The 72,089-nt window shown below is 42.9% G+C and overlaps 1 long non-coding RNA gene across 1 annotated transcript; it reads right to left on the bottom strand.

Annotated features, from left to right (window-relative positions):
- Window positions 1-42,319: 42,319 nt before the first annotated feature.
- LOC144819664 (uncharacterized) lies at window positions 42,320-61,251 on the bottom strand. Its single transcript, XR_013607501.1, has 4 exons — window positions 61,179-61,251; window positions 60,076-60,114; window positions 54,838-55,054; window positions 42,320-42,396 (listed from the first exon to the last, which is right to left on the bottom strand). It is a non-coding gene; the product is annotated as an uncharacterized LOC144819664 (long non-coding RNA).
- Between the last annotated feature and the right edge of the window lie 10,838 nt (window positions 61,252-72,089).

Here is a 72,089-nt window from a genome sequence, read left to right as displayed (position 1 = left end):
GTGTGGTACCTGCTTGCTGCATTGTGACTGCGTGTACAATTGATTGTCCCCTTGGCGCAGATGGCTAGTACATCGGAAATGCTCACCGGAGATCCCAGGGACACCCTTAGGGTGCTCACTTGGAATGTGAGGGGGTTAAATGATCATCGGAAACTCAGAAAAGTGCTGAATTACTTGCAGAGACACTGCATTGACTTAGCTCTTATCCAAGAAACGCATCTTCCACTCGGCAGCAAATTACTTCTCTCAAGGGGCTTGACATGTAACATAACAGTGGCAGGGTTCACAACACATTCCAGAGGGGTCCTGACGTGGGTTAATCCTAGATCTAAGTTAGAAATGGGTTTGATACGAGCGGACTCAGATGGCAGGTATCTCATTTCGAGATGTAAGGGGAAGGGGCATGACTTCATTGTGGTAAACGTGTATGGGCCAAACTACGACTCTCCAGACTTTTATGAGGCATTAGCGAGATGTTGCCGAGCTTCTCCACAGCGCAGATGATCTGGGGTGGTGACTTTAACCTGGTGCTGGACCCGGACTTGGATAGATCTTCAGACCCCCAGCGTAGACCCTCTGCCGCCGCTATGGCACTACAAACTGAGTTATTAACGCTGGACCTGGTCGATGTGTGGAGGGGTAGGAACACCGGCAAAGGGGGGTTCACGCATTACTCAGCTGACCATGACATCCACACCAGGATAGACTACTGGCTAGCCTCTTTTTTACTCTCCAGACATATTTTATCTTGTACGGTGCTGACTCGTACCCTTTCCGATCACTCTCCACTCCTCTTGGAATTGGAGACCCCGGTATGTCGCATTCCACCTTTCACGTGGCGCTTTCCTCCGTACTCGCTACTCGATGAGACCTTTAGAGGGGAGCTAGCCGATGAGATCGATTCCTTTTTTGAGACAAACATAGGATCGGTGGATAGCTTCCAAACAGTTTGGGAGACGTTCAAAGTATTTATACGTGGTGTAGCCATGTCGAAGCACTCCAGTGTGCTGTTATCGATACGACAGCGCTTGAAGTACTTAGAGTCACAGCTGGCCGAACTAGAGAAGCAACAGATTAGCGGCCCTAGTCCCTCGATAGCGGAAAACATTAAGATCCTTATTGCAGAATTTAATGAGGAAGCAGACAGGGAGGTGTGCCATATGGGAAAGTACGCGACAGCGAGAACATATGGAGAGAGCGAACGTCCTAGCTCCCTTTTAGCTAGGATGCTGCGTAACAGCAGGTGTTCCCCGAGAGTATCTGAGCTGGTAGCGTCTAGTGGGGACACTGTCACAACGGAGGATGAGATCTTGTCAGAGTTCCAGGACTTCTATTCAGGGCTGTATAAGTCAAGGACTGAGAACCTGGAGGCCGATATGGAAGATTATCTAGAACATGTACAGCTACCCTTTTTAACAAATGCACAGCGTGAGTTCTTAATGTCCCCAATACAAAAAGATGAGATATCGGACGCCCTGGCCAGTATGCGCGCGCACAGTGCTCCTGGAGCGGATGGCCTGACGGTGGGCTTCTACAAGGCGTTCAAAGATAAACTGATTCCCCACCTCTCTGCACTCTTTGATGATGTTTGTGTGGAAGGTAGCATGCCTCAGTCGATGCGAGAAGCCCTAATTGTTACCATATTAAAACCCGGCAAACCCCCAATGCTTGTGGGTCGTACAGACCATAAACTCTCTTGAACGTTGACGCTAAAATTTATGCCAAGGTTCTCGCTACACGTCTGGCGTTATTGGCCCCTGATCTGGTAGCCCCGGAGCAGGCAGGCTTTGTGCCAGGGAGGAATTTTATTTATTTATTTATTTATAGTCTTATAGCGCGCCTGAATCAGCCCCGAAGGGGTATCTCCGCGCGGAATCTTATGTAAGGGCCGTGGCCATCTTCCTGGACATGGAGAAGGCTTTCGATTCAGTGGAGAGGCCATTCATGTTGCGTGTCCTTAGACGATTAGGCCTGGGTGAACCGTTCCTACAAATAATTGGGGCGTTGTATTGGAAGCCAACGGCTAGACTGCGTCTGGGTGACCAGGTCTCTGACTCCTTCGAGATTAGCAGGGGCACAAGACAGGGATGCCCCCTCTCTCCCCTACTGTACGCGTTGGTGGCTGAACCTCTGGCCTGCGCGCTAAGAGAGTATCACTGGCACCGGGGGATAAGCTTTCCAACGTACAAAATAGTAATCTCAACCTACGCGGACGACACCTTACTCTATGTGCGCAACCCGGAGGTGAACCTAACTCCAGTGCTGAGGGAGGTAGTCCGATTTGGCGCGCTGTCCGGGCTTAAAATAAACTGAACTAAATCGGTGGCGTTCCAGCGACAAAACGTTTCGAAATGGAATATCCACTGCTTTGGTCGACGGACCCAGTGCGCTATCTAGACATTATGGTGCACACTGACGCTGAAGTTCTGTTCAGTGAGAATTACGGAGTAGCGTACAGTAGACTTGAAGATGACATAAACAAATGGTGCAAACTCCCGCTGTCATTGATGGGCCGCATCGCCATTATGAAAATGGTGGTACTACCTAGGTTCCTATTTCTCTTTAACAACTTGCCCATAGTACTGTCCAAGGCTTTCTTCGTGAACCTGACTAAACTTATGATTCGCCTGGCATGGGGTGGAAAGCAGCCCAGGGTACAGTGGTCTACCCTCACGCTCCCATATGAGTTGGGAGGTCTGGGTGCCCCGGAACGGGAGCGCTATTACAGAGTGGCACAGGCAGCCCACCTCCATACTTGAGTTCACGGAGCAGAGAGCATACCTCACATGAGCATGGAACGGCTGTTTGCTGACCCACTCCCGCTGCCGGCCACGATATGCACTACTGTAGACCGTAGAACCGGAACCTTAGACTCAATCACTGCTACGCAACATGCGTGGAATGCGCTGCTAAAGACCAGGGATTGTACCTATATATACTCCCCCTTGATGGCCGTAGAATGGGCGCAGTGGATACCGCCTATTGTTGAGAAGGGTGTGGTGCAGGCACTGCATGTGCTGGGCATCAGGACCGCTGGCGAGCTATTTGTGGATGGGAAAGCGAAAACCTGGGAGCAACTGTCCCATGTGCCAGAGGTGGCATCGCCACTACAGCGCTTTCAATTCCATAGGGTTCGCAGTGCGCTGAAAGAGGTTTTAGGTCCAGATTTGGCAGAACCCCCGGAGCTGCCGGAACTCACTCTCGTCGTCAAAACAACACAATCGCAGAAACTGGTGACCCACCTATATAAAGCGATCGCTTCGCACAGAGGCCAGGCACCCTCGAAAGCTAGGTCTGCATGGCAGAGAGATTTGGCGATCACAATAGATGACGTTATGTGGCAATACTGCTGCACGAGCACCAAGAGGCTATCATTGAATGGTAGACACCGTCTGATCCACTTTAACTTTCTGCAAAGAGTGTACTACACTCCGGAACGACTACATCGATATGGTCTTAGGCAAACTTCGGAGTGTGAGAGATGCCATTCGCCTAACGCAGACTTCATACACTTGGCGTGGGGTTGCCCTAGAATACGTACATTCTGGGAGGAGGTTTTTGCGGAGATGGACGAAATTCTTGAAACAGAATTGCCAATGGACCCGGCCCTTGAGCTGATTAGACACTCCAGGAATCTACCGGGAGCAGTGAGACGATTGACAGACATGGGCATGTTGATAGCTCGCCGAACGGTGGCGCAATGTTGGATGAGGGGCCCACTGCCCACGAAGAGATGATGGGCACGAGACATGTTGTATTGCTGCACGCAAACGGAGCACTATAGTGAGTTGCTCCCCCCTACGAGTCACCCGAAGAATTTCTGGAGTTTATATCGGGTTTTCAGGAATGCTGGGGAGGGTGCTACTAGCACACAGGCTTCTGGACAGGACAGTACAGAGTAGATACGGCACAAATTACTGACTATACTCCTCTCTCAACAGAATGATCCCGAAGCTAGACAACACAGGCGGGTTTGCAGTACCCCGGGTCTGGGTGGGCTGGGTTGAGGTGACACATTCTTGCTCCAGCCGGGCGGGCACACAATAGAGGCTGGGACCACGGGGTTGACAGGTCAGGCAGCTGGACTAGTGGTAGGCAGGCAACTTAGGAACTAGATAATCAAGCAGGGGTAGATTACGGGAGGGGGGGTTGTTTTCTTTCTTCCGTTCAGGGTGGGGTGGGACAGTTCCAGTTGGGTATACACAGATAGGGTTGACACGGTTTAACACAAAAGAGGAAATACAGGCACCGTAGCTATCATTCTCCCAGTCCACACTACACGAGGTTCAGGTCCTTTGGTTTATCTGTCACACAGTTGTTCATCATTACAGAACTGTATCTGTTGTGACACGCTTACTTATGGAACAGGTTGTGGAACGCCGCCGGACCTCAGGGTTGTCGGCATATTGGCTGTGTAATAGTGGACTGCTCCGCAGCCCGGCCTCTTAGGTATTGCGCTGCCGGCCCTTGGGGTTGTGGGCTGCAAGCTGTGTATGACCTCAAGTTTGCAAATAAAGGTGTCTTTAAAAAAAAAAAATGTGTTTCCTCCTCAAGTTTGCACCAAGAGCCACATTTGCATTGGAGAGAGTTTCCGGGAGCAAGGAGGGTATTGTGGGCGAAAGTCAGCGTGGTGCAAAAAGCAGGACAGACATCGCAGACGGGCAGGCTGCAACTTCACGCTGGTGGTCCCCTACAAGCTGACGATGCTGCTGTGCGACGAGACAGGCTGGAGGCAGCTTGCACTGATTTTAGGTGCAAGCGGAACAATACTGGTGTGAACACTCCCGTTCACTATTGCAAAGAGCCCAAAAGATTGAATTTAGGATCTCAAGAGCCACACCAAGGGTTCAGGATATAAGGGCCATCTCTTGGGGGTCAGATAATCACTGAAGATGGGTCCAGGAGCTGTTGGGGAGCTGTTATGTCCCTAAGGCTAAGATCAGGAGCCAGCAGATTAGCCCCTTGAGTTCACGATGGAGATACAGGTTCAGTTATTCTTCCCCTGGCAAGAAGGGGGGAATCATCACAGCAGGGCAGCAGTTTTCTTGTAGAGCAGCAGTCCATCAGAGTATCAGACCTCGTAGCAGCACAGCAGTCCTTCTTTCCTGGCATAGTTTCCACTGGTCCATAAGTGTACTGAAGTGGTGGTGTCAAACGTCATTCTTTTATACACAGTTGTGCCTCTGTAGTCAGGTGAAGCTTTATGCTTAAAAGTTTATATAGGCCTTGCCTTCCCTGTCCTGGTTCCAGACAAACTATAGGTAGTATTCTGCCCTTAGTGTGGAGACAGGACACTGCCTATTTAGGTATAAGTGAAGGTGGGCCCAGCTCCTCTCTCCTATCCTGCTATTGATTGCCCAGCCAGTCACACCTAAACTCCCAATGTGTGTGGCTGTCTAGGAGAAATACACAAAGCCCAACTACACCCAGTCATGGGCAAATTGCTCAGGCAGGAAAATTCCAACTTTCAGTGGCATTTTCAGAATTGTAATTCCCATTTGAAAACTCCACTTATAAAATGTAATAAGGCAACTCCAACGTTATCTTATGGGAGAGATAGGCTTTGCAGTAGTGAAAAATGAATTTAAGAGTTTTTCACTACTAGGACAGGTAAAACTTGAACGTACATGTCCAGATTTTTAAATACACTGCATCCTGCCCTTGGTGCTGTCCAGGGCTACCTTTAAGGGTGAATCATATATATAAAAAAGGAATGTTTCGGCCTGGCAAAAAGTATATTTTGCCAGTCATAAAGGCAGTTTAAAACGCAACACTGGCTCTGCAATGGCATGTCTGAGCCATGCTTCAAGGGCTACTTAAGTGGGTGGCACGTAAGTGCTGCAGGCACACTGGTAAATTAAATATACCAACTGGGTGTAAGCCAATTCCTTCAAGTTTAAAGTAGAAAGCACAAGAACCTTTGCACTATTTAGCAGTGTTAGAGTGCACAGGGTCCTAAGACCTACAAAAATTAACTCAGCGTAAATGGAGGACAGAAGGCAAAAGGTTTAGGGTTGACCCTGCAGAAAAAGCTATTCTGTCAAAATATCGAGTTGGAGATGTTGACTTACACAAATATGGAGTTTTAAATATCGTGACATGAAAATATTGGCAGCAACAATATCATGGTCAAGAATATCGAATTTAAGGTAAGAATGATCAATTTTAAAAATATAGAAGTCATTAATATCGTTTGCAAAACTATAGTTGTTTAAAATATTGATTTTTGAATTAATGTTATGTATTATACTATATATTTTGAATGTATGATATCTATTTGTTTTGCATAAGTATTGTTTATGTTATTTATTATATGTGTTAAAGGTTAATAGTTATTCATTTTATTTTAATTAGATTTTGCCTTTTTTAGTTCTGTAGCGGGTTGTGGGTTTGAAGGAAATATGGTAGGAAGTAATTTAATTATAATAAATTAATGAATATTTTTTATTTATCAATATTTATTTAATTTACGTTTTATAATGATAATTGTGTTTTTAATTTTGTTTGGTAAATTGTATGTGTGGGTTGTTCGGTTTATAGGGGTTTAAGGTGGGAAGTAATTTATTTTTTATTAACTATCAAATAGTAGGTAATTATAATTAATTAATTAATTAATTGATAATTCATTTATGGCACTTCTGTAATTGATTTTTGGTGCAGGTTGTGGGGTTTATAAGGGTAAAGGGCCGGAAGTAATTTATTTTTAATAAAGTAATAATTAGTTGATTAATAATAATGAATTCATTTACAATTAAATGTGGAAATTGTGTACTTATTTTTAGGTGTGGGTTGTGGGGTTTTTAGGGGTAAAGGTTGGGAAGTAATTTATTTTTAATTAATTAATAATTAGTTGATAATTATTATGAATTAATTAATTGAAAATTAATTAGGGTTGTTGTTTAAATATGTGTAGGTTGTGGTGAGTATAGGGGTAAAGGGTGGGAAGTTCATTGATTTGTATGTGTTTTAATTTTTGTTTTGTTAATAGTATTTGTTTAATTGATAATTAACTATGTTATTTATGGAAATACATTTGTTGATGTGGGTTGTGAGTTGTGTGGTATTATAAAGTAGGAAGAAAATAAACTACATTCATGTAATAGTTAATGTTTTTGTAAATAAATGATTTCGAAATTAATAGGTTTATTTGTTTGAAAATAATTTTTGAATTTTATTTAATACTAGCTTACCAGTCGCGCGTTGCTGCGATCTCCGACGAAAGGAAATTCAAGGAAACTAGTTATGATAACATTCAATTTACATTGTGTCATTTTTTTTGAAACTTATTCATTTTAATATGGAAAACATTTCAAAGTGTCGTTTTGATTCTATTTATTTATTCGAGTGCTTGTGGATACACAATTTTTTGTTTTTCCGTCTTGTGCGTACATCATTATTCGAAAGATTATAAGGGCCTTGGGGGTTCAATATTTAAAAAATATTTATGCCAGAAACCTTCGCGGGAGTGTACTCAACAACTTCCCAAAGTTTCATGGCGATCGGATGAATGCTGTTTTAATTCTATTTATTTATTCAAGTGCTTGTGGATACACGATTTTTTGTTTTTCCGTCTTGTGCGTACATCATTATTCGAAAGATTATGAGGGCCCTGGGGGGGCGATATTTAAAAGAAATGTATGCCAGAAACCTTTGCGGGAGTGTACTAAACAACTTCCCAAAGTTTCATGGCGATCAGATGAATGGTGTTTTAATTCTATTTATTTATTCGAGTGCTTGTGGATACACGATTTGTTGTTTTTCCGACTGGTGCGTACATCAGTATTCGAAAGATTATGAGGGCCCTGGGGGGGCGATATTTAAAAAAAAAATTATGCTAGAAACCTTCACTGGAGTGTACTCAACAACTTCCTAAAGTTTCATGGCGATCAGATGAATGGTGTAGTAGTGCATAAATGACAAACAGACAGACAGACACACATTTGTTTTTATATATATAGATGTTTGTACTTATTTGTGACATGTATTTAACATTATAATTTGTGTTTATTTTTTAATTTTTAATAAAAATCATATTTTGAATTTTAACATAATTAGATATTTTTTTGCTTATAAAAAAGTATATCTTTTTTTTGTTGAAGATATTTTGTTTGTTTTAATCTTTAACTGGAGTGGGAATGGTACATTTTACCTCTCTGCAATCTAACACTTTCCCTACTGTTGCGCTCATTGGAGTGGAAATAGTAATTTTAACCACTCCACAATCCAACACTTTCCCTCCGGTTGCACTGACTGGAGTGGGAATATTAAATGTTACCCCTCTGCTCTTCAACAGTTTGCTTGGTGTTGTATTGGCTGGCATAGGTATAGTAAACATTTTCTATGTGTAATTTACCTCTTTTACTTATGTTGCATTTATTGGAGGGAGAGTTGAAAATTGTATTTGTATCCAGTAATAATATTTATGTGTTGTGCTAAATGGAAGTGATAACTTGTTTACGTATTGACTTTAATAGTTTGCGTAGTTTTGTTTAAAATGTAGTGGGAATAGTATGTGTATTAAATGTTATTATTTTATATTTTTATCATTTATATTATCATGTTTTATTTATTTTAAATTATAATATTTTAAAATATTAATATTTGTTAATTGGAAAATAATTTTTACTAAGTTTAAAGGATTTTAAATAGTTTAATATTTTAATTTAATTAGAATGTTTTGTCCATAGATTTTATGTTATTAGTATATGTATATGTATATTTATTTGTTATATTTTTATATATAATTTAAAAATTATAAAATCCATTTAAATTATTCCTTTAATAATTGTTTTAAAGTAAATTAATACATTATAAATATATTAATTAATATATATGTGTGTTTAACTTTTTTAAATTACTTTTATTTGTTATATTTACATCTAAATTATTTATTTTTAATAATTTTAATATTAAAGATAATTAGTATTTATTACTTTATTTTAAAATATATATATAAAAATGATATATTGTACAACTATATTTATGACATCAATATTGTTTTTCTGATATTTTTGTACTTACCATCATAAATATACCAATGTCGATATTTTTGATATTGATATTTATAACTCAATTTTGCGATATGGGGATATTTTAGGATTCAATATTCTGTCAGTGAACCGCAGAAAAAGCCAGGTTTAAGAGACACCAATCACTTTTTCTACTAGTTTAGCCTTCGTGCTACAGTTGAAGTGACCTGGAATCCCTTTTAGATGGGCCATGGTTTCATTAAGACTAAGGGATTGATTTAGAGCGTGGCATACGTTCAGGGTAGCGGAGGAAAATATGTCTGCCACTATGATGGGGTACTTCCCACCATATCTTGAGATTAGAACCCGATATGCAGTGATCTCTATGCCTCCTGTGAAAAAAGTGGAAATTGGGTGAGAAACTACCATGTTTCAAGTTGCCACTCCCCACACTTTTTTGTTTTTCAAAAACAAACTCCCAAATTGGGAGTTTATTTTTAGAAAATAAAATACAATTGACCCTGACACTCTGGGCCCTTAGTCAATAAGCTCTTCTCTCATTATGAACCCAAATAGTTTTGAGCATTTTAATCCCTGATAATGTGACTAGAATCACCATAAGTGAGGATGAATATAAGAAACGCTTTTCTCGTTGTCTTGATGGGATGCAAATGAACTATTCCTATGTTGTAACAATTTAATGTGCGACATAATTTCAATTTAGGACTTCCTAGCCCTGTGTTGGATTTATACTTCTAAGTGGTCCAACTTGTGTGCTCTGTAGGAGGTTCTCAGTGAACTAAAATTCCAACTAAGTTACTCTCACTGTGGAACAACTAATTTGCTTGTTAGGGCAAATATGCTCTATAGTGTGAACCAGCAGTATATCTATAATCATTCTCTTATATACACTTCACCCTTGCTGACTGAATGCATACAATCAATGTTCTTTCCAATAGTTCTATTCCTTACCCAATTTGTCACTATTACTGTCTCTACAAACATATCTTTCAGTTTTAACATTCTCAAGAGATTTAGCTACTATTTTAAAACAACGTTCACCCAGAGCTCACTAATAATGCTGACAACACTTTCAAACACTGACTGCTCAGATACCACCATGAGCAGCTCATTACTCATTGAAACAGTAGTTAGAAAACATAAGCTTATTTTGTCCTCCAGCAAATTTGATTATATGTTTTCCCAAAGGCCAACCAGTTTCATGCACCTCTATAATCCCTTATGTCCTTACGCTAATTTTTTCCTCCTGCCCAATTTTCAATTATCACTATCTTGATTTTTTAAAACTTGGATCGAGGCACCTGATGAATACCAGAAATTATTGGAATCCCAATTCCAATTTCTGCTTGATGCCAAATGAGGGTTAGTGTCTTCTCGATGTTTGCCCACTTTGTCGACATCTCCTTCCCCATTGCTTTATCACTCATTATTGCCCAGGCACAACCATTCCCATTTTCTCCACTCCCCCACCACCCTTATCAAACATGCACTACTTCCTACCTCTTCAGCTACCCTTAATAATCACAAATCCTTCAGTAAGGTGGACAGTGTGCCTACCTCAATATCTACTACTAATATATATTTTCACTAACCACTACATCATACACTCCCTGGATGATTCCTGTCTGGCACAATGCCAGTAATCACTTGCGCAACCCCCTTCCTACTATACTACCACCAGTCACATCTAATACTTCCCCACAGTCAAAGTTTCAACCCCCCCTCTTCCTCGTCATCATATTTTGTCCTCCAAGAAAAACATCCGAACAGACTCTTCATTACATACTCCAAAGACACTGGAGAACCTATGCCTACTTCTTCTGCAGATCTCCTCCCTATTGCTATGATTAAGTGTGGTCATTTAGTCCCTGGTTATGGCAAGAATCTGAACAGTGGCTGCTTTCACTCCCCCTCATCGGAGGCAAGGTATAACTGTTGAGTAGGCTATGTGTTGTGTTACACAGCACAATAAACACTTGTGACATGTACACATCCCAATTTTCTTTATTTGCGATCCATAGAACAGTTGGGCCCAACACTAGCCCTCCAGGATTCTACGACACACGTTCAAAACCCCAACATTGACTCTTCAATATGCAAAGTTTAATACAGACAATAACATTTGCATCTCATTTTCCTTGTCTTATTAGCTAAAATATACTTGTCTAATATTTATTGTACAGTCAGTATTATCTAAAAGTTGGTGAGTCATGTTATTATAGTCCTTTGTCAGGACATGCTGTTATCTATTTCTATGCACCTAGGCATTCCCAAATTATTGTCATGTTTCTGTGCTTGATTTATTGATTTAGAAAATTTGGTCAGCTTATCATGGTATGTTTCACAGTGTTACATGAGTGCATGAGGCAATGTTGAATGTAATAACCATTTCAATGTCATTTGTTTGCCTAACCCTGTGCCATGTGATGTCACAAATGCGCATCATAGAATTATCAGTTCCATAACACTTGTCCAGACAATACATTTCCATTGGATATGATGACACGTTTTTTCTGTCTCCATGATAATGCAGTTTCCTTCTGCTATCGGATCCCTACTTACCTGTGTCATATGATAACACGTAAAATTTGTCAGTGAGCACAGTTTCAGTTCCTCATTCTCTATATGCACAGTATAGATATTGATTTACACTCAGTAAGTAAGTGCTAAGCTCACTAATGTGGAGGGGCCCATGAAGGGTGTTGACTGTGGGGGCATCTTGGCAAGGGCCTTGAATTGGTAGAAGGTGGCAGAATGTCATTGCCCATGAGTGAGCAGAAGTCTCAGGTGGCAAGAAGTCCAAGAAGGGTGCCTTTCTTGGGATGATGGACCAGTTTGTGAAACAAGCTATACAGAGATACCAGTCAATGAAGCCCTCAGATTGTTGGGTGGTGTACGATGTAAAGGACTGAAGGTTTTGTCCTTGGATATCTCAGATACACTGACTGTAGTGTCAGACAACCTTACCAGTCATGTCACTGCAAACACTAAATTGTTGGTGTTTCTCTATGACTTTTCCCGAAGTGATTAACTTACAATGTGATGAACTATCATGATACTGCTTTTATAAATTATTATAGTTTTTTTTCTGTCAGTGCTGATGCTGTATTTGAAATAATGAAGGTTTAAATGTTATATGTGATTGATGACTTAAAGTACATATATTATTAACAATACAACCATGCTAAATTATGAAAACGTCGAATTGTTGGCAATAAGTGAATCACTATAATGGCGATGCCAGTGTTTTAACAGTTTATAAGCATCTGCTTGCATTTCCTAGAATTGCAAACTCTTCTCCACGTTTAAACATTTAATTGCCGTACTAGATTGCAAAGGCTGAAACGACCATAAAGATAACTTTGGCAAATCTATGCTTATTTGCAAAACAGCCAATAAAGAAAACAAGTCACAGAATGCAATGTGTTATTGGCTAAACAAAGTCACCAGGATTAGTTGAATGGATCACACATGGTGCCTGCTTTCTCATGGCACAACAGCACAATGCTTTAGTTACACAGACAATCCTTCAGTGCCTGCAGGCACTGTTTTATGCACACCGAGTGCCAACTTGCACAGTAACTATCTGGTGTGTGCATTATGGCTGAATTGTGACTGTATTATGGGTGTTATTTCCCAGAGAGTGTCATACTAACTGCTCTTATTCTCTCTGTCAAAAGTCCAGTCGGAAGGAGAGTTGTGGCTCTGTCCTCAGGCTGTAAAATACAGATCTGGCTTTGTCTTTTCCATTTTCATTCAGCCATCCAGTGCTTTTCTTGTTTAGTTTATGCCCCCCATATCTCCCACGATCTCTTGCTTGAATTCCGTTTACTGACATCCCATGTTGAAATGATAATGTGTTGATGGAAGTGAATTCTTCTCGATATTAGAAGACTGATGGGGCATCAGGTAAAGTGTGTTTAAAGCATAATACTTTCTGTAAAAGTAATTACAGATTTGTGTTTTCTTTAGACATTTGCCTCAAGACACAGTGCATGTGACCTCCTCCAACTTTTCAGGCCTACACCAAAGTGGACCAGTCACTGTAGACTGCATTGCCGAACAGAATCAAGGACTTCCTAGACATGATGTAAATCCTCATCTTTAAAGTATCATTTTTGTGCCATTTCTACAGGTAAATGTGTGTAAGTGAGTAGGTTCTATCTATCTTGTTGCCAGCAGAGAGTAAAAGCACAATGGCTGTGTGAATGCCAAAGAAATCTGACTTCCTTGAAGCGACAGGCATTGTTAGGCCAAATACCATTGTAAATATTGAGGATATAGCATCATTTTTGGATTAAAAGAAGTGAAAAGAGCTCTTAGACAAATGAGACTGACAACAAGAATTTCTAGGCCATAACAGTTAGGAGGCTGCAGTTTCAAGGCTATATGGCTTCAACGGGACCAGAAAAGTTTGGCTAAAGCATGCATTATCCATGTTGGGCATGCATGTAGAATGTTGGACATATTTTAGTTTCTTTCTCTTCACTGTTTTCACAGAATAATATCTGATACCGATAACAGTGATCCCTCCACTTTAGCTATGAATGCCATAAAGTGAAAGGTTGTCACTAGCCAATTGAAATCTAGTGATAAGTAATCTGGAGTAGAGTATTGTAGAAGTAAATTTGACCTGGCCTGGATGCAAACAGAACAGTCCAACAGCGGTTAAATTAGATGATATGATTTACAATATGTTGACAAATAAGCATAATATGTTTTCATTGGTTGTTCCTTGTTCTTTAACTGTTCGTCAACCCAGGTATGCTGTCAGTTGTGAGTTTTGAGGTATTTTGTTTATGTGAGTGCACAGCGAAAACAGTTTTCCAATGTTTCCTGTGGTATTTAGGCATAAATGTGATGAAATTTCCACAATCCACTATGTTGACTCCAGAGACAAATATTTTGATACTGGCTCCAACACCGTACAGCATTGTGTGTTCCTGGGCATTTCTCTTATCCTGTGCGTCCAGTTAATAATTATTCAAATTTCGGAGTACAGAAAAACACTGGATAAAGAACAGGATTCTATATTTTACATTTAAAGGTTAGAGGCCGTGTTATGCTCCGTCCATTGCTTGTTGTCTGCTGCAATGTCTAGTATGACCCTAAAGAAATATAAGGAAAAATGTAGAGCATCATAAAAACATGTTTTTCGATGTGTGCTATTGCTGCCTAAATTAAGAGTCGATGCTGAAGAGCACTCAATTGTGTGCACTAGTGCTTTTATTTACAAGCATCTTAAAAGCTGTATGGAACACTGGTAATTTTGTTTTGAGCAGAATAGAGCAAAGTATAAATGTCCCCCAGATCATGATGACATGTTCATTCATGCAAGGGATTCATCTACTCTGAGAAACAATGACATGGACTTAAAAGTGCGGAGTAGTTTAACACCAAATTTGAGGTCAGAAATTGTGCTGCAATCAACATAAAATGTGCTAATGCTGAGGTTGTGACATATAGAATGGATGTAGTTTGGCATTCCCTTGAGACAGAATTCATTGATATTGGCATTCAAAGGTGGGGTTGTCAGAAATATACCTCGTAAAAAGTAAAGAGTAGAGGTCAGAGTAATAACGCTATGGAATAGCAGTTTTTCAACTCACCAGTTAGAGTTAGGAACTTTATAGGGAATCTAAGGATAGACTATGTTTTCGCATGTGCATGTTATTTTTTTCTTATTGTATTCACTGTGAAGATTTTGGGCAAGCTTAATTTGTTTAAAATTATTGATATGTTGTTATATTTCTGTTTAATCAGGCAGTATGAGATAGGACTTGATAGATAGAGTCTAAAATGATTTTTTTTTTTTCTCTTACTCCTTTGTAGGTGAGCACTTCAAATGACAAGCAAGAACTAGGAAAGTCAGGGGGGAGGGGGTGAGACATCCCGGTGGCAAGCGTCGGTCAAATATAGGTCTCACGGACCTATTTGCCCGTAGGGGGGGAGGGTTCCTGAGGGAGGGGTCTCTGGGGGGGGGGGAGAAGGAGCACAAGGGCAGGGCACAATGGTATTGAAACTTATGGGTATCATGAAGGATGCATTCCGAAACAGGCGCATGAGCAGTATGGCTGTAAGGAAGAAGTGAGGAAGGAAGAGAGTATAAAAACTAAGAATTATGTGTTTTATGTATTAGATGTAGCAGAGATCAAACCCATTAAAATAAGAAATACAAGTGAACAGGTAGTTAATGGTTTCGGAAAACTTAATTATGACACTTAGATTTCTAACATGGAATGTTTGTGGCCTAAATGATGTCCAAAAAAGGCAAAAGATTGGTATCCGATTACGTCAGTTGAATGTAGATTTTATTTTCCTGCAAGAGACACATATAATGAACACGCAAGAGTATTGTCTCAATCAGTTGGGCTTCCACTTAATAGCAAGTTCTAAACAAGGTGCAAAAAATAGAGGGGTCGCTATCTTGTCAAGGAGTAAAAATTTGACAATTGGGAGAAAATTAGAGGATAAATGGGGAAGGTGGGCGATAGCGGAGATTATGATAGAAGGTGTTTGGACAACGTTGATCGCAATTTATGGTTCTACGCAGGATGACCCGGAGGTATTACAGTTTCTAGACTCTGAATTGGCCATTTGGCCCCCCCAGGTCATCATAGGGGGAGACCTGAACATTAATGGGGCAGAAGGATTGGGAATAGGACAGACTAGATGTTATAAAGGACGAAAGAAAAGAGTCCATAAGGCCCTTGTGGATCTTTTGATTAATAATAACCTGATTGATGTCTGGGGTACAATCAGATCAGCACAAAAAGGATACACATATTATTCTGCACCACATCAAGTTTGTGTCAGATTGGATTACTTTATGATTTCTAATAATATAATGTCACGGGTTAAGATAGATAGGCTCCCAAGAATCCTCAGTGATCATAACCCAGTACTGTTGACGATGAAGTTAGAAGGGGGAATAAGAACTAATCGGGTATGGACATTCGAAAGAAGGCTCCTTTTAGAGGATGATTACATATTGCATATGTCAAAATGGATCACGGAGTTTTTCGATAACAATAGAGGAAGTGCCTCGGTTGGAGTTATCTGGGATGCTTTCAAGGCGGGTGTCCGTGGCGAAACATGTAGCTATAGCAGTTATAAACGTAAATTAGTAGGGCTTCGGCAAAGCGAATTAGAGAAAGCTGTGTTAGAGGCAGAAGAACAACTCAACAACTGTGTTATTAGAGGGGAACCAGTAGAGCAATCTATCTTAGATCTTATAAAAGTAAAAAGTGAAGCTGAAGATGAATTGGCGAAAAAAGCGGCAGTATATTATACAATTAGAAGGGAGAGGTGTTATGAATATAATGAAAAAGTCGGGCATGTACTCGCCATGCGCACAAGGCAGATAGCGGCAGAAGGAACAGTTAGAGAAATTAGGGATGAAAATGGTAATCTGCAAAAAGATCCGGAAGAAATCAGGGAAGTTTTCAGGAAATTCTATCAGAATTTATATGATCACCAATATCCGTGTGGGAGTGATGAGATTAGGGATTATCTTGAGAATATCCCAGTGGTGAGGGTTCTGGACGAAGATGCAGATAGACTGGAAAGTCAGTTAGATGCTGAAGAGATTAAAGATGCTATGTGTAACCTCCCTTCAGGAAAAGCTGCTGGCCCGGACCAGATACCCTTAGAATTTTATAAAACCTTCTGGGGAATGCTCGCCCAAGAGCTAACCAAAATGATTCAAGCTGCTCAGTCGGGCAAGTCTATCCCAAAGTCTTGGGGGGGTGCAGATATTGTGTTAATTTTAAAAAAAGGAAAGCCGCCGACTGAACCTGGGTCATATCGCCCCATTACATTAATGAATAATGACACCAAAATATATTCAAAAGCTCTGGCAAGGAGATTTGCTGGGGTTATAAGCGCTTTAGTAAGTTATAGCCAGCACGGATTTATTCCTGGTAGAGGAACAACTCATCACACCAGGAAAGTTATAACGCTGTTCGACGCCGCTGAGGTCACAGGAGATCCGATGGCAGTAATGTTGCTAGATGCTGAGAAAGCATTCGATCGGGTCTCCTGGGAATATCTGTGGCACACTTTAGTAAGAGCTGGATTTAGGGGTGGTTTTATAAAAGCTCTACAGACTTTGTACAAAGAACCGATCGCGGCCCTCAGAGTTAATGGGGGTGTTACGGGTCAATTCATGATTAAAAGAGGAACACGGCAGGGGTGTCCATGTTCCCCCTTACTGTTTGCCATGTATATGGATCCACTGATTCGTAAGTTAGATCTATGTCCGGAGATAACACCATTACCAACACTAGTGGGACCATGTAAGATATTGGCCTATGCTGATGATGTAGCAGTGATAACACCAAACCCTACGGAGGCAACTGTATTTATAGAAGAAGAGGCTCATAGATTTGGTCAGATTTCGGGATACGCCCTGAATGCCTCGAAGACACAGATCATTAAAAATTCAGCGACCATGTGTGAAGATAATCGAGTTGTCCAGGCAGGGACTTATTTAGGAATAAGTATTTCAGCCGACTTAAATAATTTGGTGGAAAATAATATCGTTCCAATAATAAATAAAACAAAGAAAGATTTGGATCGGTATGAAAATCTACACCTATCGTTAGTAGGCCGAGTCAATATCATCAAAATGATGGTGTTGCCAACATTTTTGTATATCTTTAGGGCAGTGCCACTTTTATTTGATAATAAATGGTTTAAAGTTTGTGAGCAAATGATTAACCGGTTTATATGGGCCAGAGGAAAGACACGCAGGGCTTTGAGATATATGTCACTCCCACGGGAGCGCGGTGGTTGGTCTTTACCAGATCTAAAACTGTATTATTGGGCTGCTGCATTCCAAAATATGTTGGGATTGGTTGGGGGGGCAGAGACGGATGGATGGGATAATATTGGTTCACTTGCTATATTTGGTTTGATTTTGGGTAAAAATGCGGAAAATATTTTTTTACGATTCACTGAGGAAAGTTATTATAAAAGAACGCGGTTTAAGACCATTATGGCTGCTTATAATATATGGAAGGGAATATCGAAAAAGATAGGAATTGGAAAATATAATGCTTACACCAGATTTAAAAATAACCCCTCCCTGCCTCGCATGGTTTTTTCAGGTGCTGTATTTCAAGATTGGGAGAGGCGGGGGATAAGAAAGATTGGAGATATCCAGGGACCTCATGGTATACTACAATTTGTAGAATTACAGAATAGATATACTTTAGATACAAAGCATTTTTTTAAATATCTCCAAATAAGAAGTTGTTTAACAAATAGAAAAGGAGGCCCTCTGGGTTTCGAAACAAATGTACTGATGGATCTTATAGAGGCAGGTTCTGATTGTTCTATAAAAAGACTTTACTTTGAGATGACATCTTTAAAGAACGATGATATGGATCAATGGGTCAATAAGTGGTCTGAAGATCTGGATACAACCAGGGAAATTTTTTCGGAGTCGCTAGAGATGGGAATCAAACTGTTGTGCTCATCATCTCTACAAGCTCAACATTATAAGATTTTATATCATCTGTACTACACACCGGCGAAAATTGCTCAATGGGGGGGTCTCTCGGGAACTACCTGTTTTAGGTGTGGTAGTGCAGAAGCGGATATAATGCACATTTTTTCACTTTGCCCACAACTAGATAGTATAAAACAGGACATTGGGAACTTTTTTCAGAATGTATTGTCAACTACAATAGAATTAAACCCAGCTGTAATGCTACTAGGGGTCAACCCGGAGAGCCACGTGAATAATGAAAACTTTGTATTTGTTGTAATGGCTATCTTTAGACTGCTAGTGGCTTCGGCTTGGCTTGACCCTAATCCTCCCACATATCATCAATGGCTGGGTAAGGTATTATCAATTCAAAAATTAGAATCCGCCATATATGCAAGGAAGGGGAAAAAAGGTAAGAAACTTGGTTTGCAAATATGGGTACCCCTTATTCGATGGAAGCAAGGTCCTGATCCTTGATTATTGTTTGTTGGGAGGGGGGGGAATCGAGATTCTGGTGTACAGCATTCTTTGTGTCTATTGTGTATATGGTCTATTTCGGTATAATCCTGTATGTTTTGGTATTGTACATGTATACTTTTTTCTTTTTTTTTATATATTCCCATTGTATATATATGAATGCGCGCTTTATTACCTTGAATCCAATTGTGCCCTGCTCATGTTTTAAAAAAAAAAAAACTTTAAAAAAATTAAAATAAAAAAAAATAAAAGATATTTGCATTCAAAGGAGCATGTTCTACCTTCTTTCAAAAGGAGCGAAACTCTTATTCATAACACCCCATGGCAGTGCAATGAGGAAAATGTATTGTTAGAATAAATATATATATATATATATATATATATATATATATATATATATATATATATATATATATATATATATATATATATATATATATATATATATATATATATATATATATATATATTTATTCACTGAAAAAACCATAGGTTTCACACCAGTTATAGTTAGCAGGAAATTTTACTCGCATAAAACCATTGAAATTCCCACGTTATAGTTAGTTGGACTCACTATAACTTGCGCGTGCAATGCACTGCTGATGACGTCACATATTACATCACTCATGACATCACTGATGACACCATCCAGTGAATGTGTGTCTTTCTGAAAAATAAATATGTGTTATATATGTATATGTAAAAGTTGATGGAAGAATACATGTTTAAATAAGTGTTTACATGGATGTTTTTAAAAAAACAAATTGATTGGTTAACTGGTTTATTAAGTGTATCTTAGTGAATACATATATTAGACAGTAATGTTTAAATATTTAAATATATGTATCAGTGTTTCACTTTGTGTATAAGTGGCTGCATGGGTTGGTGAGTAGCTACATGTGTATGTATATGGGTTATTAGATGTTTTTCTTAGTATCTGTATGAGTGTTTGTATGGTTTGGTGGGGGTATTACTTAGCACATACATGCATGAATGACTGACTCTCTCTTTGTATGTGTTTTGAAGACAGCATATGTGCAGGACTGTATGGGTGGATGAGTGTGTATATGTGTGTGTTAGTGAGTGAATGACTGTCTCACTAGTGTCTTTATCAGTAACTACATATGTTTTAATCTAGTATATGCGAATATTGATGTATATAAGTGAGTATATGGTAGAGTGAGGGATTGTAAGAGATCCTGTTTAAATTAGTATGTGTTTCTATAAGTGATTGTTTAAGAGAGTAAGTATGTGTAAGTTTCCTTAGAAGTAAAGTGGTAGTGTGTGTATAGCTGTATATGCAAATAAATGGATGTTCAATAGTTTATTTGCATGTGTGAGTATGTGTGAGAGTATCTTTTGGATGACTGTCGGTGTGTAAGAGGATGTATAGGTGTATCACTACATATGATGAGTGAGGGAAACATCACTTACAACGCAACTTTTACCACGCAATGCTTTTACATCGCAGCTTTTACAACGCAAACCATTACAAAGCATTGCGCTGGGAGGTGCTGTAGGATAGGGAATAAGTTTAATTTACTGTCCAACACCTTCCCTAGTGTCCACGGGGACTGGAGTTGGAATAGTAAATTAAACTATTCACTATCCAGCACCCCAAAGCGCTATGCGTTGTAATGGTATGCGTTGTAAAACTCGCGTTGTAAAAGCATGCGATGTAAAAGCATGCGTTGTAATGTCGTACATCCGATGAGTGAGTATATGTATGAGTGACTATATAGAACTGTTGGTGAATGAGTGGATGTGTATATAGATGGTGGAATTATTGAATTGGTTGTTGTAACTGGTATGGGTATCTCCATTTTTTTTTAATTTTAGTTTCTATTTTTGAATATGTGTTTCAAGGGTTACATTACAGTGAAAGGAGGTCTGTCACTCTGTCACAAGGATGGTGTCATCAGTGATGTCATGAGTGATGTCACTGACCATGTCATGAGTGATGTAATATGTGACGTCATCAGCAGTGCATTGCACGCGCAAGTTATAGTGAGTCCAACTAACTATAACGTGGGAATTTCAATGGTTTTATGCGAGTAAAATTTCCGCTAACTATAACTGGTGTGAAACCTATGGTTTTTTCAGTGAATTTAATAGGTTTTTTAAATGCTAATTCCTAACTATAACTGGTGTGAAACCTATGGTTTTTTCAGTGAATTTCATAGGTTTTTTAATAGCTAATTTCTATTTTATAATGAATCCTATATTGTATATTTATGTAATACTATATATTTTTTTTTTGCCCTGGATCGCTCCCGGTGCGCGTACCGGTGAGCGCACCGGTAAGCGCAGTGTTGCGGTGCGCGTACCGGTGAGCGTCCCATTAGCGCTATTTCCGTGAACAAAACATCATCGTGACGTATCGCGTAGCCGCGTGATGCGTCTTATGACGCACGGCGTAAGCGCATCCGGAAGCGCCCCGGGGCGCGTAGCGTAAGCGCGTCGGGTCATGTGACCTGAAAATAACACTTTTCATTGGTTCAGAACAGTTTTGGTTTCCAAATGATGAAAGCCCGAGTCATGTGACCTGAAAATAACACTTTTCATTGGTTCAGGACAGTTTTGTTTTCCAAATGATGAAAGCCCCCACCTTTTTTCCTCATTCTCACTTTGTACTTTGATTGAGGAAGACCTGTTTACAGATCTATTTGTACCTATTTGTACTGAAAAATGTCTACAGTAGCATCAGCAGCAGGAGCATCTGCACCACCACCACCACCACCACCACCACCACAAGGACCACCACAACACCACAGTGGTGGAGATGAAGAAGAGGAGGAGGAGGAGGAGGAGGAGAGGCAGCAGTTCCTGCCTGAACATACTACCCCCTATAAGCCAAAGGTGCACATTGTCTGGGAGTTTTTTAAAATCCCAAAGGACCAAAAGAAAGTTAATGCGCCAAAGGTTACTTGTCTGATCTGTGGCACTGTACTTTCCAGGGGGAACCCTGCCAAAAAATACTCTTTTGGCAACAACACCATGATTTGCCACATGGAACGCCAGCATCCAAACAACTATGCTGCGCCAGAGGTCAGAGAACTGACCAGAAACCTTTCCCAATCTTCTCCCAGCACCTCCCAAAGTAAACAACCCACTCCATCGGGTCCAGAGACAAGGGAGATGGTCCCAAACATCCAAACCAAGTTTGGTGGATACAAAATCGTTTGTATATTTTGTGGAAAAACAATTACCTATGGTGAGCAAAGTATTAATCTCATCAACCATGCTGGTGACAACCACAAGTGCCCAAAGAAACCTTAATTTTTTCTTGTTTTTTTTTGCTCCAGTTGAGCCGTTTACAATTCCCTGTTTTTTGTTTGTCCCCATAAAAATTACCAAAAAAATATAAAATTGTTCATAAAAGCCAAAAAAAGTAAAAAATGTTCAAAAAAACAATACAAAAAATATAAAACAACAAAAAGAAGAAAAAAAAACAGTTCTTTTTAGAACTACCTCCAATTTATAAAAAAATGCTAAATTTTTTAAAAACTCTGTCATTCTTTTTTCTCCAGGGTACGCTCCCCGGTACGCTCCCCGGTGCGCGTACCGGGCGCTCCCCCCGCGAAAATCGAAAAATGTGTTTTCATATTTTTTTTTTCCGCGGGGCCCTTTTATAGCCCCCACATCAAACCTAGGGGATCAGGGGGGGTCTACCCTGCCCCCTTTTGGTCATTTCCCCCTTTGTTGTTGCCACCTCTTGTGTCTCGATCCTACCGAGACACAAGATGGCGGCCGCTCCAGACTGTTTGGAATGTTGACAGACACCCGAGAGCCAATCAGCTTTCCGCTCGGGTACTCGTGTAGTGCGCTGGTACGCGCCCCGGTGCGCGTACCGGGGCGCCCTTATAGATATATATATTTTTTTGAACCTAAATTACTCAAAATCCTCTGGAGCACATATCTTGAGACATAGCAAAGGCACATCGGGCTACCAGTCCCTACAATTTTGCCATGTTTGGTGGGAATCCATTCAGCCGTTCGGGCTAAAAGTGAGTCCAACCGCCCTATGGAAATTAACATGGAGAAAACACGTTTTGGGACCCCCCGTTTATCTCGGCACCCGCTTGACGAATCCCCCCCAAACTTTCAGGGAAGGAGCAGAGCGGAGCGGGCCATCTAATTCGAGACATTCGCGAAAATTCGTCCACCGGCGCCAAAGTTATTCCAAATAGAATGTTGAGGATTTCCTATGGAAACTAGGTCCTAACTATAACTACCTACTGGCGACCGCCAGTAGGTAATATTACCTACTGGCGGTCGCCAGTAGGTAGTTATAGTTAGGATCGTTTTCCATAGGAAATCGGCAACATTCTATTGGGAATAACTTTGGCGCCGAATCAGGTCTCTGCCTGTAATTTTCCTTAACTTTGCCTCGCTGCGCTCCGCTCCTTCCCTGAAAGTTTCGGGGGGATCCATCAAGCGGGGGCCGAGATTAAAAGGGGGGTCCCAAAACATGTTTTCCCCATGTTAATTTCCATAGGGCGGTTGGACTCACTTTTAGCCCGAATGGCTGAATGGATTTCCACCAAACTTGGCAAAATTGTAGGGATTGGTACCCCGATGTGCCTTTGCTATGTCTCAAGATATATGCTCCAGTGGTTTTTACAAAAATTAACTTTGAAAAAATATATATTGGGCTGCATTGGGCTATATACATGTTAGAGCCCAAATGTAGCCCAATGTAGCCCAATGTAGCCCAAAGATGGCCACCTGAGACAAAAAAAAACAAATGTAGCCCAAATATCAGCCAGATGTAGCCCAACTATAGCCCAATGACAGAATGTCCCAGAGTGTTCTAAAGAACAACTAGAGCGCTAACAGTCTTACTTATGACAAAAGTATGGCACACCTGAAGTCATCTTGATTGGAATAAAGTGTTAACACTTAAAACATGTATTTGCAAAGGAACAAAATGAGGGGGTTCATTTTGCCATAGAAATTATGATTAGTGCTGAAGAAAGAAAAATTAGGGCACATTTTGAGTGACTTCTCAAATCCTCTTATATTTCATAAAAAAAATTCTGATATGCAGTCTCCCAAGATGGCCACCAGACCATATATAGTTAGGTATTTGCATTTACAAAACCTTGAAAATTCAATGAAAAAACCATAGGTTTGAGACCATATATAGTTAGGTGAATATTTTAATCATACAAATCCAATGAAATTCCATATATAGTTAGTTGCACTAACTATATATTTCGCGCACCCGCAATCCACCTCTGATGATGTCACATATTACATCATTCATGACATGGTCAGTGACATCACTGATGACATCACTGATGACATCTCAAATGACATCACTGATGACATCACTGATGACATCTCAAATGACATCACTGATGAGGTAGGTAATTCTTTATTGTTTGATTAATTAAAATCTTACAATACTTCCATTACAAAAACATTTTCAATTTATGTAATACAATACAATACAATAAAAAGAGAAAGCATTTCTTTTATCCTTAAAATTGAGATGATTGGACTTAAATAAAAATATAGTAATTTTTTTTTTTTTTTATTATCTATTTATCTGTTTATGATTTCATAAAAGCTTTTTTCCTCATCTACTTTTCTAATTCGGTAGTTATAATTTTTTAAATTTTTACAAAGGCAACGTTCATAACTATATCATTTGGATCAAGACAAATTTTCAATGCCTGCCTGCATGTTCTTGTGGCCCGAAGATTAAAATGAGGTTTAAGTAATGCACATCTTTCCCTGCTAAGGCCAGGACAGATACATAGGAGATGGACAATATTTTCTTCTCCACCTTTGCAAAGTATACACAATAAACTGGAGTTAAATCTTTTCCATGGCAGAGCGTGACTGAGGCCTGGCAAGATTCCAAATCTTGCATTCATGAAAAATTGTTTACTTTTCTCAGACCACGGTATCTCCAAGACATCAGTGATGTCATGAGTGATGTCACTGACCATGTCATGAGTGATGTAATATGTGACGTCATCAGCAGTGCATTGCACGCGCAAGTTATAGTGAGTACAACTAACTATAACGTGGGAATTTCAATGGTTTTATGCAAGTAAAATTTCCACCTAACTATAACTGGTTTGAAACCTATGGTTTTTTCAGTGAATATATATATATATATTACCTACTGGCGGTCGCCAGTAGGTATATATAGTTAGGATTTTTGCTCTATGGGATTTTTGAAAATTCTATGTCTAATAACTTTGGCGTTTGTGGACGGAATTGGCTGAAATTTTCAGGAAAATGGCACATTTTGTTTCTGAGCAGCCCTTGAAAATTTGGGGGGGGTTCGTCAAGGGGGGGCCGAGAAAAAAGGGGGGTCCCAAAACGTGTTTTTAACATTGAGTTTTCCATAGGGCGGTTGGCCTCACTTTTAGCCCGAACGGCTGAATGGATTTGCACGAAACTTGGCAAAATTGTAGGGACTGGTAGCCCGATGTGCCTTTTGTAGGTCTCAATATATGTGCTCCAGTGGATTTTGAGAAATTAACGTTTAAAAAAAGATATATATCTGTAACAGCGGACCGGGCAGCGTCCCAGGACGCGTACTTTTCGCGCAACGGAGCTTTGTGAAGCGAAGCTGATTGGTTCTCTGGCGTCTGTCAACATTCCAAAAAGTCCGTAGCGGCCGCCATCTTGTCTCTCGGTAGGATCGAGAGACAAGAGGAGGCCAAAACAAAGGGGGAAATAACCATAAGGGGGCATAGTAGATCCTCGCTGACCCCCTAGGTTTGATGTGGAGGTTTTAAAAGGGCCCCGCGGGGCAAAAAAAATAATAATAATAATAATCGAACGGCTGAATGGATTTGCACGAAACTTGGCAAAATATTAGGGACTGGTAGCCCGATGTGCCTTTGCTAGGTCTCAATATATGTAATAATATAATAATAATATAATCTTTATTCGGTTTTTTTAGCATTGCAAAAACCATAAAAGATGACATAGCAATACAAACAGTCATGAAGAAGAAAGAACACAATATATTTATACAGTTTCTTAAAAAAAATGTAAGATAAAAAATATCAGTGATTTACATAAAATTTGAATAGACACTACGTTTTTAAAGGTTATTTCTGTGTCTTATAATACATTTAAGAAAATTTAGTACGTGATACACAGTGGATTCAGAGTCCAAATGTTGTAATGCCAACATTGCTGGGCGGCATTGTCTATAACCCCATTTTTTTAATAGGGGGATAAGCCATATTTTTCGATGGGGATGGAAAAACTTACAGAACAGTATTGTATGAATGGTGGACTGTGAGGAAAGACCATCACATGGGCACAAGTCCATCTGTGCATTCCAGTTGTTTTTTTCCGGAAATGTCACTAGCCTGAAAAAAAGGTTCATTCTGAACCTGGTGAGGAGCATCTTTTCGTATGTTGTGATCTCTAGAGTCAAATATAGCTGCATTTTTGGGGCCTGCTGTGTCATAATTGCGTGCATCACAGATTTTTTTGCAATTGATGCAGACAGTCTCAGGGATTCCAGGTGGCTCAACGCAGTTTGCTTCAGATCTTTTTTGGAGATGTTTTTTAGGTTTTCTGGTTCATGGTAGTATTGTGGTAACCCTAAGTCGGTAAAAAAATGTCTTACATAAGACAGCCAAACTATTTTATTGGCATGGTCCAAACCCATGGTGTCCTGTAAGATGCTTTTGGTCAAACTATTTTTTTCCGACAACCATACTCGCCTCCACAACATTAATGGTTGAATTTTAATTAGATCTTCGATATATGAGATTCCCAGTTCCATATGTGAGGCATAGATGGAAGTGCCCCGTGGTGTTGATAAAAGGAATCTTAAGAAAATATTTTCTTCTTTTTGTATGGAGCCGATGGAAGTGTGACCCCAGATCCCTGCACCATATAATGCTATGGATTGACATTTGGCAGCATATATCTGTAATAGTTCTGCTGGCGGTCTTTTTCCAAGCTTGTTAGAGAATTTAATCAGTGCCATAATTGCACGTTTGAATAGGTGTCTCCTGGCCTCAACTGCGGCTTTCCAATTCAGGGCGTCATCTATCATTACACCTAGGTAGGGGTATTGTGAGGTTTTTCCGATTTTTTGTTTATTCAGAAAGATGGACTTGGATACTTTTTTTGGTCCACCAACTACCATAACAAAAGTTTTTTTGATGTTAACGTGCAAATCCAAGGCACCCATGAAATCTGTATATTTAGACAGAGATTTCTGCAGTTCGATGGGTGTTCGTGCTAAGATGACTGCATCGTCAGCGTAGAGTAGCGCTGGGATCAAGCGATCTTTTGCTCTTGGAAGGTCCTTCCCCCCTCTCATCATAGCCTCTTCTAATCCGTTGGTATAAAGTGAGAAGAGGAAGGGGGCAAGGACACAACCTTGCCTCACTCCTCGCTCTACGCTGAATTGTGCCGTCAGTTCTCCTCTTGTCCCGTACCTCACTCTCGCGGTAGCTTTGCTGTAGAGCTCCCTTAAAAAATCCAAAAGGGGGGGATCAACCCCCATGGTGCTCAGCAGTGACCAAAGCTTTGCGTGTGAGACGCAATCGAAGGCGGAAGACAAGTCCACATATACCATGTAAATGGCGCCAGATTTAGCATGGGTGTACTTAGACGTTAGCAGGCTTAGGTTTAGGGCCTGCTCGATGGTTCCAAAGCCCTCCCTAAAGCCAAACTGTAAGTGCGAAAGGATGTTTTTGTCTTCTACCCACTGTTGTAGCTTTCCGAGAAGAACTCTGCCGACTAGTTTGCCCAAAGAGTCAAGAAGGGAGATTGGGCGATAGCACTTCGGGTCTTGTCGATCTCCCTTCTTATAGATTGGGACCATGATGGAAGAGGTCCACGAATCTAGCAGGCCGAGTTTCGATGTTGCTATACAAACTCTTGTAATTATCGGTGTCCAGAGTTCAGGAAGATACTTAAATAAATCAACTGGAACCCCATCGGGGCCGGGTGCTTTTCCGGATTTGCTTGAGGAAAGCGCCATTTCAAAGTCCTGCAGGTCTACCTCCAATTGAATGGGATAGATAACTGGGTTAAAAGTGGGCTCAAGATCTTCGGTGTTAGAATGTTGTTTGAAGATTTTAGAGAAATGGTTCACCCACGTATCCTCATCAATAGCTACATCAATTTTTGGCGCGTTAGAATCTGCTAGCAGAGGAGTTTTGACTATTTTCCAGAAAGCCTGACTGTCTTTCTGGACTGCACTCAAATGCAGAGCCTTCCATAAGGATTGTTTTAGATCTTTTTTCCTTAAGCTTCTAGCTGAGTTGTACTCATGTCGAAGAGCTTGGATAGTGATTTTATCTCTGGTTGGATTTCTGAGTGCTTTCCTCAAATTGGTCTGTGCTTTGGTGCAATCTCGATTGAACCAGCCTGTAGAGGTATTCTTATTTTGTATGGGTGTGTTGGTTAGCAGTTTATTAACTTGTTCTATTATTTGGTTGAAGTTTTCCAAGATTTGCTTAGGCTCTGTGGTTGGATCAAGACAGATCAAGATATTGCTATAAGTAGTTGTTACTAGCCGCTTTGTAAGAATGTTAGGGTCCACTTTTTCCCATTTTATCGTAAGTCCGTTTGTTTTACTCAGTTGGAGCCTGTTCTGGTTTAGCATATTTGCTATAGTTGCCATCGGTGCCCTTTGTCGAATTATTTGGATTTTTAAACTTAGTGCAGAATGATCGCTGAGATTGTTTTCCAGGATTAACATGCTATTGATTTGGTCTTTCAATCCTTCTGACACAATTACATAGTCCACAGTGGTTTCGTGGCCCCTTCCTCTATAGGTGGGTTCCAGCCTGTTGTTAAGCTCTTCTGTGGGGTTTATAATTTGCAGGTCCAGGTCAGAGAGTGTTCTATTCATGGCGAGCCCCACTACTGAGTGTGTGAAGTGGACCAAAGGATTATTGTGTTCGTCTACCAATCCACAGTTGGCATTGTTTTCGCAAGGGTGCAGGTTATAATCTCCTCCCCAGATTAAATGGGAATTTACTTTATTCTGTTTGGGATAACGGTGTTCGACTATTTTTTCTTTAATTCGTGAGAGAACAGCTAAAAATGCATCTTCCTCTAGATTGTTATATATATTAATTAGCGTAATGGGAGAATTTTTGCCAATTGTGATAGTGATGATCTGAAAATTCGGTAATAGCTCAGCCTTGTAGATCTTTAAGTCAGCAATTGTATTTGCCAGGTAGATTACCAATCCCCCTTTGGGTCTACCTGAAGTACTAGGGAGGGCAGGAGATGTAAATGTCCTATACCCTACGAGATGGAGGGGGGTCCTTGCCCAAGTCTCCTGAAGGCATATAATTTGTGTGTACCTCAGGAAGCCGGCAACAGACCCATCCTCAATTTTCTTTCTAAGCCCCGCCACATTCCAGAAAACTATCGAAATCTGAGTAGATGTATTATCTGGGGCAATTTTTTCCATTTGTGGGAGGGCGGGAGGGGAAGTACACAAATCCGGGGTTATTCGAGGGGCCTCCGGACTTTCAATTTTTTGTCAATCGACCATTTCTAATCCACTGAACCTGTTTGTGGTCGAGATACCTCGCCAATTTTGTCCGTTGATGTTATCTCTATGGGTAGACCCAAATGGTTGAAAGTGTGGCCTCTCCCACTGCTCCCAGATTCTGGATCTGTTATGTGGGCCCACAACCTGCCAAGGGGCTTCTCTCTGGTGGGGATTTCGGTTTGCTAACCACCAAGAATCATCGTTATATCCGTGATGCGATGATATCCTTGGTCCTACAGCCTCTAGCTCCCACGGTTGCGGGATCGGGTTACGCCAAAAGTTATCAGTGTGGCGGGTGTGGTTATGATTGTTGTACCTTTTTGGGTAGAAGTAGGACAGTGATCTAGTTGCAATCCCTCCCGGGGTGATATTAAATTCCCGGGAGCAGAGGTATTCCACCATACTGGGATCCTCAAACGTAACTACAACGCAATCACCTCGAAGGGTTTTTTTCCTATAGCCTACCCACGGGGTCCGACAAACTGAGGCTATTTTGCTGTTCCAGTGGGGCGGCGCAGGGCGATTTGTATTCAACCAATGCTGAACCTTATTCTGTAGAGACCAGTTGGGCTCTATTCCCTCACCTGTAAGTTCTGGTACCCCTGTCATGACTACCACGTATGGAGATGCCTCAGGTGGCATATTTAAGGTAGGTCTTTGATCTATCGGCCTTCCTGGGGCACTATTTGGGGGGTTTGTGTTTGTGTTTGTTACAGCAGGGGTACTAGGGACAGGTAGAATTGTGGTTGGGGTAGTTACTGTTGGGGTTAATTGGGAATTAGTTTGTAGAGAACTAATCAATGACTTGGGAGTTGGTTTTTGTACATCCGGGAGGGTAACTACTTTTGAAGAGGTTGTTATAGATTGCGTTTTAGTCTGTGCGGCAGGTAGGGTGACTGATTTTTTTGTTACGGGAAGAGTAATCGGGGCACATTGGGGTGGTTTTGGGTGAGATTGTGGGGGAGTAAATTTTAGAGAGCCTAAGATTTTCGTTACTTGACTCTCAATGTTAATGAGTCTGGATTCTAGCGGGCGAATGTAAGAATTTAGGAGAGAAGCTATCTCCTTCATTAGTCTCGCTAGTTCCCGCTCCCTACCTGGTTTCTGTGGGGTTCCGGATTCTGAAATTAGTGAATCTTGTAAATCGTGTGGTAGATGATGTACTATAACAGGATTAATTGTTGGGGGAGCAGAGTGCTGTGATAGTGTTGGAAAGTTTGTGTCATCGACCAAAATTGGGTGAATAACTACTTTGGTATTTACGATGTGCTCAGGGGATTTTCTTACGTTCCTTTTCCTTATAGCTCCCTCCCGCCTCCCTTTCATTTGTTCTGTTTCTTCCGGCGTGGGGTCTGGAAAAATATCAGGAGTTTTTTCCAGATCACTTTCTGAAAAAATCACTGAAATTTGTGTTGCTGAAAGATCAACATTATTTGGAAGGCTAAGTCTATTTGCATTTGCCACAATTTGACTAGGTGCTGGCTGAATTTCTGGGGTTTTTGCAGTTGCCAATAATCCCAGTGAGGATCGACGTGCGATTTCAAGTTCCGTTGAGACCCTCCTCTCGATTAAGCTTATGCTTTGGTCGATAAATGTGTTCGCTTTGGCTAAGAAGTCATCCATAGGGCCCAGTAATGTTTCTCCTATATCTTTCTTGTTGGGTTTTTTCAGCTTAGTAGATCTTGTATTCATTTTTGTGGTCATTATCCAATAGGTAAACGTTGGCAGCTCTTTTGTGTTAGCTATCAATAGCAGGAAAGTCAACAGAAAGTAGGTAGTACCTGTATTGAGACGACCAAAGAGTTGAAGTTAGGGGGGTGGCCCGGACCGGGCTCTCACGTTCTCGAACGGCCTCAAACGGCCCGCTCTTTGCCCGGTCTTCGCCCCGGACTCCGACCCGCGCGCGTCCCGCGAGGCGCGTGTCCTGGGTCTGTTTATGAGGTGCGGCTGTGATTGGAGGCGTGGCACTGGGAGGGGGCGCGGCTACACACGGGAAGAGGACCAGCTGGGGTTGGTGAATGCTGGTCCTCGCAGTCCCGGGGCCGGCGCCTCACCCTCCTCTGCGGCCACGAGGTCTTGGCTAACTCCCAGCCGGTTCCGCTGTGCAGGGCAAGGTGGTCAGCGACTCCAGTCGCGCTGAATCCTCGGACAGGGGAACAATCACCAGGCAGTCAATTAGCGAGTGGCACCCGCGAAGCGGGTGCCGCGAGAAGTTAAGGGGCTCGGCTGGAGGCGCGGCACTGGGAGGGGGCGCGGCTACACACGGGAAGAGGACCAGCTGGGGTTGGTGAATGCTGGTCCTCGCAGTCCCGGGGCCGGCGCCTCACCCTCCTCTGCGGCCACGAGGTCTTGGCTAACTCCCAGCCGGTTCCGCTGTGCAGGGCAAGGTGGTCAGCGACTCCAGTCGCGCTGAATCCTCGGACAGGGGAACAATCACCAGGCAGTCAATTAGCGAGTGGCACCCGCGAAGCGGGTGCCGCGAGAAGTTAAGGGGCTCGGCTGGAGGCGCGGCACTGGGAGGGGGCGCGGCTACACACGGGAAGAGGACCAGCTGGGGTTGGTGAATGCTGGTCCTCGCAGTCCCGGGGCCGGCGCCTCACCCTCCTCTGCGGCCACGAGGTCTTGGCTAACTCCCAGCCGGTTCCGCTGTGCAGGGCAAGGTGGTCAGCGACTCCAGTCGCGCTGAATCCTCGGACAGGGGAACAATCACCAGGCAGTCAATTAGCGAGTGGCACCCGCGAAGCGGGTGCCGCGAGAAGTTAAGGGGCTCGGCTGGAGGCGCGGCACTGGGAGGGGGCGCGGCTACACACGGGAAGAGGACCAGCTGGGGTTGGTGAATGCTGGTCCTCGCAGTCCCGGGGCCGGCGCCTCACCCTCCTCTGCGGCCACGAGGTCTTGGCTAACTCCCAGCCGGTTCCGCTGTGCAGGGCAAGGTGGTCAGCGACTCCAGTCGCGCTGAATCCTCGGACAGGGGAACAATCACCAGGCAGTCAATTAGCGAGTGGCACCCGCGAAGCGGGTGCCGCGAGAAGTTAAGGGGCTCGGCTGGAGGCGCGGCACTGGGAGGGGGCGCGGCTACACACGGGAAGAGGACCAGCTGGGGTTGGTGAATGCTGGTCCTCGCAGTCCCGGGGCCGGCGCCTCACCCTCCTCTGCGGCCACGAGGTCTTGGCTAACTCCCAGCCGGTTCCGCTGTGCAGGGCAAGGTGGTCAGCGACTCCAGTCGCGCTGAATCCTCGGACAGGGGAACAATCACCAGGCAGTCAATTAGCGATATATGTGCTCCAGTGGATTTTGAGAAATTAACGTTCAAAAAAAGATATATATCTGTAACAGCGCTCCGCTTCGCGTAACGGAGGTTTGCGAAGCTGATTGGTCATTCTGTCACTGGGCTATAGTTGGGCTACATCTGGCTGATATTTGGGCTACATTTGTTTTTTTGTGTGTCTGGCAGCCATCTTTGGGCTACATTGGGCTACATTGGGCTTCATTGGGCTACATTGGGCTACATTTGGGCTCCAACATATATATAGGCCAATGTAGCCCAATATATATTTTTCAAAGTTAATTTTCGTAAAAACCACTGGAGCATATATCTTGAGACATAGCAAAGGCACATCGGGCTACCAGTCCCTACAATTTTGCCAAGTTTCGTGGAAATCCATTCAGCCGTTCGAGCTAAAAGTGAGTCCAACCGCCCTATGGAAATGAAGGAAATGAATGGGTAATTTGTAATTAGCAAATAGCTAATCGCAAACTAGGAATGGTAAAGAATCGCTATTTATTCCTTAAAGTTCGCTATTTAGGAAATGCAAAAAACTTTGATGATACATATGGCGGTTCATCTCTAACAAGATAAGAAGCATAGGGATACATTTATGATGACTGGCGCATCACCAGGGATGTGTTAGTCATTCTGTGCCGCTGTTCCGTCACCTATGGTGTGCTGCATTTACAATGCGGCGCATCATGGGGCAAAAACAGCACAGATGCGTGATGTATCTGTGCCGTAAAGGTGGCGCATTGCTGGAGTTGTATCGCAAGTGTGATGAAGCTCCAGCAAGGGTCGGGGGTGCCCCTGTCGCAGGGTTTCTGTTCTCACACAGAACTGTGGACAGAGGATTGGAACCTCGGCGAATTAGGGTGTCCCAAAACTCACGTTAGTAATCAAAAACTCCTTAGCAAGCTAGGTACAGTGTCACATTGGATATAACAAACTCTCAATGTTTAGACAATCCAGAATATGAACTTATAGTACCTCAGGATACGTGGAACTCATGAACAGTCGGTCGTTATATATTTCTTAGAAACCAGAACATGGAGTTAAGAAGAACACGTGTATTTGAAATGTTTATTTACTAATGCCGTCTTCTCAGGCGTAGTATCTTAGATAATACAAGTACACATATTATCAGTAGCAAAATTACCAGCATAGTTACTAGTACATAAAAAGCGAATGGTGATAGTATGTTAACATGCTGTAAATGAATAAGAGTTAGCAACACTTATAAGCAGCCGCGGGCCGTGGAGGGAGTTACGGTGAGGCAGGGAGGCGGGGAGGGGGAGAAGCAGGGTGGAGAATACAAGTACACATATTATCAGTAGCAAAATTACCAGCATAGTTACTAGTACATAAAAAGCGAATGGTGACAGTATGTTAACATGCTGTAAATGAATAAGAGTTAGCAACACTTATAAGCAGCCGCGGGCCGTGGAGGGAGTTACGGTGGGGCAGGGAGGCGGGGAGGGGGAGGGGCAGGGTAGAGAGGGCTCCACCCTGCTTCTCCCCCTCCCCGCCTCCCTGCCTCACCGTAACTCCCTCCACGGCCCGCGGCTGCTTATATCTCACCCTCCCTAATACACATATTATATTATTTGCTAAGAAGGTCTCTTTGTGTTGGTTTAGGGCGTGCCCATACTTTAGTGTCTTAGATTTGAAGGAATCACATCAGCATACACCAGCTCTCTCTTCATGTGAACCGCATCAACTGTTGTGTATGTGTGTTCGGCAAAGCAATATAAAACCCGCCTCATGCCCAGAATTGGCAGAAGTTGCACTTATGTTATGAGTATGAAGTCGTGGAGATCAGACCTCATAACAATTCTGTATCGTGTTGTTCTTGAAACTTTAGCACTCGCTGTACAGATATAGTTTAACAAGCAAAGCAGATAGTAGAGCAATAACATATTATTCTCATGTAAACCACGATGAACTACTAGGTGGAAAGCTAAAGCAACAACTAAGTGTCGTGTGCAGAAGTTGCAAAAAAGGAAAAATGGCGTTTAAACCGGTAATGAGCCCATGCTAACTTAACACGGTGTAAAGATATCCAGGACCTAGATGACACATCCCCATGATCCGGAAACGAACTGAATAAGATAATAGAAGTGCCATCTCATGAGAGCAGATTGCAAGTTTATATGTGGACGGTCCGCAAGGTAAAGCATTAAAAACTAGGAAAATTTAATGCTAAAGAAAAATAAAACAGCCAAGTACTTTATCGAGTCTTAAGCCAATAGGCAAGGTAAATAATAAAAACTTGACAAATAAGTCAATGAATTGTCAATGAAATGCTAGTACTCAGCATATCAAACATGAAAAAGGTCTATGACATAACTGTGTATGCAAAATAAGCTGCAACAGCCTCCAATAGGAAGTCACCGTCTTCATCCGAAAACAGTTCAGCCATCCAATTTAAAAGCGGAAAAGAACATACGTGCTCTCCCAGCACCGGATCCTCTATCACCATCAGAGGACAGCTCGGTGGGTTTTCAAGAAAGCTCTGTTCCAAGAAAGACTGTGCTGCCGCCAGTAAATTCCAGGGACCAATTAGTCCATGCATCAATGCCACAGCCATAATCCTTTCGCCAGGACAAACCAACTCGTGAGTAATGATAGGAGTCATCAGCTGATTAAAGTCGACATCAGGAGAAACCGGTCCGCAGAGACACAAATCAATGGCCCAATCGAAATCACAGGTCAGGCAGTGAAATACAGGCTGGACACAGGTGAAGTAGGAGAATCGAAAAGATAATCCATATGCCGTGCTTAATATCGCCAACGGCATTGTGCCATAATATTCTAGCATGCGATTGCGGAACAGTGTCAGCAGCTGCAGGGTGGGAGGTTGCATAGGAGGGACATCCATATTTAAAAATGTAAAAAAGCACAAAGCGTCCGCTGGTAATGCAAGTAAAAATGCCAATCCACGAAGCAGAGTGGAGAAAATAGAATGAAAGAAAGCAGGGATGACTCCAAAGATTTTCTCAAATGAAGTCACGAGACCACTGGTAACAACTTTAAAAAAGTGCGCCAGGGCCTTTGTGGAGGATGCGTTAAAGATAGTCCGAACCATCTTGCTGAAATTGAAAGGCAAATCTGAATTGAAAAGGGTCTGCACCTCTGTACGGGTGTTCGCTATGTGAAGCACGAAAGTTTCACGGGCCGAACTCAAGGCCACCTCTCTCTGAGACAAAAGAGCTCTTATTCTTGCCATGCCGTTGAAATCTCTCCCAAGGTTGGTATTTGTGGCCAGATTGAAAACTCCCTATGTTCATGTGTGGGAGGAAATAGAACATTTCTGCAGCAAATAACCCGTTCACTTACTGTTACGATAAAAGGAATACTTTTAATTAACTCAGAACAATCTTCATTATTGAGCATCAAATAACTACCATTTTCCAACAACTTGAACGTGGGGATGATAGCAGGAACTGGCGTGCCTTGCAACACGCAAGCCATATTTGGTCGGTGTTTGTTGCATGAACCGTGTAACTGTATGTGCCTACACATTAGTGAATGATCTGGCGTCTCAGTGCATTCCTCTCCATTCAGATAAACTTCTTGATCATCTTTGAAACATCTGTATGTGTATGGAAGCGACCAGACCTCATGAAGAAAAGCACTACCTAAAGGTTCATAACGACCTATTGGTATATATTTCATACAATTTGAAAACTTATATAAAGCAAAAGGCAGCGTTATTAAACCGTGGATAAGGCACGTTGCCAAAAAACCCGCAATCCTCTGCTGATGATGTCACTGAGCATGTCATGAATGATGTAATATGTGACATCATCAGCAGTGGATTACGGGTAATAGTATCTCTAGTTTACTCCCCTATAGCTGTCTTTCTTTTAACATAAGTGTCTGTTTCCTTCCCTTATACTTACTGTTTTTGGTTCGCTTCCGGTTCGCGTACCGGCGAGCGAACTGGGAAGCGAACTAAGAGAAATAGAGGTTGGCACAGTTCCAAATATTGTACCAATTTTTTAATAACGGGGAGGTAGTTCTGAAAAGAACTTTTTTTTTATTGTTTTTGTTGTTTTATATTTTTTTTATTATTTTTCAGAACATTTTTTTACTTTTTTTGAATTTTTCTGAACAGTTTTATATTTTTGGGGGTTTTTCTTGGAGGGGGCAATGAAAACGATTCATTGTAAAGGGCTCAACAGGAGCAACAAAACAAAAAAAAAGTATTTATTATTTTGGGCGTTTCGTACAAACTTGCATATGATAGTCAATAGCTCTGTTGATCAGAGTGATGCTTCTTTCTCCGTAGCAAATGAATCCATCGCAAAATACGCAGATGTGTTTTACTTCACCAAATCTCATTTGTATATTTGGCACCATCTCCCTGCCCTCTGGTCCCGTTACTTCCGGTACAACAGATCTTCTGGCCATAATAGGGAGATTATCTAGGTCGTTCCGAAACTGTGCAGCACTGTAGTTGTTAGGATGCCACCTAGTCATATGGCGATGCATTGTGTAGTTTCCGAAACTGTATTTTTTCTCGGTTCCTCTGGACAGTCTATCTTGACATATAAGGCAAGTTACGTATCTTGCATTTACTTTTTTCTGACCTTTGGGAATTTTAAAAAATTGCCAAATGAAGTTTTCTTTCCGGTGAGACGTCCTGGGTTCCTCAGGCAAAAACTGCCTCTCTTCCTGCTCTTCCTCGTCTTCCTCTTCTTCCTCTTCTTGCTGAATTATAACTTGAGCAGGTGGTCCACTCTTCCTTGGATGTGGTGGAGGTGGTGGGGAAGCACCAGCTAAAGCTACTAAAGAAGCCATTGCTCAGTGATCACAAAGGGTCTTTCTCTCACAATGATGAAAGTCAGAGTGAGGAAAGAAGGAGGGATTTTCATCATTTGGGAAAAACAATAGTTCTCAACCAATGAAAAGTGTTCATTTTAGATTATATGACCTAGTCTTACATCATTAGGAAACCAAAAGTGAAATGAACCAATGAAAAGTCTTATTACCAAGTCACATGACTTGCTGTGTTTACGTTAAGCGCTTTGCAGGGCCTCCCGGTTTGCTTCCAGAAACCTGCGCTTTGCGACTCGCTTCGCGTACCAGTTCGCTAACGTAGCACGTCATATGACGTATCACGCGACAACGTGAAACGTCATGCGGACGGGAGGCGTCACGATGTTGTTTTCTAACGCGGCACTTGCGGTAAAGAAACGTTTACCGGCTCGCGGTCTATTTCGCGGCATCAAGGTCAGCTAACGGGAAGCTTCCCGATTCGCGAAGCGGGAACGAAGAAAAAAAAATATTTAAAAAAAAAATTATTCATAAACATATAAAATATATTTTTGGATTTAAAGAAGAATACATATTACAGCTACAGATATTAGCTGTTAAAAAACCAATGAAATTCACTGAAAAAACCATAGGTTATAGACCATATATAGTTAGGAATTAGCATTTACAAAACCTTGAAAATTCACTGAAAAAACCATAGGTTATAGACCATATATAGTTAGGAATTAGCATTTAGAAAACCTTATTTTACTCACACAAAACCATTGAAATTCCATATATAGTTAGTTGCACTAACTATATAACGCGCACCCGCAATCCACTGCTGATGATGTCACATATTACATCATTCATGACATGGTCAGTGACATCACTGATGACATCACTGATGACATCTCAAATGACATCACTGATGACATCACTGATGACATCTCAAATGACATCACTGATGACATCATGACACACCAATACCAGTTACTACATACGCACTCACTGATTCCTACGTCTACACACACATTCACTCATTCACCCATACAATGACTCATACATACAGTCACTTATTATTACAACACTATCATATGCACTCATACACCTATGCAGACAGTCACACACTGCCACTCATCCATGGAGTTACTCACACACCAAGTCAGTCCTGTAAAGAATCAATCACACTTCCATTTCTTCATCTATACAGTTAAACACAGAACACCATACTTCAGTGACATCACTGATGACATCACTAATGACATCTGAAATGACATCACCGATGACATCTCAAATGACATCACTGATGACATCATGACACACCAATACCAGTTACTACATACGCACTCACTGATTCGTACGTCTACACACACATTCACTCATTCACCCATACAATTACTCATACATACAGTCAGTTATTATTAGAACACTATCATATGCACTCATACACCAAGTCAGTCCTGTGAAGAATCAATCACTCTTCGATTTCCTCATCTATAGTTAAACACAGAACACCATACTTTTCACACATATACTAACACATACTTACTCTCTTATACAATCACTGATACAAGTACACATTGATATGCACAGAGTCACACACCTCCCAGCCAGCCACACACACACTCAGTCTTCCATACATCCAGTCATTCTTCAATATGTAAAACGTATTTAAACTTTACAAAAACACACAGACACTAGATGATGTCATCAGTGATGTCATTTGAGATGTCATCAGTGATGTCATCAGTGATGTCACTGACCATGTCATGAATGATGTAATATGTGACATCATCAGCAGTGGATTGCGGGTGCGCGATATATAGTTAGTGCAACTAACTATATATGGAATTTCAATGGTTTTGTGTGAGTAAAATAAGGTTTTCTAAATGCTAATTCCTAACTATATATGGTCTATAACCTATGGTTTTTTCAGTGAATTTTCAAGGTTTTGTAAATGCTAATTCCTAACTATATATGGTCTATAACCTATGGTTTTTTCAGTGAATATATATATATATATAACCACATTTTGATCCAGTCAAACATTAACTAGAACCCTGTCTTCTATATTAATGTTTCAAATGAACAGAGATCATGGTGGTGCATATTATAACTATTCTTTACTGTCACGTGAGAGCACAGCAGGTCACATACAAGAACACATTAAAATGTTAGCCTTAAACGTTACTTTATAAATAATGTAATCTGAGATTTGAAGTGTGCAAAACCCTTATGTAATAACATACTCTAGGAGCATGCAACTGTCGTCTGGAACTTTTATCACACCATTCTGTGAATGCTCTTACAGGGTTGTTGCGTCCAGTGTGTGTTCTTATTTGCTATTCTCTCCAATGGAGAGAATGTTGAACTTAATCTGGTGTGCCTATACTTTATTTATTGAGTTTAACAGCACATTGAATATTTGTGATTCAAGAACATATTGTAGCTAAGTCACTTTTTCTATTTAGCTGTGTATCTATATGCATATGGTTATACAAGATGAAAAAATAAAGTACTGCTAGTCAAAGACTTGCTTATTGATTAACATCAAGAGCCCATAATTGTTTCCAGTAGATAAAATAGACAGGGAAATTAGGTGCATAATTGCGCATTTCAGGGGTGTTCCAGACGTTTCAAGACCTTTTCCAAAGCTTCTCATTGCTCAAAAGAGGATGAGTTCTAATATGTATCTCTTTAAATAAACGTAATTGCCTAGTTTTACTTTCACATAATTGGCAATAGATTGCAATCCTACCAACGGTGAAACTATGGAAATGTGACAAATAAGCCTTCTGCCTTGTGGTGACAATGTTCTCTCCTTCACGTTTTTGCTTTACAAACACTAGGGCCCGATTACGATGCGGGCAGGGTCACTGCTTCGGAATCCCTTCTGAGCGAGCCATTTTGATGGGCTTGCTCAGAAGGGAATCCAAATCAGTCTTATGAACAACTGAGGGATTACGATGGCACTTTCCCACTGCCTTTTTGTGCTGGCCTCTCTGGCTCAAGAAGGCATTGGGAAACACCTTTGAGGGCCCCTAGCAGGGCTCCCTCGGGTGCACAACCGCCGAATGGTGGCCTTGGGTGCACCTATGGTGCCCCCCTGTTGATCCCTGCAACCAGTGGAAGGAACCTTGAGGTGCCTGCCTCGGGGTGGAGGGATGAACTGCACCTTAGCATTTTTCTTTGAGAGCATCCAGTTCATTTGGAATGCACGCTCCCATAGCAAAGTATAGGATTGCGAGTGAAGAGGGCTCAGTCGCATCCTAATTCCTGGGCTGGAATCGACGACAGGAGGTCGTTCAGTTACAGTTCCAGAACAATGCCCAATGGACTCGGGTACATCCAGCATCGTATTCGGCCTCTAGGTGTTCACAACCATTGTAAACTGTTTAGCCAAATGCCCTGATTTTAATATAGCCTTATAGCCCACCGTAGAGGGCTATACTGGCTATTAAAGGCCCTCTCCAGCGTTAAAGGCCCCGAGCCGAAGGCCAGGGCCTTTAACAAGGGAGAGGGACTTTAATAGCGGTATAGCCCATCTACGAAGGGCTATAAGGCTATTAGAAAATTCTGTCACTAGAGGACAGATTGTTGTAACGAAAAAAACAAAGCCTTTTGGAAGCGTGAGGGGATTGGAATCCCCTCAGGCTCCCTGAAGCCTTTGTTCACAGCCAGAGCTGTGAACAAAGAAGCATTGGAATGTTGGAGCTCCAGGCTTATACCAGCCATTATAAGCCCGGAGCACTCCATTGTTTTCAATGGAGCTCCCAACATTCCAATGTTCTAATACTACATAATGCTTTTACATACACATTGAATGCATCAGGGTGCCCCACATAAGATTACCATTCTCATACAGGGATTGGTGTCTATTTCTATGGTACAGTGTGTCATTCGGTATTGTCATGGTGTTTAGTATTCTGGGCCTGATTTAGATTTTAGTGGACAGGCTACTCCGTCACAACGGTAATGGATATCCCATCCACAGAAATATAAACCCCATAAGATAATATGGAATTTATACTTCGGCGGACGTGATACTCGTCACCATTGTGATCGAGTAACCCATCCGCCAAAATCTAAATCAGGCTGTCTGTTTTTTACTTAGGTATATCATACATCACATATTTGCACTACTTCATGAATATATTTATGCTAGGACAATGAAATAAAGGAGGGCAAAAAACACCATTATTTAGTGCAACTGTACTCAAAACAGACATTCACATATGTATTATTACAGTGCAAAGGTCAAATTCCAATTTACTACCACAATGAAGAAAATAATCACTCAAGAAAAGTAGTTTACAGCCTCACAAATTGCATATTACAATTACTTTACATGTAAGTTTGATTGTAGAGCTATCTGTAATTGTGGACCCAGCCAGCTAGCCCCTGTAGCAACATCCTCAGAGAACCTAGCCTTCTTGTTTCTTTCTTCATTCATGATTGACAGCAAGCAACAACAATTTTGAAAACAATGTATATTTGTTTTGATGAATTGTTTTTTTTCCAACAAAGTTGAGCTGATAATGTCACGCCTTTATAAAAAATAAAGACAACAAAAATACCAATAATTGTATTAGTTTGGGATTTATTGTGTACAGAGCCTAAAAGCAGTCAATCGAATAATTTCCATTTATGCCAAGAAAAGAGATTTGTTCACCTTCTATGGAACTCTTTAACAAGAGAGCATTGAAGGTTAAAAAAGAAAAAAGGCAATAATTTTACATCATGTTTGCTGAGGGTTTAATCCTGGCCTAGTCGAGGCAATAAAGGAACCAGGACTCATAGGGCAGAGCTGCAGAGAATGTCATATTATGATCCACTTGTACCCACGATGGTGAACATTTTTCCAAGGAAGTCTTCATTATAAATTGTCCATGATCTGTAATAAAAAACAATAAATTACAATCGGCTTTTACTGTGACTTCTTATTGAAATGAATTCTTATCTTAAACAAATTGAACCTTAGATCGTGTAAATTAATTTGAGCAATTAAGTCTCCTGCAGCGGTCCCAATTATAAGCGGTGAAGTACAGGAGCTAGAATTACTGGAGCTAGAATTAATTCCTTCCCCGGGCGATGATGGTCCTCGTTTTTCTGTCCTAAATGAAAAAATACCATACTGGACCTGGATTTACCAGGCCCATTCCTGTATGTTTTTTTTTAATTGATGCTATGTTTCCAAATTTCTTCTACATAAATAAACGGAAAATCCCTGGAAACGCTGAGTGGTATATCTGGTGCCAATTGGCAGCCAGTGCAACTTGTAATCACAGAGCTATTTCCTTTAATCAGAGAGATAACACTCTGTCTGAGTCGTAATTAGGTACACAGAATCATAACTCCAGATTTTTAAGTTGGCTGGTTGCACTCTGCAATTTACATTTATCCTGTACAGTGTGTCAATTGTGCTGCCAAGAAACATGTTCCCCAATTCTAAAAAAGGTTTGGGGTGCTGGGTAGTTAGCACGAATATTGTGCTGCTGGGCCTTTCATGAACAACGTAGGACCAGATCTATAAAGGGCTTTTGCAGGAGCAAAACCTCTAGTTTGGTAAAATACAGGGGTTTCAGCCTCCCAAAAATATTTTGCACATTTACTAACCTCATTAAATTATTCAAAAACAATTTATTGTGAATCAACATATGTAGAAATCATTACAAAATTGAAATTTGGAAGAGGCTTGATGGGGCATTGCTCCCAAAATGAAATGTACTAACGGGTGTATTAGAGGCTTACAACTATAATTCTGGTTGCAAACCATTGATCTGTTACCAACTCCCAAGCTGGGGTTGTAATTGATTCACAAAGGAGAAGGAGTCTCCTTTGGGATGCATATTCAGGGGAGTAGGTAGTGGTCCAGGGGGCTTCAGTGAGAGCATCCATGGTCACTTTACGAAAAAGGTTTTCCATTTTGGAATGCAATCATGGCAATAGCGGTCTGCTGTTCCTTGCAGGCCACCATACTTGTGTATGTAGCCAATCACAAAAGGTCGCAAATTCCAACCTGCCCAATGAATATTAATTAGGCAGGTTGCTCTGCAACCCCTGTGAGTTGGTATTTTGTGAACTGACCTTTTGGAAAGGGGCGACCATTCGGTCCCCCCGAACGTATGGTGGAGTACCACGATCCCCCCGGGAAGCCATCTTGGGCGGGAGGCGAGTCTCGGCTGGTATGCCCGAAGCGGCGTAGCCGGGGCGCGCCTTTTCCCGCCCTGGAGTGGGTTGGCCTAGACACTGAGGCACTCGGCCACGCCCACGGAGGCGGGCGGGGGCGGGTTGACGCCCGCCCCGAAGACGGATAAAAGAAGCAACAAGCCAAGAAACATCCTCTTGTTCCTGTGCTCTGAAGCTGCACCTCCCCACTGCACGTGAGCTCGGGACGGAACGAAGAGCCAATTTTGAGTGTTGTAATCTTTCTTTTTGTTTTACAGATATCTCGTCTGGGAATGCCTAAGAAAGTCGAAAAGCGGGTCAGTACCGATCAGATGCTCCGCATGCTCATGAAGGAGGTAGCCGATTTGAAGAAGCAGATGGCGACTAAGAACGGGGAGGGAGGACCGAAACGGCCTTTGCCGGGAGTAGTCCCCGGTGGGAGAGGCAAGAGGTCCAGAAAGGGGGCGCTTGGGGGTGAAACTCCGGTCCCTGATACCCCACTTGAGGAGCCAACCCCGGTGCCGAAGGGGGGGAATCCGATCCCCGTGGTGGTCACCCCCGTGAACAAAGAAGATATGCCTCCTGAGTTAGCGGCACAATTGGCAGCGTGGTTGGGAAAAGATAACGAGGGCACCACGGCTGACGACGCCCGGGCAGTAATGAGACAACTGCGGGAATCTAGGGAGGCTGCGAAGACACCAGCTTCTGTTACCCCGCCAGTGACGGCGGCGGAAAATGCAACGGGCCCAGTTTCGGCGGCAAATGCAGCTTCTGATTCAGGTAAGCGGCCATTGCCGATTGCGGGGGAAGGGTCCGTACCTTCACGAAGGGAGAAGGTGGCTCAGCATGTTCCACTGGAACTTAAGGAAAAGATTTGGGCGAATAAGTATGTTAATATTTTTTCTTTGCTTACCGACCATTACGAGATGGAGCATGTTAAGAGCCAAAAGGAGCTCATGCATCCGAGTGTTTGGCGCGCAAAAATGGCCGCCTTTAAGGTCGACGAAAACATTGGTACTTGGGGCAGAGCGTGGGGCATTTTTACCTCCATCATGGGTGAGCGCAGGCCCGAGTTGCTGACCGAGTTGCCTATTTATCAATCGCGTATCATGGAGTACTCCGTAGCGTATGGGGGCAATCAGTGGTTCTGCTATGACAATATTTTTAGAAAAGCTAAGGAACATGACCCAGTTTTGACTTGGGATTGTTACGACTCCGTGTCATGGCAAAAAATGGAGAGTACTGGAATGTTAAAAATACCATTGTCAGGGAGTAGCGGGGGTGAATCTTCCCGCCAATACTCTGGGACATCCTTTGGGACGGGTGCAGGTAGCGAGTACCACTCGAAGACAAGTGGCAACGCAGGTAAAAGGGGGATCTGTTGGAATTTTAACAGAGGTAAATGTTCGAGGCCCCAGGGGTCATGCAAGTTCAGACATGAATGTGGGGGGTGTGGGCAGCCATCCCATCCTGAGTCCATGTGCAGAGCCAAAACGGGTGATAACGGTGGTAAGGGAAGCGCCAAACAGGTCTGAAATAGTCCGAGGGGCGACTTTACCTACTCCGATTGATACCATGGCAATGATTCCTTGGCTCAGTGAATACCCGGATCATGCTTCCGCTGGGGTGTTGCGGAACGGGTTTTCATATGGTTTCCGCATCCCAGTGGGGGATTTTCAGGGTGTAGCTAACTGTACGAATCAACTATCGGTCTTACAGCATTCGGCTGTGGTACAGGCAAAGATTGGGAAGGAGGTGACTCGAGGTCGTGTCGCCGGTCCATTTGACTTGCCACCGGTGGATAATTTTGTTTGTTCCCCTCTAGGGGTGGTCCCCAAGAAGGACCCGGGTGAGTTTCGGCTGATACATAACTTGTCAGCCCCACGTGGTCTTTCCGTGAATGATGCGATAGACCCGGAGGTGTGTTCGGTGCGGTACGCATCTTTCGATGAGGCCGTCGCCATGTTGCATCGCCTGGGGCCCGGGGCGCTGATGGCAAAATCAGATATAGAGTCAGCGTTCCGGTTGCTCCCGGTACACCCAGACGATCAGCGTCTCCTCGGTTTTAGGTTTCAGGGTCGCTATTACATGGACAGATGTATGCCAATGGGATGTTCTATATCTTGTGCCTATTTTGAAATGTTCAGTTGTTTTTTGCAATGGGTCTTCACAAAGAAGACGGGTTTTCAACATGTTATGCATTATCTCGATGATTTTTTGTTCTTGGGGGCAGCCGGGGATCCAGAATGTGGACAGGCTTTAAATGAATTTTGTGTCTTGATGAACCAATTTGGTGTGCCATTGGCGCCAGGTAAGACCGTGGGTCCCTCCACTTCCCTCGAGTTTCTGGGGATCGAGCTCGACTCGGTAGAGGGTTGTTTTCGACTACCAAGAGAAAAGGTTTTGAAGTTCAGGGCATCCCTTGAAACATGTATCAGTGAGACTAAAGTAAAACTGCATCAATTACAACAAGTGGTGGGCCAGTTGAATTTTGCCCTGAGAGTAATGCCGATGGCCCGCCCCTTTTCCCGCTCGATTGCACAAGCCATGGTCGGCCTGAAGGAGGGTCATCAGCGCACAAGGCTTTCGGCAGAGGTTCGCCAGGACATGCGCATTTGGTTGGCATTTCTGGCGGATTTCAATGGTCGAATAGTCTGGATAAAACCGGCGGTGTCCTCTGAGGAGCTGGGGCTGTGGACAGATTCGGCGGGGAGTATAGGTTTTGGCGCCATATTCGGCACACAATGGACGGCTCAAAAATGGCCTTCATGGTGGCATGAGTGCGGATTGACGAGGAACATTGCTTTTCTCGAACTTTTCCCTATTTTGGTGGCCCTGAAAACTTGGCCTGAGGGGTTCCGGGATCAGTCGGTGGTGTTTTGGTCTGACAACATGACCGTGGTAGAGTGTATCAATAATCAGGCAGCACGTTGCAAATGGATGCTGAGACTGCTTAAAGAAATTGTGCTATTGTGCATGCAGTTGAATGTGCTCTTTAGGGCAAGACATGTCCCGGGGGTATTGAACCAAGCGGCTGATGCGCTTTCTCGTTTCCATATGCAGGCCTTCTGGGGTTTTCTGCCCGCAGCGGACCCGGTGGCAGCACCCTTTCCCGAAGCTCTCTGGTCTCTCGGTGCCCCGAACTACAAAACCTCGTGGGAGAGAGTTTAGCGCCCAGGACAAGGAAGGCATACGAAGGGGCGTTCCGTTCCTACTGGTCCTTTTTGGGTTCTGCTAGGGGGGAGCTTTGGGGCCAGGAGGAGCTTGTCGTTAAATTTTTGCTGTCTTTACATCAGGCAGGCAAATCAGTAGCTACGGCCCAGAGGCATCGGGCCGCCATTTCCTTTATGGCAAGGGCTCATGGGATCCAGGACCCGACAGCGTCTTTCGTAGTCCAGAAAGCGCTACGGGGGTGGCAACGCCTGGAGGGTCGCAAAGCAGATGAGAGGCGCCCGATAGGTCTGGATAGGTTGGCCCTGTTATTTTCCGTACTCCCGGCAACGTGTTCATCACAGTATGAGACAGTGTTATTCCGAGCCGCTTTTGCGCTAGCATTCCATGGGGCTATGCGGGTAAGCGAACTAGTGGCGAGGAACAAGCGGGATACAATGGGGGGATTGTGCCAAGAGCACGTTCAGGTCAAGGGGGAGACAATGACTGTCTCGTTTGTCAGGTCCAAAACCGATCAGGGTGTGTTTGGGGACTGCATAATCATACAGAGGATTCCCGGGTCCCCCATGTGCCCTGTGGTTTGCGTAGAGGAATATTTAGCGCAGAGAGTGGCATCATGGGGGGGGACCTTGTTGAGACACGCTGACACCACCCCACTGACAAGGTTTCAGTTCCAGCGGGTGCTTGCGATGTCGATTTCGGCCGCGGGCTTGAACCCCGGCGAGTTTGGGACCCACTCTTTTCGGATAGGGGCTGCTACAGAGGCTACAGCCAGGGGTCTGAGTGTAGAAGAAGTTAAACGTGTAGGGCGCTGGTCCTCGAACTGTTATAAAAGGTATGTGCGCTTGCACATGTTATGAAGCTGTAATGATGTACTCACGCTTCTTGTTTTGTTTGGTTTTCAGTTGCGCAAGCCTACGAGGCGGGGCGGACTGTGCAGTCGACCCGACACATGGGGACCAGCGGTCAGACATCACCGGCTGGGAAAAAGGAGGTGTGGGTCGTGGGCCACTCATACGTGAGGCGTGCCGCGGACGTATTCAAAGCAGGTGACATGATTCACGTGGCTGGGGAATACGGGTACAGTGTGTCCTTCTACGGAAAGGGCGGGCTCTGTATTGACCAGTTTCAATCCTTTTTCGAGGGTTTGTTAGGGCGGACAAGGTCACCGCCGTCTATAATCATAGTCCATCTTGGGGGCAACGATATGGTGGCCACTGGTAGACGACTTCTTCTTGAGGCAATGCTTTCCACAGTAAGTTGGTTGGCAAGGAGAGTTCCAGGGTGCACAATTGCATGGTCCCACATGATCCCACGAAAAGTGTGGCGGGGGGCTATTTCTGTTTCTTCTCTGAACCATTCAGTAAGGAAAATAAATAACAAAGTGAGTAGATTGTTTCGTTCAAGTTCTCTGCATTCTGTCTCGCATGGTTGTATCAGAGGGGACAGTATGTATTTGGGGGACGGTGTTCATTTGTCCCGGGTGGGGAATGAGTTACTCATAGGAGACCTCATAGCCTGGTTGAAGAGTTTATAACATGACCTTTAGGCAGGAGTTGTTGTGGGGGGTCCGGATAGCCGGTCAACTATCCGGCCTGTGGCGGTAAGGTCATGATCGGTGAGCAGTAATTGGAAGATCCCTATGGGGGGGCGTCACCCATTACGGATGGGAGCGCTCGGGGGAGGTGGCCATTGGCCCCTCAACGGGGAGGCGGTCCCGTCTAAGGATAGGCCGCCGGAAGGAAAGGAAAGGTGGTCAAGGCCCCTTCCTGGATAGGAGGGGCTACGGGCCCTCCTGGGGAATTTCCCGGGGCCAGGACATCTTCGACGGCAGATGGGTAAGTTGTGTGGGGTTCGGGAGGGGGTTTACGCTACCTCTTAGACACCTCACACGAGTCCTCGGACGACCGTTAAATGGCGTCGAGTTCATTGGGGCCCCCGTCAAGTCCAAGGGAAATTGGTAGATGCACTTGAGGTACGCCTCTGTGCGGTTGGTCCTCTCACAAGTGAGGGTTGTATTTACGGTTTAGGGATCTGACACCGGTTACGACCTTGCCGTTGGCCCTTAACGTTAGGATGTACAATTTCAAGTCAAATGTTTTGTAGGATGTTGGATCGGCTAGGAGAATCTTTGTATTAGAGATCTGTTAAGGTTAGCCAAACATCGTAATGTGGAAATGAAATTGTACATAATATGAAACTGTATTTTAATGTTTTGATTTTGTTTCATATTTTAATAAATACGGCTGGGAGGGTCACTCCCTCCCGCCTTCCAAAAGTCCAGAACCGTTTCGGTTTCCCATCCTTGGGGATTGTGTTGAGAGGGGGTGGCGGGTATCTCTGCCATATGGAAAGGGGCGACCATTCGGTCCCCCCGAACGTATGGTGGAGTACCACGATCCCCCCGGGAAGCCAACTTGGGCGGGAGGCGAGTCTCGGCTGGTATGCCCGAAGCGGCGTAGCCGGGGCGCGCCTTTTCCCGCCCTGGAGTGGGTTGGCCTAGACACTGAGGCACTCGGCCACGCCCACAGAGGCGGGCGGGGGCGGGTTGACGCCCGCCCCGAAGACGGATAAAAGAAGCAACAAGCCAAGAAACATCCTCTTGTTCCTGTGCTCTGAAGCTGCACCTCCCCACTGCACGTGAGCTCGGGACGGAACGAAGAGCCAATTTTGACCCACCCACCAGCCGCTGAGGACAGCTATTTGTTTTAAAAATAAAATTTTTTGGATGGGGTAACCCTATTTTCTTACAGGTTGTGAGGATTGTCGTGATAATTTTTTGAGTATGCAATAAAGATGGTCACTTTCAGTATGTTGTGCAAATAAAGGATTTTGCAGTGGTGTTGATCAGTAATCATGCTTTTAATAGGTTATAATTCTTTCGTGATTTAGTAATTTAGGTAGATTTGTCGTATTTATTGTCAGGCGGTAAGGTCATGATCGGTGAGCAGTAATTGGAAGATCCCTATGGGGGGGCGTCACCCATTACGGATGGGAGCGCTCGGGGGAGGTGGCCATTGGCCCCTCAACGGGGAGGCGGTTCCGTCTAAGGATAGGCCGCCGGAAGGAAAGGAAAGGTGGTCAAGGCCCCTTCCTGGATAGGAGGGGCTACGGGCCCTCCTGGGGAATTTCCCGGGGCCAGGACATCTGCGACGGCAGATGGGTAAGTTGTGTGGGGTTCGGGAGGGGGTTTACGCTACCTCTTAGACACCTCACACGAGTCCTCGGACGACCGTTAAATGGCGTCGAGTTCATTGGGGCCCCCGTCAAGTCCAAGGGAAATTGGTAGATGCACTTGAGGTACGCCTCTGTGCGGTTGGTCCTCTCACAAGTGAGGGTTGTATTTACGGTTTAGGGATCTGACACCGGTTACGACCTTGCCGTTGGCCCTTAACGTTAGGATGTACAATTTCAAGTCAAATGTTTTGTAGGATGTTGGATCGGCTAGGAGAATCTTTGTATCAGAGATCTGTTAAGGTTAGCCAAACATCGTAATGTGGAAATGAAATTGTACATAATATGAAACTGTATTTTAATGTTTTGATTTTGTTTCATATTTTAATAAATACGGCCGGTAGGGTCACTCCCTCCCGCCTTCCAAAAGTCCAGAACCGTTTCGGTTTCCCATCCTTGGGGATTGTGTTGAGAGGGGGTGGCGGGTATCTCTGCCATATAGTACCTAGGTCAGATTGCGAAATTTAATAACAGCAAAAAGTCACTATTCAATTTGTGACTTGCTTTTTTCAATCACGTTCACAGTACATCTGGCCCTAAGTATTGTGTACATGTTCGGTATTTAGTAATTCATTGTTTCCATCACCACACATGTGAAAGGTCAAGGAACTTTTGCAATTGGAAGGTCCCTCGTCCTCCGCCTGCATGCTTCACTTGAGGTGTTGTTAGTTAGCACTTGAATAGTGTACAATATGCAATTAATATGTGTAGAGAACTGGGTTATTAGTTGCGAAGGATGTAAGTCCTTCACATGGTACAGGTACCCATCATGCTACAAAATGGCTTCTCAGAGACTGGTGTGAGCATACCCCCGTAGATTGTCCTTAAGCACACATTATCTGAAAATAATGTTTTCATATCCCACCTAATAGAAGAATGGTTCGGCAGAAAGTAGCTCTGCTCATGCAGTACAAAAGCCCAGCAGTACAGTATGCCTCTGCAACATTTTAATTACGCTGGCAACATTTGCAGAAATTCTCAAATTTAGTTTCATGCAAAATTGATGACTTTTCGCAAAATTTCACTTTATGCAATTTCGTGACTGTTTTTTAGCAAATATGCAACTTGTGTCAAAAACAGTCTCAAAAGTTACTAGCGGGAGACTGATTCGAGCAGAAAATGTCTCTCTGCAATATGTTTTCTATGAGAGCCAGTCCTGTCTGTTTATGACTTGCATATGGTCAGATCAAACAACATAGAAGACAGGCCAGGTAAAAGAAAATTATTGTGTACATCACTTTACTTAACCCCTTGGCTGCGGCGGCAATTCCGTCGCAGCGCTAGGGGGGAGGGGGCCGCGCGGCGCTGCAGTACTCGTGACGGAACCGATCCATCACGAGCCTCGGGTGGGCTGTGCTTGTGACGGAGCGGTTCCGTCATGGCCCCGCCCGCTCAATAGAACGCGCCGCGCAGGCGCGAAATCAGCGCCGCGCAGGCGCGAAATCAGCGCCGCGCAGGCACGAAATCAGCGCCGCGCAGGAGCGGCGAGCGGGGCGTGACGGAACCGCTCCGTCACCAGCACAGCCCACCCGAGGCTCGTGACGGAGCGGTTCCGTCACGAGCATGGGAGGGGTTAAAAGGATGCCACACGCACAAATGTGCCGGCCATACCCATGCTTCAAAACCTAAAATGTGAAATCGCTTTATGAACAAGCCCCTTATGCACATGGTGGACAAGGTCAGACTGGCCTATAGAGCAATGGGCCTGGTGGGCTGGGGTGACAGGTCAGTGTGTAGCTGCCTTTTTGGGGTCTTTATGGGCTAATTGTATTGTTTGCTGGTTCCGTTTTTACTGTTAATTTCCCTGGTATTAAAACAAACATGGAATGCAGCAAAGTCAAATCTAGGCAGTCTTCCATACACTATAAAAAATGTATACAACCTGTCAAGTTCAAAACTGCCCCATTTCGCAAACATAGGCCACTTTTTTAGATATCTAATTTACTTAGAGCCCGATTATAACTTTTTGCAAGGCGGGCGAGATTACAACTTAAAAGCAGGCAGTCTATTTCCCGCTGTGCTGCCTCTTTCAAAGGTGGCGGTGCCTTTGAAAAAGGCACCGCAATGGGAACGCCACAAAAGGTTCCTGCACAGCATGGACTAACATCCATGCAGGAAGTGTGCATGCACACAGGGGGGCACATGGTGTGCCCCCCTGTGGGTATCCACATTGCCTGAGGCACCAGGGGGCCCTGTAGAGCCGCCTTTGTTTCATATTCACCACGGTTTCAATGGCAGTGGATCCACCATGAACACCGTAAGGGAGAGGAAACTCGTAATATGCTTGGTGGGATAATGGCAATCCTGCCAAGCATATTGCAGCTCTGGACCACCGCGCTACCTCCAGGGAGCGCGGTTCCCTGGCGGCAGTCCCATGGCGGTCTGACCACCCAAGTTATAATGGGACGTTGGGCCGATGGTGCGGCGGTGGCTGGACCACCACTGCTGCACCGCCATAAGTGTGGTGCTCCTCAGAACGCCAGACTTATAATTGGGTCCTAAGAGAGGGCGCTTTTATTTTGATCCCCAGGCCTATTATCTGTCCCAGTCAGACCCTGATGGTGGGCAATACATCTATACACTACTGCACATTGCGAATAGGTCTAGCACATTTTATGCATTTCCTCACAAGCATATGTGCAATACTGCCAAGTGACAAAAACATTTTGAGAAACAAGAGCCATAGTGGTACAGGAGTTTTTTAATGTTCAAGTGAGGTTATCAAATACTACAATATAGCAATCCAAGTACACATTTTAGAGTTCTCAAAAGACTTTCATTCCCTATTCTTACAATGACATGTACAAGAGCAGAGTTTCTAAAATGCTCAAAAAACCCTCTGTGTAATTATGGTAGATGTATGAGATGAGTTAAGTTAATAATGCAACCACAAATTTGCTTCTTATGTCCACTCATCATCTTCTAATGAATAACAAATTGTCACATATGTAGAACACAAAGGCATATCCTGGATGCAGGGTTGAATTTCTCATCTGCTGTTAATGAACGTTCAAAATGTCATCCAGCTGAGATTCCCCTACCACTTCCTTCTCTCCCACATACACACACACGAAGTAGAAAAAAATGATCTTCAATGCCATCATTCTTGAAAGCATTGTTCAGCGTATTTAAATGTCTTTGTTGTTCTGTCTTTTAAAAAACAAATAGCTCTTACATCCTATTTTAACCTTTAAAAATTGAGGACTTCTTTTTTAGAAAACAAAAAACTAGAAGCTACTTTTATAACATTTCTAAAAACTCTTACACAACCTTTTAAAGTTTGTGCCTCAGCAGGGAGTAATGATTATACTAAAAGGTAAACTTGAGTAACATTTTAGTTTTGATCCCAGTTAAGATATTCCTAATATATTCTCACATTTTGGAGTTCCATTTCAATTGACACAATGCTTCCACAAATAAATCACATTTTTGCCACCAGTCACAACGTACTAGAAATTGGGAATATTACTTTAGGAGAGGTGTAGGTGTTGGCATATATGTCCTAGCAACATTGTGGTTGGCAGAAGATCACCTGTTAGCGAAATTGCCATTGGCACATGCCCCATGAGTCAATGGTTGGCTATGGGGAGAAGATGTCTGGGGAAAGCAAGAAGACATTGCATGCACTCCAATTCTTTCAAAAACGTTGACAATAGCCACTTTTTATTGCCCAGGTATTTACCAAGTTACACCTTGTAGTGATAGCTTGCTAAACTGCCAAATGCAGCTCAGTTTTAAGTTAATAGAGGTTGCACAGATGAGGTAAAGGGTAAGTTCTTTGAAGCAAGCCTGTAGACAACAACACCTGATCAGAAAGCCTCAGGCCCTAGCAGATGGCCAAGTAACCACAAACTGGGCTACACCTGCGGCATATGGGAATTCATTCATATTTAGAACACATACAAAAATGTTTCACACGTGAAAACAACCACAGTGTGAATAAATGTCAATCAGAGCAATGGGAAGATCTGTGTAAAAACACAGGGCAGCAGAAGGTGGACTTACTAATACAAATATAATGAAATCCTGTTGACAGCAGATCAACTCTGTTCCTATCAGCTATTAGATGGACGTTTGCTTGATAAGGTGACATTTGAATGGTTATTAATTAAAAGGTGAGGCCGTGAGTGCTCGCCCAACGCAACAGAAATGTGAAAAGATGTTATGGGTCCCACAAGCCTAAAGAATCTGTTTCTATATTTTAAAATACACCAATAAAGAAAGCATGGGAGCTGTTTTTAATAAACAGAGCATGATTGATTTAAAATCTAGAAAAATATTTTGCAGCATGGTCATTGGGCCATGAAAAAGAATGGGGTCTTAGTAATAATGCCTCTCTGCTCCCCTTGATATGGTCCACAACCCTGGCCACATACACTTAAGTGGTGGTGGTGCGCACGTAGGCTTTTAATACTTAGTAAATTGGTTCTATCTTTTGTGTTGTGGTTCATCCTTTGGATTGTGGGTGCACAGCTTTAGAAAATAGGTACTTACTTTCTATGCAAGCAAGGGAAAGTTAGCATCTGAAAGATCACTATCCACAAGAGCGTAAGTGAGCAAACCTGGACTATGGCACCAGCCTATCGGCTTTAGCAAATTGATTTTTTTTATGCATATTCTAATTTAGTGTTAAGAGAACATGATGTCTCCATTCTTCAAAAAAAACACAGAGAACTTCATTATGGACCCAAATCATAAGACTTGCTTGAATAAAGCATTTGAAAACATGTTCAGCATGTCCTTGAGTTACAAACCTTCATACCTTTTGTCATGAGTTAGCCTCCCTGGGTGGGGGCTTTAGTTGTAGTGGTTGCAGTGGTTGTAGTCGTTGGAGTGGTTGTTGGCGTTGTTGTGGTCGTAGCTGTTGTAGTTGTTGGGATAGGGTAGTAAAAAGGATAATAAAAGGGACGGAATCCATATTGCGGTACCTGCGGGTAATAAATTGGAGGGTATCTTCCATAGCCACCTCTTTTTTTCCACTGCAAACAGAAAGTTAAGAAGGATGAGTAACATTCAACATAGCTTTAATTACATTTCAAAGGCAGAATTGCAGGCTTCCAATAAAGTACTAGGATTCTGATTAAATGGTTTAATTAGTTGTGTTAGTAAAAGACAGTGAGGGGGATGTCACAACATGGGCTGCCCCTGGGAATGGATTTGACTTGTGTTGCTCCCATCTCACATGCGCTTGGTGTAAGGGAACAACTGTCCTTCAACTCTACCACAGCATGGATCATGGAGAACCCGAAAATCAACAGTGGATGATGTGAGGCTCAAAAAATAAGTCACGCTGGAAATTCAAATTGGCAGTAAATATGAGTAATCTACACTAGTGTTGCCCAATGTCGGCCACCTTTATTTTAGAGGTGTTAGATGGTGAGAAGTGTCCACTCGGGAGCAGTGGCTGCAGGGAAACATACAGAGGAGTTTAGATGCAGCTTACACTCTTTTTCTTCTGCCAGAGGCTAATTCCCCATTTTAGCCTCTGTTTAGATCCATAGTCTCTTTTTTAGCCCTGTGCTACATTGTCCACTGTCCCACCAATCACTTTACAATTCCTACCATAGTATGCTTTACTCTACCACCCCATATGCCTATTTTGTACTGTTTTTGTGATGTTTGCACTTTTGGCCGCATAATAGTGCTTTATGACCATAACACAGTAGTTGTGGAAGTAGGATTATTGGAGGAGCAGAGCCCTCTCACATTTCCATATTGAAAAAAAACACCTTAAGTGCCCCATATATTGAAGAAATCCCCAGCATGCAATGCTCAGTAGGGTAGAGCAAGGAACATAAAGCTTGGGGGATTGGTAAATAACAGCGGACATCAGGTGTGGGTAAGCAATAATGAGAAGCAAGGGATGTGGGCTGGCGAATTCCTTGTACCTTTCATCCCTCACAGATCTCTCTGCCTCACACCTACATTTGTGAAAGATCTTGGACTACAGTAAGAAGCCCAATTCAAGCTCACATCGACCCTTCATTAGCATAGAGGGGAGAAAATAGAAGGTCCAGAGTTCATATATGGAAGGCTGGATGAAAGCTTAGAAAAAACAAGCCTAGGCAACATGGTAATTATCTTATTTACCCCTCACACTGTCACTCCAATACTGACAGCTAAGCTGAGACTCTTGAGAAAGCCTGTAAGTGCCATGGTGACCTGCAAAAATGTTGGGAAATACAAGTCTAGCAACTACCTCATGACAACATGGAGGTGAATAGCTGCAGTCCCTGGTTCTCTGACTTCTGCTGGTTTCCTTACTTTAGTCTCATCCCTTCCAGTGATTGTTTTCTGACTGGGACATTGTCTTCTACCCTCTGAAGACCATTTGCTATTCCCCCGCCTATTGGAAAACAAACAGTTACCTCACAAATTTAACTCATTTATGGACATAGATAGGTTTGTCATACCCATTCTGAGCTTGGCCCTCCCCACTTCGTAAGGACATTAAGGGCCCCATTAGGATGTCGGGCGGATCGTCACCGCCATGCGGGCAGTGGCAATCCGCCCGACATTCTTCCCCGCCCACCACCCATTTCCCCCCTGCCATATTACTATAGCAGTGGGGGCCGCGGCGGACGGAAAGACCATCCGTCACTTTTCCGCCCGGTCCACGAGTGGACCGGGCGGAAAAGGGTTTCATATGGTGGCGGTGTCTGTTAGACACCCTATCCATATTAGGATGTGGGCAGGAACATGCTTTTTCGTGGCGGCATTGCCACCACGGAAAGGCATGCGGGAATGTCTTGTGGGGACCTGTTGCTGGCCCCCAGGGACTCCGAGGGATGGGGGGTGCACATGGGGTACCCCTGCACCTCACTGTACAATGTGGCAGGCACCGCATGTTGCCTGTCATGATGTGCATTGAAGTGCGCAATGTGCATTTTTAGCATTGCCGCAATGCTAAAAATGCGGGATGCGCCGGCCAGTGTGGCGGGCGCATCCTAATGGCCCCCACCGGACCGCCGCCCTAATGGCGGGCGGTCCCGTTTTACGTTGAGATGGCGGGCGGACAAAGTCCGCCCGCCATCCTAATGAGGCCCTAAGTCTCCATGGCATGTCCATTTAGAAAATTTGTAAAACAACTCTATTTACCATATACTCATTAGAGTAGCCCATCGATGCCTAAGGGGGGGATTAAAGCGTTCAAATTACTGATTGATTTATCAATGACCGACATCAAGATTTCACAGTGTGCCTTTCCGCTTTCTCTAGTAGCTGTCTCTCAATACCCCCTCCCATTAAAGCAAACATGCAAAAGAGATGTAATTAAATTTTACCTCATTTGTCTCCTTTTTTAACCAACATTGACAGTACTACTCTATAATGAAGAAGGTAGCTGAAAGAAAGGTGGGATAAGCCCCCTTTCCTCATCTACTCTTTTTGACAGGTAACCCTCTTTAGATTAGCAAGACCAGTCATCAGTGAAGGTATCTGGAAATAATACCAACTTCCCACTCCTTAATAAATTTGAAACGTGTTAGTCTTTTCTTGTGGTGGATTTCAGCCTCGAGTCCAGCCCCAGCAAATCATCAGTTACAGCATCACACACATGCTAGTAGTCATAGGTGGCAACAAATCAGTGACAGGCCCTGTGCTCATGGTCAAATACAACATGTAGCACATTCTCATCTAAAAACTGTGGGCCTCATTTATGACAGTACACCCTCCTTGCGACATGATGGATGCGCCATATTTATTATAATTGCACCATGTCTCAAGGAATGACATGTACGTGAGGAATTCTGACGTATCTGTTGGCGCAAAACCCACACATGGCTGGAGTTGTGTCGTAAGCATGATGCAACTCCAGCAATAGATGAGGGAGGCCTATTCCTATTGCACTGCATCACCCTAACGCCTGGTGGGGGGCAGGTGTAAGGTAGTGACGGAGTAGTAGCATCCTAGAAGTGCCGCAGTGAATGATAGATTCCACTACCCCACTTCTACTAGGCTTTTTCATGTGCATACAATATACCCGACACAGGTACAATGTAGGGCAGGCATTTATAAAGTGACGCATCTGCTTAGATACTTCACAAATATGGCGCAACATGGTGCATTATTTACACTGCCACTGTGTCACAAAAAGTGACACAAGGGTGGCATAAAAGTGTTGCAAGCCTTCATAAATAAGGCTCTGTAAATCTCTTGCAAGACATAGAAGGAACTATGCCAAACAGAACACTTGTGAAATAAACTTAGCCTTCTCTTATCTTGACTGCATGTGTATTAAAATACTATCTAATCTTCAGAAAAACAGCAATGTAGTCAGCTCTGTTTTATTATATGCACCTTTGCAAGTAGATTCATTTTAAAATTAAGCAGTAGCAGGCATTGGCATAGCCAATTGGTCTTCCTATACCAATGCTAGTAGTTGCTTGTTTTGATTTTGTTAATTCAGTGCAAACAATGAAATAGGGAACAGTGAGGATGGCCTTCTTTGAATCATATTTGTATATTGCCAACATGGCAGCCAAGTTGCATCTTCACGATTTGTGGCGGCCACATAGATAGCATAGAAAACAATGTTCAAGATGTCCAGTCTGACTTATTGGACTTGCTAATTCTTGCAGAAATACATTGGTCAAGAGAACGTTTTTTAATATTATTTTCAATGCTTCCAAGATGACCTTCTCATGGTGCCACACGCAACGTGATGGGCCATTTTGGAAACATAGAAGTTAATATTACAAGAAGATGGCCAGTCTTTGTTATTGGCCTTGAAATGCAAGCACAGAGGGACACTGATAAGTGCTCAATGTTGGGGATTAAGTGAGGTGGAGAGAATAATGAGGTAGCTGGGAGAAAGGGAACAGAAGATGATGACTGGGGTAGGGGAGAGAGAGAGACTTTGGTGGGGTTAAGAGAGGTAAAGGGAGCACATAACACATCAAACTGAGAGTGAAACAGAGAGCGAGAAAGGAGCAGTACATAAATTTCCATAAAAGACTAAATCACAAATGCCATGCAATACAAGCAGAAAGAAAAGTTGTTCCCCTGGTGGCAGCAGTGTATTGAGACACCAACCAATCAAAAACCAGGGTACAATTTAAATGTTCCAGGAGTAGGACAAACACAAGTACAGGGAAGAAAACCACTGAATCAGAAGCAGGCAATTGGAATAGACAAGAAATCAGTCAAATCATGAGCAATGGAGAGACCTCAAGCCCACTCTTAGTATACAGAAGAAAATTGCTTACAATGCTGTCTGTTACTTAAAGGGTTCTGTAGTGAGACTGCACAAATGATAAGTAATGCAAAGTCTCAGACCCAAATGCTAGTCTCCATGAGTTTGGATCCGTCCTAGATAAGAATGCAGTATCATGTGCAGGGCTGCTAGAGCAACGCCACCTTGCCTTCATCCATCCAGCTGAAGGGTGCTCACCACAATCGAGTCATTCCTTGCCATAAAGGTCGGCATGGTTTTGGCAAAACTGCTGCCTTGAACATAGTGGGGATCCATTTTTGTCAAATTACATCCAGCTGTCATTGTGTTGGTGCTGAATAAATAACCCAAAGCAGGAATTTAGTACTGCAAGACAGAATATCATTGAGCACGACACACGGGGAGTTTTCTTTCTATGAGTGAAGGCTATTAATTATTTCTCCTGTCTCTGACTGCCGTGCTGAACTTGATATATGATATATACATATGATAGTATAGCAGGACTTGAAAAACCAATTTGGGTGAATCGGGTGAAAACTGCTTTTCCCCCCCAAATCAGCAATAAAGTAATTCTTGTCCTGTAGTCTAAGGGCCTGTTTTGGGGGTTTGCGGCTGGATTACTCTGTTGCAACCATAGTAGATATCCTGCATAAGACATGATGCACTTGTAATAATGCGGATGGGATATCCGTCGTGTATGTAATGGCATAGCCTGTCACCCACACTCTAGATCAGGACCTTAGTCCTAGGGGTCAAATAAATTTGAAAACTCTATATTTCCTGAGTTTGTAAATGTGCACATATGATATAAAAATTGAAGTCACTCACATTGGAACTCCTAGCCTCTCTTTCATGCTCCTCTGCAACCTGGAATTGATGGAAAAAGAAGTATTTATACATGCAATGCTTGAAGAAAAGAGGGGAGTTTTACAGTACCGTAGACAAACATTAGCTTTCTTACTTCAAATTAATATGTATTTTATTCAGTGTTTAGAATCACTCTTAATAGACTTGTATTCATATCTGTTGGTTTCCATTGGCCTTTGCAAACCATGTCTTTGACAAATTCTTTGTAGCTTTTATTTTACATTTTTCTAACTTTGCAAATGCAGTTTTTATCTTGAGGATTTAATTTAATCTCAAATGTATCTTATTTGGCATGCCCACCGAATCTCACCCTTGTGGCAAGGAAGAACTGAACGTATTATAGTGGCTATTTTCGACCGTCTTCACACCTGAGGCATGGGATAAGAGACATTCTTTCGAACCAGAAGATCCACAATACATTTTTTCCACATGAACAAAAAAAATTGTTTTTTAGCCCAAAATGATTTAGAGCCTATAAAAAAGGTAAAGGTGGTCTAAAATGTAAGTTTACCTCCATATATGCCTTACTTAGGCCTACCAGTAATTTACAAAGTGATTCCTGCAGCCAGAAACCCATTTATGGGTGTGTAGATCTCTACCATGAGTGCAAAGTCATCCTCAATGATAATTCCCAATTAAGGGGTGGTGTATATCTCTTTCCAGGGTGAGATCGGGAATGAATCTCCCCTAGATTTGGTGGGGGTGTAGGGGATGGGTTTCTCAGCAGGGAAAAATATTTTCAGTGTGGAGAAAAAAAAAGCTATGTGACATTTGCATACAGGTCCTATTTCCTCTATGTGGAGTACTCCACTATTGAGAACTCCGTACAGCCAGAAACGGGATACTGGTTGTAATAGTGCATGACTTTTCCACAAATCTGCCTGGAAATCTGCACTTGGCACAGTCTTCCATGTGGATTCCTGGGATTCTTTTTGAATAATAGTAGTTAATCTACAATCGAAGTAGGTGTAAATCTACCAGTGTAGATTTACTACTTTCTTTGTGAATCAGACCCTCAATCAAGGAAGTCCCCATTTTAAAATACAGTAGGCGCAGCATCTTACCGATAAATAAACTGCCATCACTAGAAGACAAGAGAGCAGAAGAATAGAATTCATTGTGCAGCTTTAGTCTAAAAAAGGAAAAAAACATAAAGTTAACATTATTTTTACTTTCACAATTCTGTGTTTCCATGATCTTTTAAGGGGGCATCTCTGTTTAAAGAGGCCCGGATGGAATGGCATGTAAACCCCTCTCTTGTCCTCCTCAGCAGCTCAAAGCAAAGAATTAAAAGCTGGTTACTTCCTTCGTCAGATAGCAGCCAATTTCAAGATGGGAGTTGTCTGTGAGGGATAGTGTGCACTAAGAAGCAGTAGCGGCTCCTGGTGAGAGTGCTACCGGCGGATATGTGAGGCAGGGCAGGGGGGGGTAGTAAATACCGGAATATGGATGAATGCAGGTAAGTTGACAATTAAATCAATAAAATGAATTGTGTTGCGTGTGCTGCATCGCATTTTGAAAACTACACCACTCCAATTTGGACCCGGCCATATGCAAATCAGTCTTTACCCTGTGTCTCATGGGAACAGTCCAGCCCGAACTGCCAAGCCAGGTCCTACTTGGACGTTGGACGGGAAACAAGCGTCCTAGGATTGGTTTCAGGGTATGTCACCCTTCATCAGCTAGGCTAGCTTGATTCTAGTGGCACAGTGAGCAAAGGACCCACGTCTGGGCATACCCACCCCACTTAGGGCAAAAAGTGTAACTGCAACAAATGATGGACGGAATGCTGAATGATTCAAACATTCTCCCCCAGTCAAGAGATCTGGGTTAAATCCATCGTACTTTTGCCCACTACGCCACCCCAGTTTGGACCCAGCCATATGCAAATATGACATTATTCTGCAGTCTGTCCATCAACTGTTCTTTTTGCATTTGTCACAAGCATAACAGCAGTGTCATGATTGGTCTGAGTTGCCTGTTTGGTAGCTCAGACATTACCTGGGAGCAGTGGGACAGTTCTCTAACTGGCTTTGCAACCCAGCCTGGTGGAGAAACGCTTAGTTCGCATGATGGTTTGGCCTGCCCAAGACGTGGGCCTAACCGTCCTACACACTTAGTAGTGCCCATACCGCTCCTCCTCCTGTGAACCAGCCCAGCCCCACCCCGTCCCAACCTGGCTCCCTGCAGAGAAATAAAATGATAATAACAGTAACAATATGTTATTATCTTTTTATTTTTCCTTAGCGGAAGCGCCTGCCGCGGACAGCAGGACTCCTATGGACCAGTGACTCACTGCTGAGCTTGCCGAGTGCATACTGCAACTGTGAGCTTGTATCTTTTCTCAAGCAGATATGCGTGAACAGGTACTTGTGACGTCAGTGGTATACCTCCATTACAGGCTCAGTCTAAGACGGTGTCCTATAAGGTATCCGAGCTCGAGCCAGCTGCACGTAAATAGCTCGTTCATACTGTGTGGAAGCGGAACTAAACCAGGGTTATATTTCCTGAAGGAGGGTGTGCACATTAGACGTATCAGCTTCTGGAAGCACAAACAAGTCTCTGTCATTCAAAGGAGAAGGGCATTTCCATATTTTAATATTCACAAGGTTTGGTTCTAAGAAAGAAACTTCAAGTCAACGCGGGAGTTTACAAATCTGGTGCAACGTGAAATCTAGGTTCTAGCCACAATGTGATTAGGCTAATGGCTCAGCATTTATTATCACTGAGTCTGCTAATAGATACAACTCCCTTGAATAAGAAAAGACTCCCGCATTTAGAAAATAATAGACAAACCCCAAAGGGAAAACGCAGTGGAAAATGTAACGGTGAATATGATAAAGAGATCAGAGAATACTGCTTATAGGTCAACAAACGTTACACTGAGGTCAGGACAGTGTGTATGTTAAGGGCAATAATATTATAGCAGTGGTATGTGTTTGTTAGGTATATTCGCTCTCGCTCATTTTTATGCCCTGAAGCTCCTAAAACTTTGGAAAATCGGTTTATAGAGCAACACCATGTGATGTAGGTTAGAGAATTACATATTATAAAGTGAACTAAACGCTCCCCCCACAGCACCTATTTTGGAAAGAAAGCTCTACCTTTCAATGAAACACATATATGAAATGTCACGTAAACGTCCTCTGTGTCAAGCGACATGAAAATGTGCTCTTCCAACTAAACTCCTGGGGGCAGATTTACAAGCCCCTTGCGCCACTTTTGCGTCACTTTTAACATGGAAAAAGTCACACAGAAGTGGCGCAAGGGGCTTGTAAATCTGCCCCTTGTTTTTTTTAGCTAAGTACCATATCGACCCTTAGACAGAGTACTCTAAAGAACGACCAAGAATGTTACTTGGAAGAAGAGTGAACTGTGGGCCACCCCAGTGTTCCACGTTGCATCGTACAGATACATGGTGCCCTAAAGTGGAAGCAGCAGTGAGCATCCCATTGCGTCCATTGTACGACCCATGCCCTTGTCTCAGTTTTAGAACCATGCCTGGAGCAGTATTTCAGAATATGTATGGGGGAGTGCACACTCACAACTCAGTGCTTTTATATATAATGTTATGTGAATTTATATAGCGCACACCTTACCCAGAAGGGTATCCAGGCACTGAAGCAGGAGCTGTATGGGGCCGAGGCGGGGTCAGGGCTAGTTGGGAGCAAGGTCTTCAGTTTCTTGTGGTATTCGAGAACTGACACGGAGGCTCTGATGTGCAGAGAAAGGTCGTTCCACACTTTAGGAGTGATTTAGGCGAAGGCAAGATCGCCGGATCTGTGGGCATATTATCAAGGGTGGCGATAGTGACTTATCGCCGCTTTAGCGTCCGTTTTCGGCCGCTAAGCGGCGATAATTCTATCGCCCTATTAGCAAGCTGTCGCTAACAGCAGTTAGCGACAGCTTGTAGGCGATAGCGAGCGCTTTGCATGTCAGCAATGCTTATCGCTAATGACATGCAAAGTGGGCGTACCCAACCTGTTAGCGACTGAAAGCAGTCACTAACGTCGCTATCGCCTATTAGCAAGGCAGGAGTAGCGATGGAAATATTCGGGCTAAGCGCGAATATCTCCAAAAACTAACACCTGCCCAGACCAGTTCTTAGCCATGTTATCCAATGGGAGGTGGATAACATGGCTAAGAGCATTTCATCGCTAATGCGTGAATATCGCTGTATTCTCAGCGATATTCACGCATTTCGCCGCTATTGCCCGGAACATTTATCGCTTTGGAGATAAACGTTGCTAATAGCAAGTTATCTCAGCGATGAATTCCGGCGATGCTCAACGATAAAAAAATCGTCACTAAGCCTATTTAGCGATAAATATCGCTACTTGTTGGTAATATTCCCCTCGGTTCTGCATAAGCGGTGTGTGTGTGGGTAGGAGTCCAGCTGAGCAGAGGTTGTCAGAAGGTGCCAACACAGGTTGTGAGAGCAGACACCTCTTACTTCTGTCACCTGTAGGAGAGAGACCCTATCTGCTCCTGCTCACTTTTGGTGAAGATGGACTCTCAAGGTCCATATCATTCCACTGTTTCCCTCCAAAGCCCAATATAAGAACTCCTATTAAATATTGTTTTCCTTCTATCATTTTTATCAAATGAGCAAATATGTAAACATGAGAGCACAATTCATAATGGACTACCTTTACAAAAATTACCACCGCTGCTATTATTTGCTTGAAGACAATAGTTGAATGGTTAAACTAGATCTCGGGCCATACAATTATTGTTGAAGATGCATTTTGTTACACTCAAACAGAGCAAAGCAAGAAATATAGATTTACCTTAATTGACACAGCTGGTGACGTTTTTTGTCTGCTGAAGTCGTGTGATAGTGAAAAGGCACCATTCAAACTTTTATAGTGTATGAACTGCTGCAAGAAACTGATACTGGTCTAATCCGATAATGCATTGGTGTCTGTGGCGTGGGTGAGACAACCCCAAGAGTCACAGGCGAGGCTTCCTAGAAGTGACTGCATATAGGCTTATAATCCTATAAACACCAATAAAAGGTGTGTGCTTAAGGACTGCCGCCTCCTGATGGCTTGAAAACAGCATAGAGGTAATTAATACTTTGAAGAAACTATTGAAGGGTGTTATCTGTTGTTTTATGACAAACACCGAAAAAACAAGTTTCAACATTGAGACAGAAATAAATATCCCCAAATAGGCGAACAAAATAAGTCTGGTAAGTCATGGTATCCACTGTCCATTGCAAATAGAAATCAAAGGTTTTGTAAGCTAATATTTCAATGATGATTTTTGTCTAATGGAGGAAAACACGTGTAGCTTGAGAATCTTTTCCTATTAGTAAACTTTGCAGAGCAAACTCTCTTTTTGCTAAATAAATATTAAATCACCATCATGCGTGGAAGCTTTTTAAAAACTAAAACAAATCTAAACAAACTATCCTATTTGAGGGGTCTGTCAGTCTGTATGCTTTTAAATTTAGGAAAGAATTGTTTCAAACTTCTCATAACTAATGTCACTCACAATGATAAACCTTCATTGTGGGACAAATGCGTACTAAATGTAATATGAATGAAAGACTGAATAGGACCTCATGGGTGGGCCTTGGGAAAAGTTATACTTAATAGATGCTTTTTAAATCATTTCTACCCATGGATATTTTTTACATGGCGTGGGAGTCATTTTTTTCTAATTTTTGTCCCTCCTCACCAGACTTTTCCTGGCAGTCAAGGACAGAAAAAAATAACATTACACAATCCACCCTAAATAGGGCGGGCAGTGTAATATCCTTCCTCCAGCTGACCCAACTCCTTCAGCCTAGAGGAGGAAACTTTCCATCAACAGAATTTAGTCGAAAGAAAGCCTAAGGTACAGCCATCCCTAGATGAGGCTGAAGGACTGAAGGTTTGGTGGACATGCTGCAGCTGCAGCAAGAGAAAAGTTAATCATCCTGAGGGAGCAGCAGAAGGAGTTCCGGTGCCTCTGTGCCACACCCAAAATGCTTTAGGGAGCAGGGAGCAAGCAGGGCGCCGGCAGTGCACTCCCCTGTCTACCCTTTCAGACCTTCCCCACAAGGACTAGGAGGTCAGAGAATTCCGTACCCTTCCCCAGTATGTTCTCCTCATTTATTCATAAGGACACAGGGACTGAGTACCCAGCTTAGAAATGGCAGCAGAATATCTCTGTCGATGTTGATGCCAGAGAATCCGAACATTGAGCCATATGTATCAAGCCTTTTTCCCATTTGCAAATGGGCTGATTCTCAGAATCTGCCCGTTTGCGAATTGGGAAAAGCATTTTGGGATGAATCATCCCAAAAGGCCATCACAAAATAGAGAATCGCAAAATTTGCGATTCTCTATTTTGCCAATGCAATTAAGGAATTGCAAATTGCGAATCCTTAAATGCAATTCTGGAAGCACCAGACATTTGCTATTTGGCCTTAAGAAATCGCATATTACCACCAACTTCAAGTTGGTGGTAATATGCGAGTTTCTAGAAAAAAAGCACTTTTTTGCTTTTTTCAAAGCGCCATATGGCACACATACATGCCCATTGGGGCATGTATGTGCGCAACCTGTGCACACTTGCATATTTCAGGGGTGCCACCGGGTGTCCTTTTGCCACCCTTGAAATTGCATTCTCAATTTGCGATTCTCTAATTGCAAATTGAGAATGTCTTCCCATTCATTCCTATGGGCCTCGTAGCCGATAGGAATGAATGGGAAGGTATTCCTTAATTTTGAATCTCAATTTGCAATTTGCAATTAAGGAATATGTAGGATTCACAACATTTTTAGCTAATCCTACATGCATTGTATTTTGTGATTCGCTAAAAATCGCAATTTGAGAATCGCAAAACTCTTTTTTGATACATATGGCCCATTATCTTTTGAACTTGTGGTCCAGAGTGAGCACCTTAGTGATGGCTATCTATGTTTTGTTTTCAATAATTTCTCTAAAACAACTGAATAGATTTTCATCAAGTCACAAAACTCACCCTTTCTGGGTAAAGATCTAGAGTCCTGTCAAATTTGTTGTAATTTTGTTCAGCTATTTTTGTTGTATCGCTTTCTATAACTTCGAGGGAAAATGCATAGAGAAAGCTTGCTTTGGGAATCCACATTTTCCCCGGCCCCTGCCTGGTAGATCACCCTAACACTTACAGGAAAGAAGCTAAGGTGAATGTACTTTTAAAAAAAGTTTTGTGAATATTCTTAAACTGGCGACAAAGTTATTCATGAAACTCGCCAGTGGGTAGTTATAGTTAGGATTGCTTTTCAATACACAAGGCACTTTTTTGTTTTGATAATAACTTTGTGCTGTTGGATGAATCTTTAGGAAAAAAGTAAATTCACCTCAGCTCCTTCTTGGAAAGTTTCAGGGTGATCCGTCATGCAGAGGCTGAAAAAAACAGGGGTCAAAAAAGCAAGTTTCCCCATGCACTTTCCATAGCCTTCTTTAGGCAGCGCTACTGCAAAATATGCTGTCCAGAATTAAAACTAAATTTGACAGGAAGCTAGATCTTGATTTGTTGATTGTGCTTTTTGTGATTTTGTGTAAATCCAGTCAGTAGTTTCTGAGAGATGGGGATTAAAAAATATTTGTATATCTTGACGGTTGGGTTTGAGTCCCCCAAATCCATGGGCAGATTTACAAGCCCCGTGCATCACTTTTGCACCGTTGTTGCGTCACTTTATGTGACACAGTGGCTGCATAAACAATGCGCCATATTGCGGCCCATTTACAACGCGCCGCATCTCAGGAGATGCGCCACCTTGTAAAGCCCTGTGCCACATTATACCTTCGTCAGGTATAATGTATGCAGAGAGGGTGTTCCGATGCAGGAAAGCCTCATAGAAGTGACATAGTGAAATTTAAAAGATTCAATGCGCCACTTTCAGGATGCCACTGCATCAAAACCTGATGCCTGCTTGAAGCACAGGTAAGGAGTTACGCAGTACAATAAGTATAGGCCTCACATACATTGCTGGAATTGCATTGTGCTTGCGACACAACTCCAGCAATGCGTGACTTTTGCACCAACAGTTTCATCCATGGTGGCGCAAGGCTATCACATGGAGGTGCAGGGACACTGAAGCATCTCTACGGATGTGTCAATTTCTTGTAAATATGTCCACAGTTTTTAAAAATGGGACCAAGTATTCTGATTGGCTGTCAACAACATGACAAAAATGTTGCATGCAGCCATTACAGGACTAAGAGACGTAGTCCCTTGTCCTGAAGCTTAAAAATATAAAAACCTAAGAGGGAAGGGTAGGAATACCCTTATCTCTAGGCCCTGTGGCGGGGGGACCAAGAGGGATCCCCCCAGGGCCAAATCCTAAGCCATTTTTGGTCCCAGGGACTCCATCCTCCGAGCCCAATTTATGAATTAAGGGGAGGAAGGCAAAGGTCCCCCTCCCCGCACCTAACAAGGTCCTGGGGATCCTATCCCTTGTGGCCCCATTCAAATAAACTGAAAGGGGATGGCCCCCCTCCACAAGCCTAAGCAGCCCAGAGGGCACCATGCACTGCTTATGACCAACACATATTTTATCACTCATGACGTTCTAGGACATCATTTATGACATCACTCACTACATCGCAAATTATATAATTGATGGCATCACTGTTGACATCAACAAGTTTCTTTTGCACACATTGCTCCATGAGTTTGACATTAGAGGCCTGTAAGTAAGTACGACATTGATCATAATAATATGAAGCATAATTAATGCCATCATGCAAAGAACCCCCTTAGGTGACCCAAGCTTGTGTTATGTGCACAACATTGCTGCTGAATCCTACAAGTTCCTGTTGATTATCAACCACAGATAGAAGAGCAACTCCTACTGCAGACGGTGTTCAATCTGTATACTGTTCACAGAAAATCAAGGGGCATATTTACAAGCCCCTATTGTCACAGGAAAATCACTTTTAGTGACATTCCAGTGGCGATATGGGCTGTGCCTTTTTTACAAGGCAGCATTAAGCCACTTAAAATGGCTTAACGTTGCCTTGAAAATAAGGCCCCTTTCACGCTATTCGTAGCTTGAAAGCGGCGGTCAATGGGTGTTGTGGGGGGCATTCCACCTCAACCCTCATTGATTTTGATGCTGTCCCTTATTTACATGGGCAGCATAAATATGGGGCAGCACCAACATTAAGAAAAAGTTAAACCTGGTCTTAAACAGGCGCAACAAGGAGACATTTTTCATTCATCCTTGTTTTTGTTGTTTCTATGTGTGCTGCATTGTGCAGTACAGAAACAGGAAAGGCCATTGATTGTTTATGTGCAGGAAGGTGACCCTTCCTGCACATAAACAATCAATTCTGAAAAATGACATTTTGCAACTTCTAACTGTGCTGCATTAAGCAGCACACTTGGAAGTTTCAAAATGCCATTTCAGATTGTTCTCCTACAATGCAGGCACTCTTGTACTATGGTGCAATAGTGCCTGATTTGGTGCTAGGCAGCTAAAATGAGCACCAGCGCAGGGGAACACGTATGGCTGCACCGTATCCTTGTAAATACAGTGAAGCCCTGCGTTTTGGAAGTGGCGGAGCGTGGTGTTAAGCCAAGGTGGCTAAAGCCGCACTTCGTCACTTCCAAGTAAATATGCCCCAAGTTCCTCCACACACTCAACTTCTGTTACGTAACTAATGCCCTACCACAGACAGTTTCTACTGGTGATTTTCTGCATTCATTTGGCTCAAAAACTTAATTTTGTCACTGAAATATTCACCTAACTTTGAAATCACTTTAACCTTCGTTTTTTAAGTATATGAAAATCCTCCCTGATAGACAGAGTACCACCCATTAAATACTAAATCCAGCTATTTGTTTTCATTATGTTAAATTATTACAATTTTTTTTTATTTTCTTGCAATAGGAAATATTTTTGTAATTTGAACTTAAGTTTTCCTTAAATCCCTACTTGTATGATTTCCATTCCATTCCAGAAAACTTTATTTTGTTCAATGTAGACCATACAACGTACAAGATAAAAAAAAACGATTTGCACGGATAGAAATACATATCAAAGAAAAATACAGGTAAAACACACATGTGGAGATTGTAAATTTGGCGGTATTAAAATACATCATAATAAGCACAGGGTGGGAGGATCGAGGGATCCAGGGCTTCACCCCACCCTCACCCAGCTGCCCTGTCAATTGCCCTGCATAAAGCCACTAGGGCCAAAAACACTACCTACGCATATACAGTCTTATCAGTACATATTTACAATTCATCACTATTCTTGATAGTAAAAACATAGAGAAAAGTTGCAAAAAATGTAAAGTTAAAAAGAAGGGAGGCTGCATGCACTATGGGTTTTTTATCAATGTGGTGCCATGTTTACCAACCTCCTATGGGTGTGCCATATTGAATTTTAAAAACAGGATAGGGCAAAGACAATGGGTGGGTGGAAGTCATATTTCAGGACTCTAAACGCTGCCACACAGTGCATGAATCCTAGGTTCCGACAGAGTGTGACGAGCTGGCGCTATCTGGCTGATTTATAGCCAGGACGAAAAAAAAGAAAACATGGAGCTCTGACTCATCCCCACAGTTGAAAGCTGGGCATCCGAGGGGAATGGCTTTTGACCATTTGTTGGTAAAAGCACAAAGCAGCAAGGACCCTAGTCTGTACTGGATGTATAGTTTCCTCGCAGAGGTGGGTTGAATATCATCCAGAAAGGACTCGGTTGGATACTCGTCTTTAATCCTTAGGAAGTTAGCTGTCAAGTGTCCTAAGGCCGTGTCTCCCTGGACAGAATGAAATGGAGGACATTTCTTCTCAGAGGTCCAATCATCGACCCGGCGCTATTCCAAAAACACAGCTTCCAAGCAAAATATCTGTGATTTCTACCAAACGACCGAAAAAAGACCCCCCGTCTCCAGGGAACGCTTCAACACCTGGATGGCAAGTGGTCTTCTCTAGAATCACGTGTACTTGTTGTCGAACATAAGACAGATCTTCTCCAGTCCTTAAGCTTGTGCATCTCATCTCTAGAATCTGAAATATCTCTCCTCAAAAAACACACCGAAGATTTAGGAAATCGAAATCGCAAGAATAACCTCAGAATTTACTTCCTGAAAATGTTGAGGGTTCCAAAACAACCGTCTTTTTTCAGAGATTTTTGCCTACGCCCCGGAGATTACCGCTACCTCTCCACTTAATATTCAAAGGGCTCATAGACTTTGTCCCAAGATCATTGCAAAGCCATGTGGAGTCATCATAGTCTTTCTGCAATATACTGATCTCCTGCAAGTTCTATCTGCTCTCAAATCTAAAAAGCAAATTATTTGGGAAGGTCATCGTCCATTTTTCGCTCAGAATGTGGCTAAAGTTACCGCAGATTGTTGGAAAAAATTTCTTCATCTTCGTCCTCAACTACGATCTATCAGTACCAGATTTGGACCAATCCATCCTTGCTTGTTCAAAGTCACCTATAAGGAAAAGACTACTACATTTGAAGAGCCGACTGATTTGCAGGAATTTCTTCGTCAACATGGAGCCGATGTCAATGATACCTCAAAATCTACTTGATTCATTGCTTTGCTTCGCCTTTTGATTGTTTTCTTGTCCATGTAATTCCCTAATTGTTGTTTTTGCTGTATGTTCCAATGTAAAGTATTAAGTCGTCTTTATTTTCTCTCTTATCCCTTTTTACCAGGTCTTCATCTTCATAATATTTTCTTTCCTCCTTATACAGGTGTATTTTTTGCCACTGCTCGTTTTCCATATGGTCTCCCATGTACGTTGACACTCCTATTCATGGTTCTCCTGGGGTTTGTTGGAGTTCCAGTGCTGTCCTCTTTTGATGTTGCCATGCCCACTTCATGTTGTGTTTGTAGGTATGGTTTTCAGTCATCAGGTGTATGGCTTGTACTGTCTTTTTGTTCCCTGTCTTATTCTTTTTTCCTTGGTATTCTTCTCTACAGTTTTCTCTTATCATCTTCTTCATTTTTCCTATTCTATTTCTTTCTT

Source organism: Lissotriton helveticus, chromosome 2_1 (assembly GCF_964261635.1).
Source record: "Lissotriton helveticus chromosome 2_1, aLisHel1.1, whole genome shotgun sequence".
NCBI lineage: Eukaryota > Metazoa > Chordata > Amphibia > Caudata > Salamandridae > Lissotriton > Lissotriton helveticus.
The sequence above is the reverse complement of the archived record's forward strand: the minus strand, read 5'-3'. Positions and strand labels throughout refer to the sequence as shown.